General features: G+C 48.0%; 1 protein-coding gene and 1 long non-coding RNA gene across 2 annotated transcripts; both read left to right on the top strand.

Moving 5' to 3' along the window:
• Positions 1–17,180: 17,180 nt before the first annotated feature.
• Positions 17,181–19,353, top strand: LOC141091710 (uncharacterized). Its single transcript, XR_012232553.1, has 3 exons — positions 17,181–17,291; positions 18,916–18,990; positions 19,263–19,353. It is a non-coding gene; the product is annotated as an uncharacterized lncRNA (long non-coding RNA).
• Positions 19,354–19,355: 2 nt separating this feature from the next.
• On the top strand, positions 19,356–22,499 carry LOC141091686 (glutamine-dependent NAD(+) synthetase-like; the record flags this gene model as incomplete). The annotated part of the gene is made up of 5 exons (XM_073577383.1): positions 19,356–19,514; positions 21,551–21,653; positions 21,733–21,901; positions 22,230–22,365; positions 22,449–22,499. Coding segments are annotated over 5 exons (618 nt in total), but the record flags the coding sequence as incomplete, so codon positions are not given.
• Positions 22,500–68,827: the final 46,328 nt, after the last annotated feature.

Here is a 68,827-nt window from a genome sequence, read left to right as displayed (position 1 = left end):
TCCATAGGTGAGAGCAGTCCAAGCCTGGAATCTGCCTCTTCATACAGCAAGTAAGTCACTTGTCTGTGAACACGTCTGACTGTGGAAAGTCCGGTAAGTGTTATATCCATAGGTGAGAGCAGTCCAAGCCTGGAATCTGCCTCTTCATGTAGCAGGTAAGTCACTTATCTGTGAGCATGCCTGACTGTGGAAAGTCCGGTAAGTGTCATATCCATAGGTGAGAGCAGTCCAAGCCTGGAATCTGCCTCTTCATGTAGCAGGTAAGTCACTCATCTGTGAGCATGCCTGACTGTGGAAAGTCCGGTAAGTGTCATATCCATAGGTGAGAGCAGTCCAAGCCTGGAATCTGCCTCTTTATGCAGCAGGTAATTCACTTGTCTGTGAACACACCTGACTGCGGAAAGTCCAGTAAATGTCACATCCATGGGTGAGAGTAGAGACCGATCCCGGAATCTACCCCGTTGTGCAGCAGGTAAGTCTCTTGTCCGTGAACATGTCTGGCTGCAGAAATGCTGGTAAGTGTCATATCCATGGGTGAATGCAGAGACCAATCCTGGAATCTGTGTCTGTTTTGCTTCATCACTGGTTGCCTGATCCTCACATGGTAGCCACCATGTAAAGGAGTTGTAGTGGAGTTGTCCCCTCCTGCTGGATTCCTTTTCAAAATAAGAAAATTGAATTAAGTACTGTAGATAAAGCACTGAAGAAATTACAAACTCATTTCTTTACTGTATCAAGTGTAATCATCCAAATAATGGGACAGGGCAGCAATAGTTAAATCCTGTGGCCTGCTGGAATACAGCGATGAAGCATTGCACGTCAACCATTTAACAAGAGACAGTATTTGCAGAACACGTACACTGCACCTTAAATACCATGAAATCTCCCCTATTAGTGGCTGTAACAATTCCTCACCCAAGACCCCAGTCTTTTAATCAATGAACCTATTCCCATCACAATGGTGGGAACATGTTTCGTGGCTTAACAAATGCCGCCGATCATCATGAATTTGACGAGCTGAGGCTGCCACGCCACCCAACCTGCCCAAGCTCTGGCACTTTATCAGAACTGGGAGAAAATGGCGTGAGAATGCCAAAAGCCACAATATTTTAGCGCAGCCTGTAGTTTCACCAAAATGTTGTGACATTTCAAAGCTTTGTAATGTCAGAATACTGGGGTAAATGAGCTGATAAATCGGGACCCTAAATCCTTTTGACATAAATCTAAGATGATCTTCTGATAAACTTTGAGCTGAGATAGTAAAACACTTCTTTTTATAGAATCCTTCTTTGTTTCGGAAATATCTCATTTGACGTCCAGGTTGTGAGGACTCAGAATCATAGATATAAACATATCGATCATCCGATTCTTGAAAGGAAACATTTCTCCCTTTGCTTTTATTTTTCATGGGATTTCTTCCTTTTAGAATAGACGGAGGTGTCTGTCTGTAGCCATCTAAGTCCGGATTAATCTTGGACTCTTTCACCTCCACCTCCTTGTGCAGCATTGTAATGTCTCCAGATGCACAGAAAATGTCAGATTCTCCTGGAACGCAAAATATTGAAATTAGATTTAATAAAATACAAAATTCTATGTGACTAAGATTATTAACACCTACAGGTTATTATAACTTCTAAATAGTATATTAGACTGAGAAAAGAGGGATCCAATCCCCAGAGAAAAGCTCCAGCAATTCAGAGAAAGCAAAGCTTAAAGAGCCACCCGGGAACTAAAGTGAGACCTGACTGGCCCAACGCTGCTCCCAGTCGGCTTCCCCCTGCGCTGCTGCACTTGCTGGACAGGTCTACTCTAATGAAAGATATGGGAGAGACCTGCTAGTCAAGGAGATGCCAGCTTGGGACAGCACCAGATTTGTCAAGTCTCTCCATGCGGTCACTGGTCAGCTCTGCAAAATATGTTTTCTACAGATATCTGATATTATCACCCCTAGAATGATACATTGAATTATGACAACAGAAGGGCTGAGTCTCTATAGCTATCAATATATTAACGGCTCGTTCACTGACAAGTTCCCATAGAAGACCATTTTTTAAATTTATATATTAGATTGTTTTTCTATTAAATCTATTTCACGAATGCTCGGAGAACTTACTGTCAGAGGAGGTGACCTCATCCTCATCTGAGCTGTTATCGATTATTACATCAGGAGGTCCAGGCACTGAGATCTTGTTGCCTGTGAGGACGTGTCTCTTTTCATTCCCGGGTCCATGAAGCAAATCACTAATGGTAATCGGTATGTAGTCCTCATGTTTTCCTGTAACACAGAACATAGAAATCAACATTTCTAAAATGAAAGCTTCCATCATGTTTCTCGTGAATGCCCTGAGAACTTACTGTCAGAGGAGGTGACCTCATCCTCATATGGGCTCATATCGATTATTACATCAGGGGGTCCAGGCACTGAGATCTTGTTGCCTGTGAGGACGTGTCTCTGTTCATTCCCGGGTCCATGAAGCAAATCACTAATGGTAATCGGTATGTAGTCCTCATGTTTTCCTGTAACACAGAACATAGAAATCAACATTTCTAAAATGAAAGCTTCCATCATGTTTCTCGTGAATGCCCTGAGAACTTACTGTCAGAGGAGGTGACCTCATCCTCATATGGGCTCATATCGATTATTACATCAGGGGGTCCAGGCACTGAGATCTTGTTGCCTGTGAGGACGTCTCTCTTTTCATTCCCGGGTCCATGAAGCAAATCACTAATGGTAATCGGTATGTAGTCCTCACGTTTTCCTGTAACACAGAACATAGAAATCAACATTTCTAAAATGAAAGCTTCCATCATGTTTCTCGTGAAGGCCCTGAGAACTTACTGTCAGAGGAGATGACCTCATCCTCTTCTGGGCTCATATCGATTATTACATCGGGGGGTCCAGGAACTGAGATCTTGTTGCCTGTAAGGACGTCTCTCTGTTCATTCCCGGGTCCATGAGGCGAATCATCAATGGTATTTGTGATGTAGTCCTCACATTTTCCTGTAACACAGAACATAGAAATCAACATTTCTAAAATAAAAGCTTCCATCATGTTTCTCCTCTATGTCTAGGGCTATCACAATGTCTTTCTTATGTGTGGACTGGAAGCTGCTTTCTCATTATAAGTATATGGAACCTCACACTGAGTCTCATAGGAAACCACTACCACAACCACACATAAGACATTTTGTGAGCCGACAAAGCTGAATTGCGGTCATATGGTTCAGAAGACGACTAGAATGGCGCTGGAAAACAGAGTAGATTGCAAATAGTATTTCATCACCTGTACACTAAACTCCTGATATCTCTAGAAGGGATTAGACAATACATCTGCAGCTGGAGAGCTTCTGTAATGTCAGATTTGCTAAGCTACAACTTAAAATAAAAAAGAACCTCCTAGTATATACAAAACTTTTAACTAAAATTGTCATAAAAACCTGTCCTTCAGCACGGGGCCTGTCTATTGGACTATGAAGTGACACTGATTTCCAGTGGAATCCAGTGGAGGAAAGCTATGTTCTGATCGTTTTGGTCACTAATTTGAAACCTTTACCCCTGATAAAACCTTAGAAATAGAGGGGGAAACACGTTGGAAGCTACAGTATATCATGTTCTGAAATAACATCAGGTATAATGCTTCTTTATATGTAGACAGATGATATTATATTATGCTATATATGCACCACTGTTTTTTGGTTACTCATCTGCATAAAACCAGTGATCATTAATCTGAGGTTTAGGGAATATTATCCCTTTGTCTCTCTTTGTGTTTGCATCTGGTGTTAAATGGCCGCCGGACGGGTCCTTGAGGGGAGATATATCTCATTGCGGTTCGTAGTCGCAGTGATGTGATCTCGGAAGCATGCTCCAGCACATATAGTGCTGCCAGAGTTCTTAGGCTATTACAGGGCCAGGATTTAGGAGCAGTCATAAGAGATGGGTGGGAATGACCGCTCACATATCCTCATCCCCGGGGTGTGGTTTTGCAGAAAAAATGGAGGCCGAGTGTCTCATTCAGTGTCTGGAGCAGGAGATGTGTGGATCTCCTGTTTGTTGGGCTAAAGCCTCAATAACCGGACACTCTCCTGAGCGGGCGGACCCGCTACATGATGTGTGGACTTTTTACTTTATGCTGTCACTTTATGCCAGAAGAGGCCGTTCTTTTGCTTTGCTATCCTCAGCGGTTTATGCAGTTTAAATAAACCTGCCCGGACATTTCAGCCATACCGCTTCCTACGCCGACCTCCACCGCAGCCGAGTGAGTACAAACCTCCACACTGGAGACTTACTAATAATGGTTAGGTGTCTGAGGAGCGGATTTACTTCTATTACATCCTAAGTGATGGTGCATGTGACTCCCGGCTTAATATTTAGATTGGAGGTGGGAGTATACTACATCCACTAAATCCTGTGTTCTGCCTGTTTTGTGTCCTGGAATCTCCTTTGGTTACAGTGCATTTTGCTGGCTGAATATATAGGAGGTATCGGCACCATCTGACCTGATTGAGGTGGTCTATTTGATGTTTGTACCAGATTTACCACTGACATTTAAACTATCTAAAAAAGATGGAGAAAGCCAGTCTGGTGCCGGCGCTCCCGAAAGTTATATCATCTGCTAAAATGGGTTTTTGAAAGTTTTTGTATTCTACATATACCAAGTATAAAAACAATGCGTTTCGGCTTGAAAAGAGCAAAAGTCTTCATCAGGTAAATTATACTTGGTATAAGTAGAACAAAAACTTTTTTAATAAGCCATTTTAACCCGTGATATAATTTTCGGGAGCACCGGCACCAGACTGGTTTTCTGCATCTTTTTTACTTTCACCTGCGGACGATTGAGGATCACCTCATGGGCCAGAAGCCGAGCAGCAGACCGAGTCACCAGGACTTTGGTTGGGATTCCTCCAGGGCCAACACGCTGTTCCTTCATCCTAAATCTGGGGAGCGCATCAGCTTTGCCCTTTTCTTTGTGCTCTTTTGAATATTGCGCTTAGATCCTGCATTGCGCTGTCCCCTTTATAGTCCCAATCCTCAGGGTATTACATGAAAATGTAAACAATCCAGTAATATCAGCCGTATTCCTCTATATATCGCTATGACAGTAAGGATTCTAACACCATCTTTTGGGATTATGACCCTTTAGTATTTTTATCTATTGGAGATAACTTGCTCCTCTTTTGTAACCGTCACCAAATGCAAATTTTTTGTGCTGATTCTCAAAAACCATCTTATTAATGGCCTCTTTTTTTGTGACTGAAAATGACATTGTTACTGTTTTCATTATTACTGTCCCCTCATCACACTTTTCTGGTGCATAATAGGGTCTGGGAGGGAGAGCCGACAAGGAGCGGGGGCGCCATATCGCAATATTAGGGGGTGAACCTCCGCAGAAAGGTAGGGGCATTTTTTTAGGCTGCTTTAGGGCCAGGTCCACTTCCCTCCTGTGACTCTATTATATCTATAAGTCCCCCCTTTTATGATAATTTTGAATATAAATGTTATATATAGTAGGAGGGTCTTTTTTAGTGTAAGTTGCTGTAATTTTTTGGCCCTCTATCCCTCTGATTCAGTTTTGCAGATTCATCCGGCTGTAGTTACCATTTACATTGGTGTTGTTCTCTCTAAAGTCGTTGGCACAATTTTCACTTTCAACATCTTTCATTGGTTTCTTCTTTTTCAGACAACTATAAAAATGAAAAAATAAAAATCACAATGTAAATTACAAAGTAAAACATGTCTGTATTCTGCAGAATGTAAGAATGAGACCTGTTATCTAGTCCTATCTGTAGAGAGATCACCAGTCAGTCATTGTGGTGTCTAGGACAATCAACAAGTTATTTTAATAAAGTATATACAAGTTGTAGCAGAGCCAGGTAGGACAGGGTTAAGTCCGAGCTTTGCAGGATTTGATTTGATGCACCCACTTAGCTTTTTTTTTTACTACAGCCAGGACCTCTGTTCACTATTTGTGTCTGCTAGATGAAGCAGAGTCGAGTGTACTGGAGCTAGTGAGTGTTCAGCCAACATTTGAGCTATAGCTGAGAGGAAGATGTGCCGGGATCTCTCTGTGAATGGAGACAGCATGGGTCAGCTAGGAAAGCTGAGCAGTCTGTGTGCAGCAGCGGCAGAGAACAGTTCGTCAGCTGCAGCCTGTATAGTATGAACCGGGCCCAGGAGTTGAACACTTCTGTTTGGCACTGGAGGCTGCTGGAACTCGTACTGAAGGGGATACCAAGACTGGTGGGATCGTGCCTCTTCTATGTATGAAGTTTGCTTCTGGAGAAAGGACTGTAATCTGTTCAGGTGAGCTCACACTGACATATGGGCCCTGCTAAATGAATTATTTGCTGTGACACCTTAGTGCCTAGAAGAGGATGTTTTTGGTTTGGAATCCCTTGGAATTTTGTGAAAGCAATAAAACTGCACCGGTTTGACCCAAACAGCATTGACTATGTGAATGGTACCTAATGCCTATCTGAGAGCGTGAATCCCTACAAAGTCTAATATATGCCCATCAGTTACCCGCAGGGCACAGCTCCAGGGTGACGTGTGTGAGCCACAAGAGGCCTACACTAAAGTATTCCCATTCCTGGAGTAACCTGAAGATGTGACATTTCCTCTACAGACTCCTGTGTAGCCCATAAATCATGACTTACTATACTTACCCACAGATGATAGCAATGGGACGCATGAATACTGCGAGGGCGAAGAGAATGGCGGCAGGTATAACCATCCTATAGACGGCATCCTCAGATGGTTCTGGAGGCACGGTGACATTCTCTAAAAAGAGAAAGAACATAAGTGATCAGGTAACCAGAGCTGGAATGTGTTCAGAAGTGGAAACCAAATCCCTGGACCGGGCGGCCTGAGGAGCCAAGTATGACTATTAACAGAGGGGAATTTAGTGTGGAAAATGGTGGATTATTATTATGTCATATCAACATATAATGGAACATACAGAGATCTGTTCCTTTATATTTCTGGAATAGGGAACAGACACATGATGGGAGACGACACCTGTAATTACAAGTAACACATGAAGAATCCTCCATTCCATGTATGATGTGACGTCATCTAACTCTCCAGTCACAGAAGAGAAGTGACAGAACCCCTAATGACCCGGAGCCTGACGCTCATACACCGGGCCCTAATCATGGATCCTAATAGTGTCTGGGGCCGGAGGTGAAATGTTCCATGTGAGGGACAGATCTGATTTCTGAGCTGCTGATCGCCGGTCTCTTGTGGGCGCCTTCTGCTACATGTAGTAGTCGGTGCCTCCAGCCCGGAGAGGACAGGATTAATGCTCGGCGTCTCCTCTATGTGTTATTAGACTGGACCCTGGAAGCCAAACGGCCTCTTTCCCCAATTTCACATTACATGGTAAAATGAAGAATGTAATTCACAACTACAACTCGTCCCGCAAAAAGATGAACAAGTCCTCATACGGCCATATGGAGGGAAGAAAGTTATGGCTCTTGGAAGAAGGAGAGGAGAAAAAAAGCCCAAAAACGAAAATTGGCTGCAGAAGGGAAGGGGTTAACCCCGTAGTCAGAGTATATCTGGTAATGCACTTACCTTCGTTAATCCTGATCTGCTCTAGTGATCGAGGGTTGCGGATAAAGATGGGAGCACCTTCCGCGGGTGCTAATAGCACGCTGAGAACTAGAAGTAGTCTAAGCAGCATTGGAGCCTGGAGGAATATCGCTTACTGTGTGCGGCACAATCAGCTTCTCCAGACAAAGGGTCTGACTGCAACATCGCTGGTTAGAACCAAGCATTCCGTGACATCACAGCTGGAACCCAATAGTGACATCATGGTGGGCGGGGCTACACAGGAGTGACATCATGGGGCGGGGCTACACTTGAGTGATGTCACAATTGGGGCTCATCCACTAAACGTTCCCAATGTATATAATAAGAATATACAAAAGAAAGAAAAGGAAAGAAGAAAAATAAATAACTCAAAAAGCAAAGAACACTTTTTTTCACATGCTCACATTTATTATATTTTATGTACTTTTATACAACAGAAATGTGTTCCCATTTGGGAGAATAATCATTCTCACATTCAGTCTTTGACTTTTTTCAACATTCTTTACACACTTTTTCTTTTCATTATTTTGTTTTTTCCACTTTAATTGCATTTTTATTCATTTGCACATACGGTTCATATTCACATAGAAATTTTTCTCCTTTCTACCTTGTTACTAGGTTTTTTCACTATCATTATCACTTACAGTCACATTTTTCCTTTTTTCCACAATATCTTTCTCCCAATTCCCCTTCCCATTAAATATCACTATTCCCCTTTGTTCATAGTCATCAGCAGCCATATTATCACAAAGTATCTTCACCAACTCTTTTTCCAATGTTACAGATGGCGGCCATGATTGTTGTGCGCTGTCCTGACTGGCTAGCTGGTCCCACATCATGAACCGTGATATTGTTGCACTTCATTGATGCGCTTCTTGCTGCCGGCCGGCAGCAGATGTCATGCCCATGCGCACGCGGCAGCGCTCACTAAGGGGACGTTTTCCCTGATGACCCATTTGCAGCAGCTGTATTCGCACTTTATTAGCCAGCCGATACCCCTCCACCACACGTCCTGTCACAGCGGAAGCGAAACGCGTGTTGGATTTGTGGCATGCTCACTTGGTCTGTATTATGCATAAACTCGATCATGTCATTAACCCGTTTCTGACCTGTGACACAGCGTATGCGTCATGAAAGTCGGTGCCAATCCGACCTATGACGCATACCCTGTGTCATGAATTCAAAGCCCCCCTGTGGGTCGGGTGACCGGGGTCAATGAAAGGTCACATGACCTGCAAATACAGGGGGCTTTGTAATTCACCACAGGGGGCGTCACTTCACCCCCCACGTGGCTACGATCGCTCTGATTGGCTGTTAAAAGTGAAACAGACAATCAGAGCGATAGTAATATTTCATCAATGAAAATTTATGAAATATTACAATCCAGACATGGTTAATGCTGCAGTAGCATCGGACATGGCTGGAGACACCGATTTGCCCCCCCACCGGCAATCGCCCCCCCGCCACTGAATGACAGCGGCGATCTGCCGCCGCTGTCATCATCTCCCCCCCTCCCATTCCCTCCGCTCCCCGCCAGCTTCCGATAACCCCCTCACCCACTCTCACCGCCCCTGGCACCTTCTATGTCCCACTGTCGCTCCCGGTGTCCGGCGGGTCCGGTTCATGGGCGCCGCCATCTTGGAAAATGGCGGGCGCATGCGCAGTGCGCCCGCCCGAATCTGCTGGCTGCAGATTCCATTATTTCATTTTGATCACTCTCACAATGATCAAAATGAAATAAAAAGTAAAAGAGCCCCCCGATTATCACCCCCATAGGTAGGCATAACTAATAAAATAAAGAAAATATTTTCATTTTTATTTTTCCAATAGGGTTAGGGTTAGGGTTGGAAAGAGGGTGAGGGTTAAGGTTAGGGTTGGAAAGAGGGTTAGGGTTAGGGTTGGAAAGAGGGTTAGGGTTGGAAAGAGGGTTAGGGTTGGAATTAGGGTTAGGGTTGGAATTAGGGTTAGGGTTGGAATTAGGGTTAGAATTAGGGTTAGGGTTAGAATTAGGGTTAGGATTAGAATTAGGGATAGGCTTGTGGTTAGTGTTATGGTTAGTGTTGGGGTTAAGTGTGTGTTGGGGTTAGGGTTATGGTTAGGGTTGGGATTAGGGTTAGGGATGTGTTGGGGTTAGGGTTGTGGTTAGGGGTGTGTTGGGGTTAGGGTTGGAGTTAGAATTGAGGGGTTTCCACTGTTTAGGCACATCAGGGGGTCTCCAAACGCGATATGGTGCAACCATTGATTCCAGACAATTTTGCGTTCAAAAAGTCAAACGGTGCTCCCACCCTTCCAAGCCCCGACGTGTGCCCAAACAGTGCCCCCCCACATATGGGGTACCAGCGTACTCAGGACAATCTGGACAACAACTTTTGTGGTCCAATTTCTCCTGTTAACCTTGTGAAAATAAAAAATAGCGTGCTAAAAAATCATTTTTGAGGAAAAAAAATGATTTTTTATTTTCACTGCTCTATGTTATAAACTTTTGTGAAGCACTTGGGGGTTCAAAGTGCTCACTACTAGTGTTGAGCGATACCGTTCGATACCCAAAAATATCGTATCGGATGGTATCGCCCGATACGAAAAAAATATCGGGTATCGCCGATTCCGATACCGGAAGTCCCATTCAAGTCAGTGGGACTTCCGGTATCGGAATTTAAAAAAGCCCTTTATTTCCTTGTTGGCTAATTCTACATCATTGAAAACAAATAAGAATCATGTAGAATGTATTGTGGGAGGTGGAGGAGACATTAACGGCATAGTGGTTTATTCAAATCACATGGCATAGCATTAATTCCAATTTTTTTTTTCAAGACGTTCGGAGTTAAAAAGATATTGACTATGTTAAGGCTGGTTTCACATTAGCGCTTTTTAAGCGCACGCACGGCTGGGGGTAGCTCCGCCCCCGAGCCGGCTCTCTGCCCGGCGTGCCCGCCCCTTGCTTGTAGCGCCGCCTCCTAGCGCACAGTGGCGCCTGCGATCGGCGCACCCTATCTTTAGCATCGTGCGCAGGCCGTGCGCTAGTTGCGCTTTGACCTGCGCTGCGCACTTTTGACGGTGCGCCGTGCGCGCCAAAATCAAACTTTTCGGATTTTGGCGCGCACCGTCAAAAGTGCGCAGCGCAGGTCAAAGCGCAACTAGCGCACGGCCTGCGCACGATCTGCGCACCCTATGCTAAAGATAGGGTGCGCCGATCGCAGGCGCCGCTGTGTGCTAGAAGGCGGCGCTACAAGCAAGGGGCGGGCACGCCGGGCAGAGAGCCGGCTCGGGGGCGGAGCTACCCCCGGCCGTGCCTGCGCTTAAAAAGTGCTAATGTGAAACCAGCCTAACCTTTTTATATATTGTCAGATACAGTATGTATGTTTCACAACTTCCATGCCCTTCACCTTCTTTTGTACTTCTCCCACACTTTCTCCTTCATGATCCGCAGCAGTAGCATTTTTTTCATCAACTGTTTCTTCACCTTATTCATCTTCTTCTTCTTCATCTTCTCCCCATTAATTTTTTTTTTCCATTCTTCATATTCTTCTTATTCAGCTATTATTAATTTTCATATGCTATTTCTTCATCTTCTTCCTATTCTTCTTTTTCTTCATTTTCTTATGGTGACAGGCATTCCTGTAGTACTTATCTATAAAAGTTATAAGATTACACCTTACGTTCTGCCTGTCACAAAAGATTTTCAACAGGATTTGTCCGCGTTCAGTTTGGCCTGCAGCAGCAGGCATTTTCCAGGGGCACCACGAGGAGGAACGGACTCACCCCCATTTACTGCTTAGTCTTCTTCTGCTTATAATTTTGATTTCTTCTATGATGATTTTTAGTCAATAAGGATTACCAAAGACAATTTCAAAAAGCTTGATCTTGGAAATGTAGCAGAAGGTACAAGAAGGATGAGAAACTGGCGAGAACCAGCTGACAGTACTGGAACCCCTATTGGCAGCAGAAGGAACAATAGTCAATGGCACTACTGAGGAACAGCTGACGGTGCTGGACCCCGGTTACTATGCAGGAGGTACCTGTGCTAGAAACCACTACCAAGGACCAGCTGACCTTGCTGGACTTCGGATACCGAGATGGAGGCACCTAGGCCAAAGGCTCTGGCGAGAGTCGGCTAACCCGGCCGCAAGACGACAGGACAACGGATTGTTGGCATAGTGACCTTGACACTCCCCAGAAATAGCTGGCGTGCTGGAACCAGGCTGGGCAACAGGGAGTACCCGTGCCAAAGACACTGCCGAGAACCAGCTGACGGTGCTGGAACCCAGATGGGTAGCAAAAGCTACAAGAGCCAATGGCACTACCGAGGAACAGCTGACGGTGCTGGACCACAGTTACTAGGCAGGAGGTACCTGTGCTAAAAAGCACTACCAAGGACCAGCTGACGGTGCTGGACCTCGGATACCGAGATGGAGGAACCTAGGCCAAAGGCTCTGGCGAGAACCAGCTGACAGTGCTGGAACCCGGGTGGGTAGCAGAAATTACCCATCCAAAGCAAAGTAGCCAGGCCGCAAACCGGCCGAAGTTACCGAAACCCACAGTCCTACAGGGGTCCATGTCCCATTGGCACTACGGATCCAGCCTTCAGTGCCAGTTCCCGCAGCCCACATAGGAGTCACCTAAACTGCAGGCACCGTAGAGTCGGCTAACCCGGCTGCAAGACGATAGGACAGCGGATTGTTGGCATAGTAACCTTGACAGCTGGCGTGCTGGAACCAGGCTGGGCAACAGGGAGTACCCGTGACAAAGACACTGCCAAGAACCAGCTGACGGTGCTGGAACCCAGATGGGTAGCAAAAGCTACAAGAGCCAATGGCACTACCGAGGAACAGCTGACGGTGCTGGACCACGGTTACTAGGCAGGAGGTACCTGTGCTAAAAAGCACTACCAAGGACCAGCTGACGGTGCTGGACCTTGGATACCGAGATGGAGGCACCTAGGCCAAAGGCTCTGGCGAGAACCAGCTGACAGTGCTGGAACCCGGGTGGGTAGCAGAAGGTACCCATCCAAAGCAAAGTAGCCAGACCGGAAGCCGGCCGCAGTTACCGAAACCCACAGTCCTACAGGGGGCCATGTCCCATTGGCACTACGGATCCAGCCTTCAGTGCCAGTTCCCGCAGCCCACATAGGAGTCACCTAAACTGCAGGCACCGTAGAGTCGACTAACCCGGCCGCAAGACGACAGGACAACGGATTGTTGGCATAGTGACCTTTACACTCCCCGGAAACAGCTGGCGTGCTGGAACCAGGCTGGGCAACAGGGAGTACCCGTGTCCATCGGAACCTCAGCCAGCGGCACTGCAGTCGGGGGTCGCCGGCGGAGGTCAATGGGGCCATTCCTATTCATGGGTTCCGGTCCTAAAACTAGGGTCAGACATGGAGCGGTAATCATACCTGGCGGTCCCAGCTGCGGTTCCGGTACCCGGTAGTGGACGGCGGCAGCCGCAACTCCAGGAGTTGCCGATGGGTTGGATCGCAGCTGGATTCGGGCAGGGGCAAGGCTAGTTTCTGCCGGGGCCGTCGATGGAGGCCTGTGCAACCGCGCCCGGTCCAGACGGGGACGCGGTCCCGGCCCTCCATTCTGCTCCGGAACCCTCATATATCTCCTCTGGACGGGGCTCATCCAATGTCAATATCGGTTGTGAGTTGGTGGTGGGCGCTGCATGGGATGTATCAGCGGTCGTAGCCTCCGCAGGGGTGGCCTGGGGGCGAGTGGCTTCCCCTCTCCCTGTTCTTCTGACTCCTTTTCCCTTTCCATCATGGCGTTCTGGTGTTCTTCTTCCTGTCTCTGCTCTTTTCCCGCCACTGGCTTCTGCTCCTCCTTCTTGGGGCGGCGTCTTCTTCCAGCTCCTCCATACCAAGCCAGTATATGAACCCCTCGGGGGGTGGGCTATGTTGCCGTTGCATAGTAATTCAGGCAGGGGAGGCACAGGATAGTTTGCGGTCTTTTCTTAGGACCTCCCATGTTGTCACGCCCTTCTTCACCGCGCCAGCGGCCATTTTTAATGTTCATTTTACAGTCTATTAAATTGGGTCTTCGGCACATCTTCAAAAACTTTAAGTCTTAGGCACACAGAACCCGATAGCATCGGGTCTCGTCATCCTGTTCGTGATGCCAAGTTTGGGTCGCCCTCCCAGGGCCGTGGGGTACTCGGTACCGGGCCGGTGTCGGCGGGATGTGTCACAGCAGCGGTGGCCCTGGGCGCCCAATTAATAGGGGAAGTTTGAATGGTGGAATGTAATTAATGGAATAGTTCGTGACGCCACCTTTGGTGTTCAGCAAGTGAGATGTTGAGCCGACGCTGCGTGCAGATCCTCTGGGACTGGTGGTGTGTTGCAGCCAAGATGGTGAATCTCCCCACAGGTGGAGCTGGAGCCCCAGGGCAGTGTAGATGTAGGGGTAGAGGAGAGGCACGAGCGGTGTAGAAGCTGGTACCCAGATGTTGCGGAGCTGGGTGCGTTGGCGCAAGAATCAATGGAGGACACCAGGCTTGTAGTTCCAAATCTTTACTCACAGTCTGTAGTACACACAGGGGCCTGCCTCCGTGCTGTGTCCTCCGGGTCAGGGACTCAATCAACCTCCAGGCCAGATGGAATGCTCCCTTCCACACTCCGCCAACATGTGCCTTTCTGAACGTCTCCTCTTATAGCGCCTTTAGGTGTGAAGTACTCCCAGTACTGAGTTACACTGGAGTGCCTCCTGACAGATGTTTCCAAGAACTCTACTTGTACGGCAGACAGCTGTAGCCTGCTTCGGGGACTCCTTACTCCTGAGTCCCGGCTCACTATCAAGGTTGCTGTTGTGCCCCCAAGTCTTAGATGGGAGTAGTGCATTTACAGCCCACTACTCCACCGGTGTCTGCTGTAGGACCATTAGTATCCATACAATCTCGGGGACCAGGCCCCGGCCTTGCGCTTAGAACTTCTAGGCAGGGTTCTTCCTCTAACCCACGTCCTCTGTTCCCTTTAACTCCTACGTTCCATACTAGTCTCTCCTTCTTATGGAAGATGAGGTTTCAGTTCAATGTCTTTCTCCTTCTTTCCTTTCCCGTGCCAGCAGACCCAGGTCACTGAGATCTGCTGCAGTACCTCCTTCCTCCATCCCTCTCTCAGGGATCTTCTTTCCTCACTCCTCACCGAGTGACTCTCTCTGACTGACTGAACGACTGACCTCAAATCCTAAACCTTCCCGCTCTTTTATGTATTCTAACTCCACCCGCCTCCCAGCACGTTTCGTGTTCCAAGCAGGGAGCCACCAAAGGTGCTCTGCTACACTCCAAGCAGGAAGCCGCAATGTGGCTTTGCTGAACTACCGTGTTGTGTGGGATGCAGGTGTTGGAGCGTGGTCAGGAGCCTCCAACTTACCTGTATGGTGGGGCACCACACCTCAGGAGGAGGTGCAGTACCTCTGTAGCGACTGAGCCTCAGGGGCCCCACATAGGCATGTCCTAGAGATAAGATCTTGTTATAGGGTGTGGATGCCCCTGTAAAAAGCCTTTTCTAGTAATTTGACTGATACGAGCGCGACTGCATGTGACATACAACTTACTCACACCCGTTTCTTGCCTTTTAGAGAAATTGAGGATCACTTTCTTCCGAGAACTATCCAGAAGATCACAGGACAGGTCTGACTTCTATTTCCTTTTGGCTACCTTTATTACATAGCTTTTCTTGGCTACAGATGAGAAAATCGATTTGTAACTAAATGGGTTCCTTACACATTTTGCCAAAATTTTGAATTCTTTCATATCCAAAATTTGGGGTTTTCAGCTGCCGGAGCTGACTGGTTTTTCATAACGGTCTTCGGCTCTTTCGGCGATGTAGCCGGTGATTTGGCTTCATGGGCAATTTAGTATTCGTAAAAGGCCCTGTGCAAGAAAAGAAAACATTTTGACATCTGTTAGTAGTGATAGGTAGCAGATGATATGAAGGTAATCGGCTGTCATTATCTTGTAGGACACGGTACCATTTGGTGATGCAGTCTTGGCAACCAGGGACACTTGCCTGGGGTCTGAGATCTGTGAAGAGCTGTGGGCATCTAAGAAGTAACTGGCACACAAATAAGAAAGTGCCCCCATATCAGAGTTTAACCCTTTGCAAACGTCTGTGTACATCCTACGTCAGGCGCAGGAATATGGAGGCGGATTCAGTAGCTGAGCCCGATCCATACGTGGCAGATGCTGGCTGTGTTATACAGCCATCACCTGTTATTAGCATAGGCAGCCTGGGCTAGCTCTGGTCACTGCTGTTGAACCATTTAAATCCCGCCATCAATCTTTGACAGCGACGCTTAAGACGCATAGTACAGATGACGTCATTTTGGCACCATTTCGCCCATCAGCTCCCCCTCATAACACGACACGAGAGACCCAGGAAAATGTTATATTTGGTATTGCTGCATCTGCAAAATTTCATTTTTTTAGGACAAAAATAATTAATTAAGCTCCTACAATAAACGCCATGAAGAGAGAAATAAAAAATCCAAACGCCAGAATTGGCCTTTTTTATGGGGACATTATCTTTTAAAAAAATGTGAATAAACATTGTATGTACCCCAAAAGGGTACCGACAAAAAAATCAGCTCATAATAAAAAAAACAGGCCCGTAAATAGAAAAACTGCAAAATTTACTCCGAAAACCCCAATTATTTTTCTTTCTTTTTTTTTTTAATCAATTTCTGAATTATTTTGTAGTCACTAAAATAACAAAGGAAATATACACGTTACACTACAGAAATATTGCTGTAATTGTACAGACCTGGAGAATCCTGTCTCCAGGTAATTTTTACCATACAATACAACAGAATATGGCATTTTTTTTCGCCATTTTTCCACACTTGGAATTTTTTTTCCCGATACATTATATGGTGTCATTCAAAACCACAACTTGTCCTGCCAAAAAATAAGTCCAAGAAGAAAAAAATTATAGCTCTTGATAGAAGGGGAGTGAAAAAACACACCCAAAGGCAGAAAAAAAATCATCTAGTGAGGAACGGGTTACAGAGGGGCTTGTCATTATGGTGCAAGGTTCGGACATATTTTTCCCCCATTCACATCCTTGCCATGACCCTTGGTTCAGTTCTGCATCCACTGATAATGCCATTCTTCTGGAGAAGAAGCCTTGCCCAATTGGGGATAGGACACGTCATGGCTGGCCCCTCCCGTCAAGGGCCCCACGGCTGCCCTCAGCCATCATGGTGTATGGACCCTGGTCTTCGTAATCATATAGCAATGAGACTCGTCCATCTTTCTTTTTTCCGCAGTCCTCACATTGACATGGGTCTGGACAGTGTGGAGATATTCACTAATGGCTCAGGGAGTCACCATGAGTTGAGGAAAGCTTACCTTAGAGTAGATCTGGTCAAGTCCACAACTACAAAGGTGGGCACCACCCCGATCAGCTGCTCCGCACGTACCGATCTGTGGAGGTCGGAGCTCTCCCACATGAAGGCACAAGTCGCCCGGTGGCATTTCCTGAAGGAGAATTAGTTGCATTATTCCTCACGCCTGTGCAATGCTGGTAGCACTGACCTCCTATGGGGCATGATCTCATTACTTTGTGTTACAGAATGGCGGCTTTTACCTTCTCTCCAATCTACGGGGCTGCGACAGCGACCGACTCTACTATGATGGCTGCTCGATGATCTCGATCAATGGAGACATCGTAGCTCAAGGCTCACAGTTTTCTCTTGAAAATGTGGTAAGATAAAGAATATTAATATGGGGTATTCTTATAAGGAGATTTTTAGGGTGACTCTAATTTGAGAGACACAACCAGGAGGGCAGGCGGTAGAGCGGCTGAGTCGGTGTTGTGATACCGGAGGCCTTTATAGGAGCGCTGAACAGTTGACTCGGCATCGGGACCAGTTGGGGTCATTTTTTGGTAGGAGACACCTTTTAAAGAGACCATAAACCTATAACCTACTTTTTTAATGAATGGAAGGTGGGCTCTTTTTTGACACCCTCATCTATTAGCCAGAGCACCTACAAAGAGACTCTTGTTCTGGAGGACTCAACATGTCCGTGCATTATTGGAAGTATGTAATGCCTCATTTCCCCTCTGGGGGCGCTGCATTGGAAAGGATGATCAGACTACAGTTGATTGCAGGGGGACACCTCTAACGAAAAAGGTGTGTTCAAAGTGGACAAGTGTGACTTATATACGACATAGACCACAAACAAATCATTCATACGAACCTTGATGTCATTTTCACGCAAGTGAAAACTATTTTTTTTTTGCAGGAGTTTAAAGGGGTTTTCCAATTATTAAAAAAAAACATGCAGCAGACTCTTAAAATATATATATAAAAAAAAAAATCTCACACTCGCCTTAGGCTGGTTTCACATTAGCGTTTTTTAGCGCAGCGCATCGTGCGCTATCGGTCGCATGCGCTCCTACGTTTAACATGGGGGGCACATGGTCTTGAGTTTGCACGCATCCGTATGTGTTTTCTTGCGCATGCGTTTTTTCGTCGTGTGCGCCTAGGCGCGCCAGACGCAATCTGTTGCATTTTTGGGTCCGCCGAAAGGCATAAAAAATGCATGCGCACGCTTGGGCACGGAATGCGACAAAATAACGCATTACAGTCTATGGGAGCGCAGGCGTGCGCATGGACACGTTCGTCTGGCGTGCGCATGGACACGTTCGTCAGGCGTGCGCATGGACACGTTCGTCTACGTTTTAATGTGCATGCGTTTTTGGCATAAAAATGTGTAGACACTGGTTTTAACCCCTAGAGAACGAATGCGCATAAAAACCGCAAACGCATGCAAAAACGCATGATGTGTTTTTTTGCATGTGTTTTTATTGCGCACGATGCACTGCGCAAAAAAATGCTAATGTGAAACTGATCACTTCCAACCTCCTTCCAATGCTGCACAGGTCCCCTGCGGTCTCTGTGGCTCGTCTCCTGTCCAGGATGGGCATGCGACTTCTGCAGCCAATCACTAACTGCACGTCACTGCTGAGGCTCCTGATTGGCTGCAGCGGTCACATACGGATTCTGAACCTGGAAGAACTTCATAAATTGCTGGGTGATCTGGGCATTAGGAGAGGAGCATCGGGGATCGTTAAGGTGAATATGAGCCAGATGTTAAAATAAGAGCGGAAAACCCCTTGAACATTTAATTTAGGATAAGGTATTAAAATTGACCTAGTGGGGGTCTGACTCCCAGGAATGGGTTGGTGGGCCGACTCCCTGCCCCTGAGCTTCAGTGCGGTATAGCTCAGGAAATCTGCAGCGGTTCCTCCACCTGTGATTTTACTTTTGGCTTTGGATGCAAAATGTGAACCGTTTTGATCGCTTTTGTCCTTGATCCCACAGGAAGTTCTCACGGCCACGTTAGACTTGGAAGACGTCCGCAGTTACAGGGCTCACACGTCATCTCGCTGCATTTCTGTAAGAGACTTCTCAGTTTGCCTCATATCTAATATTAATCAAAACGTCACCTATTGTCTTGAAGACTAGGAGTTAAATGTTAATATCTCAATATAATAATATATATTTTTACTGTGATACGGGCAGATTTCACATGCTCTATAATTTACTCCGTATTTTAGTTGATCCCCCATTCACTTGAATAAGCATGAGCTGCAGTACCAGACACAACCTACAGACAAAAGTGGCGCTGTTTCTGAACCAAATAAGTCATTCTTTGTCATTTTGTGCAGGCGAGCAGAGTGCCCCCTTTTCACATAATGCATGTGGACTTCTCGCTGTCCTCCTTTGATGATGTATGTACCCTCACTTCTGAGCCAATCCAGTGGAAGTACCACACCCCTGCGGACAAAATAAGGTATCAGGAATTCAACCATTGGAGGAGAGGTGACATTTTGCAATTTTTATTCATTCACAATTGTGGTTGTGATTTCAGCCTTGGACCTGCGTGCTGGCTCTGGGATTATTTACGACGCAGTAAACAGGTAGAGTATATTTGGAGGTGCAGTCCGGAGCCCCCCATTAGCAGCAGTCTGGGGTCTCCCTATAACGGCAGTCCGGAGCCCCCCTATAACGGCAGTCCGGAGCCCCACTATATCGGCAATCCGGAGCCCCCCTATAACGGCAGTCCGGAGCCCCCCTATAACGGCAGTCCGGAGCCCCCCTTTAGCAGCTGTCTGGGGTCTCCCTACAATGGCAGTCCGGAGCCCCCTTATAACAGCAGTCCGGAGCCCCCTTATAACGGCAGTCTGGAGCCCCCCTATAACGGCAGTCCGGAGCCCCCCTATAACGGCAGTCCGGAGCCCCCCTATAACGGCAGTCCGGAGCCCCCCTTTAGCAGCTGTCTGGGGTCTCCCTACAATGGCAGTCCGGAGCCCCCCTATAACGGCAGTCCGGAGCCCCCTTATAACGGCAGTCCGGAGCCCCCTTATAACGGCAGTCCGGAGCCCCCCTATAACGGCAGTCCGGAGCCCCCCTTTAGCAGCTGTCTGGGGTCTCCCTACAATGGCAGTCCGGAGCCCCCTTATAACGGCAGTCTGGAGCCCCCTTATAACGGCAGTCTGGAGCCCCCCTATAACGGCAGTCCGGAGCCCCCCTATAACGGCAGTCCGGAGCCCCCCTATAACGGCAGTCCGGAGCCCCCCTATAACGGCAGTCCGGAGCCCCCCTTATAACGGCAGTCCGGAGCCCCCCTTATAACGGCAGTCTGGAGCCCCCCTATAACGGCAGTCCGGAGCCCCCCTATAACTGCAGTCCGGAGCCCCCCTATAACGGCAGTCCGGAGCCCCACTATATCGGCAATCCGGAGCCCCCCTATAACGGCAGTCCGGAGCCCCCCCCTATAACGGCAGTCCGGAGCCCCCCTATAACGGCAGTCTGGAGCCCCCCTATAACGGCAGTCCGGAGCCCCCCTTTAGCAGCTGTCTGGGGTCTCCCTACAATGGCAGTCCGGAGCCCCCTTATAACAGCAGTCCGGAGCCCCCTTATAACGGCAGTCTGGAGCCCCCCTATAACGGTAGTCCGGAGCCCCCCTATAACGGCAGTCCGGAGCCCCCCTATAACGGCAGTCCGGAGCCCCCCTTTAGCAGCTGTCTGGGGTCTCCCTACAATGGCAGTCCGGAGCCCCCCTATAACAGCAGTCCAGAGCCCCCTTATAACGGCAGTCCGGAGCCCCCTTATAACGGCAGTCCGGAGCCCCCCTATAACGGCAGTCCGGAGCCCCCCTTTAGCAGCTGTCTGGGGTCTCCCTACAATGGCAGTCCGGAGCCCCCTTATAACAGCAGCCCGGAGCCCCCTTATAACGGCAGTCTGGAGCCCCCCTATAACGGCAGTCTGGAGCCCCCCTATAATGGCAGTCCGGAGCCCCCCTTTAGCAGCTGTCTGGGGTCTCCCTACAATGGCAGTCCGGAGCCCCCCTATAACGGCAGTCCGGAGCCCCCCTATAACGGCAGTCCGGAGCCCCCCTTATAACGGCAGTCTGGAGCCCCCCTATAACGGCAGTCTGGAGCCCCCCTATAACGGCAGTCCAGAGCCCCCCTATAACGGCAGTCCGGAGCCCCCCTTTAGCAGCTGTCTGGGGTCTCCTTATAACGGCAGTCCGGAGCCCCCCTATAACGGCAGTCCGGAGCCCCCCTATAACGGCAGTCCGGAGCCCCCCTATAACGGCAGTCCGGAGCCCCCCTTTAGCAGCTGTCTGGGGTCTCCCTACAATGGCAGTCCGGAGCCCCCCTATAACGGCAGTCCGGGGCCACCTTGTAACAGCAGTCCGGAGCCCCCTTGTAACAGCAGTCCGGAGCCCCCCTATAACGGCAGTCCGGAGCCCCCCTATAACGGCAGTCCGGAGCCCCCCTTTAGCAGCTGACTGGGGTCTCCCTACAATGGCAGTCCGGAGCCCCCTTGTAACAGCAGTCCGGAGCCCCCCTATAGCAACAGTCTGGATGAGTGTGTGGCTGAGATGTGACCTCCCTTTATTCCATGTAATGCATTTGTAGCCCACCCTGTGACTTCTCTTGCCTTTCAGGGGGGCTTCCTGCTTCCTCTCAGCGGTGGGGTGGACAGCTCGGCAGTGGCCTGCATTATGTTCTCCATGTGCCGTCTCGTCTGTCAGGCCGTGGCTGCCGGCAGTAAGTCACACGTGGGATATTTTATTACATCCAATGGTTTTTCTTTAATCTTTTACCCATTTCTGATATTTTTCGAAAGATGACGACGTTCTGTCCGATGTCCGTCAGGTGGTCGGTGACGCCGCGTACAATCCCCGGACACCCCAGGATTTGTGCAGTCGCCTCCTCACCACCTGCTACATGGCCACCGAGAACTCTTCACGTGAGACACGGGAGCGGGCCGGGATGTTGTCCCAACAAATAGGCAGGTACTTTTGGGCTTTCCGAAACCACATTAAAGGGGGATTGTATTCTAGGATATCCCTTTATGACCCCACTTGATGCTGAAAATAAATGGGACCTGTCCTTCAGTTTTCCCTGCGCACTGGGTGTTTCCGCTAAATGGGGCCACGCTGCAGGGGGCGCAGTGCTCTATCAGTGTCGTGGCCCCTCTATTCTCATTTTCTATGAGGTTAACACTAATCACAAGTCATGTAATGCTGCCAGGTATGTTGGCAGATTTGGGGCGCAGTTTTCGCCATCAGCCCTATAACTTGCCAGCCTTTCTGATTATGTTCGATGCTTTTGTATCTTCAGTTACCACCTGACCCCGAACATTGATGCTGCTGTTAAAGCCGTGATCGGGGTATTCACGATGGTGACCGGCAAAGCTCCTCAGTTCCGCGTCCACGGCGGGAGCAGCCCGGAGAATCTGGCACTGCAGAACGTTCAGGTAAAGGGTAGAACAATTAATAATCATCTTATTATCACGTTCCTTCTTTTGGTTACACCCCGTCCTGTCCAGTCTCTCTCCAGGCTCGGATACGGATGGTGGACGCCTACTTATTCGCTCAGCTCAGTCTTTAGACGCAAGGTTTGCCTGGTGGTCTGCTGGTTCTGGGCTCGGCCAATGTCGATGAAAGGTATAACACACGACTTACGTCTAACGAATCACATAATTGTGGGGGCCCCAACAATCCTGAAAAATTGACCCCAATTTTGGCAATTTTTTTTTTTACGCCAATTTTTCGGGCTAGCGCATTTTAATAGCAGCAGCTTTTTTGCATTAGCCATGTGACATTAAAGCTCTGCTCGCTTCTGCATCTCTAGGTGACGTGCCGGATTACCCCTTCAACTTCATCCAGCATGTCAGTCCTACTGCGTACAAAATAAGTACACTTTTTTTAAAATACCTATGGAGTTTTTGTGCGTTTTATCATAATTTTGTTTTTTAATTTAAATAGTATTTTGTTATTTTTATAACATTATATAACTTTTTTAGACTTTTATTGTAAACCCCTTGAAAAGAACTTTATGGATCCCTGGTATAAGACACAGTATTGCTTCTTTTATTACACCTATTATTGACTCACTGACCGGCATCCTAGTAGAATCCGGTCTAATCGCTTAGATGTCATTGTCGCTATTGACCGCAGAATTGGAGGGGGTTAAGTGGCCGGGACTGGAGTTATGCCTGATTCTTGCCTATTGCAGTAGAGTGTCAGCTGTGACTTCTGCTGCTGCCGATATGATAGAAATAATGACTGTTTTCATCCAGAAACAGCGCCTCTCTTTTCCATAGGGCTGTGTCCTGTACTGCAGCTGCACACCCTTCACTCAACAGTTCCAGTTGAGGCCCATTGAAGTGTGTCATATGGCAAGTCATTAACCTTTTATTTCTCCTTCGCCTCATTGGGGGACACAGGACTGTGGGTGTATGCTACTGCCGCCTGGAGGCTGACACTAAGTGAATGAAAAAAAGGTTAGCTCTTCCTCCGCAGTATACACCCTCGCCTCGGTTGCAAGCAAAAACAGTTCTTGCTTAGTGTCCGTTGGAGGCACACATCTGGTCTTTTTTTTTTCCAGACTCTTCATTTTTTCCATGAAGATTAGACAGGGGCGACGGACCCTATTGAAAGGGTCTAATCTCCGCAAACCATCAACGGGCGAGCACGTGCGAGTTTCGCCTCCAGATATCCTCTCCCGCAACGTGGGACATGATGCCGGACTAAGCCCTGACCACCCTAAGGTATTGAAAAACTAGGCTGTACAGAGGCTTACGAATAGTCTGTGCAGCCCTCACTGCATCACCAATGCCAGACAGCAGTGATGGAAGGTGACGGACGGTCCCTCTCCTCATCCCCTATAGGGAAGATGGAGTTGGGGTGCTTGCACCGTCCTTAACTTTTTTGCATCCCCCTCCCCCCCGCCTAACCTGAGGATCAACCAGAGCTCCAGGGGTGAGGCGCGGAAGGAGGTGGGCTGGGAGGGCTCCTGTAATCCCCCGGGGTCGGCATTGCTGGTGGCCTCGGTTTATTTCTGCCACATCCCCGGGCTCCAGCGTGGTACGGGGTGAGCCACACAGCTGTGGCAACGGCAGCGCAACTTCCTGCTCAGGTCCCTGTTTCTGGCGGTCCCGGGTCCGGGTGCACGCCGAAAATTTAGTCCCCGGCTTCTGTCGGAGCTAGGCCGCGGGCGGAAGTCCCGCTCTCGGTGACGCGTATACTTCCGGTGGACCTGCCCCCGGGGCCTTGGGCGGACGCTGTAAATTTAGTCCCCGGCTTCAGCCGGCACTAGACCGCGGATTGAAACTCCACCCCATGACATCACCGGCGGTCTCCTCTTCCGAGGGCCCACCCACACGCCGAGGCGCACTTTTTTGAAAAAGGAGCAGCTGTTCGGCAGGCTGGATGCCTAAGGGGATCCAGGATTGGGGACACAGGACTGGGGTAAGTGCTACCCCTGAAGGAGGAAGGCCACCCTCTGTGTTTACCAGAGGTTAAGTGGCTTTTGCCCCCCCCCAGGCATATCACCTAGCAGGGCCACCATGTCCAGAAAAGCTAAGACGCACACGTTCCTGTATGTTGCGTGCACCTCCTGTCAGTCCGACTTCCCACATGTGCATAGTAACCAGATTTGTGAAGCTTGCGATTCCGAACGTGCCCAGGAGCCCTCCCCTGCGACCGAGCCCAGTGTATCTAGCCCCACCGGAATGGGCCCTGTCTCTGTCACAGTCCATGGCATCGCTTACGAGAGCAATCGAGTCCTTTCGATCCCCAGATAGGGGCAGGGATAGCGGCTTGACTGTCTTAGAGGGGTCCTCCACCTCACAGGAGCCTCCGGTTTGCAGGGGCCGCTCTCACTCTAGGCAGACACGGGAGAAACGAACCCACACAGCTCGCCTTCACCAGTAGTCAATATCGAGCAAAGGTCAGATTTACGACTCGGACGAGCCGCTTGATTTGGTTACTCCAGGTTACCAGGAAACAGTTGACAGCCTCATTGAGGCCGTCAACCAGACTCTTGGGATTGAAAAGGATTCCACCTTGTCCTCAGGTCACAAGGTGTCATTTAAGCGAGTAAAGCGGCCTCATAGAGTATTTAGCTCTCACCCTGAGTTTGAGAACATAGTGCAACAACACAGGGAACGGCCAGACAAGCGTTTCTCAGGCCAGAAGGCGCTCGAGGCGAGGTACCTGTTCGCCCCTGATCTCCATAAAAAATGGGCAGAGTCCCCAACGGTAGATCCACCCGTGTTGTGCTTGGCCTCTAAGACCCTATTATCCATACCTAGTGGTTCCTTTATCAAGGATCCCACTGACCGCCTCATAGAGAGCCTGGCTCGCTCAGTGTTTGAGGCATCAGGTTCAGCACTCTCCCCCCTCATTCGCGGCAACTTGGGTAGCAAAGGCCATGATTGCTTAGTCAGAATCATTGAACAGAGCCTTGCAAGGTAGGACCTACCAGCAGAGGTATCAGAGGTCGCAAATCAAATCACTTTTGCCGGATACTATTTGATCAACGCATCTTTGGATGTGGCCAACTCTCGCTGCTGCAAATGCGATCTCCATTAGGAAGGCTTTATGGTTGAGGACATGGCGGGCAGACTCGACCTCCAAAAAATCCCTGACTTCCTTGCCTTATCAGAGCGGGCGCCTATTCGGAGAGAAGTTAGATCAGCTCATCTCTGACTCCACGGGGGGAAAGAGCAGTTTTCTCCCTCAGCAAAGGGTCAAACAACTCTTTCGTCACCAACCTCAGACACGGTTTTAGTCCTTTCGCAACACCGGGTGGGCTGCAGCGACTAATCCCACCGCTTCAGGTCGTCCCAGCCAGGACAGGGATCGGCAAGTTTTATATAGAGCCAACCTGTTGGGGAGAATGCGTACCCACCAACCCAGATCGAGGGAACCCAGGTCCCAGAGATCTTCAGCCAAATGACTCGAGGCAATTTCAGGGCGACACCAGCAAGGTCGGCGGTCGCCTGCTATGGTTTCGCCACACCTTGCTCTCTGTCACACACGACACATGGGTAAGAGAGCTGGTGTCCTCGGGGTACAAGGTAGAATTTGTCAAGTACCCTCCAAGACGGTTTTTTCTTTCCCGTCCTCCCAAGGTAGTTGCCTGGGCAAGGGCTTTACTCAAGGCCATCGAATTGCCCCAGCACAACAGAGTCATTGTTTCCGTACCACAGAACGAGAAATTTCAGGGATTCTACTCCAACCTGTTCACGGTTCCCAAAAAAGTGTGCTGTTGGCTGTTTTTCCTATTTGCCCCTGACACATAGTGCCGGGTGTCAGCTGTGATAACCAGCTGACACCGGGCAGCAATCAGCGGTGCCCCTCCGGGAGCGCTGCTGATTGCTTAGACGTACTATCCCGTCCCCGATCATACGGGCCTGGGAAACGTGGACGGGATAGTACATCTGATGTCAGAAAGGGGTTAATTCGCTGATATAGTGCTATTAATTTCTACATTGCTTTATGTTGCATGCTCATTTCACTTACAATGCATTCTATATCTCATCGAACATACGTATGTCTTTAGTATATTCTTTTTACAATATGCTGATATTTTTTATAAAATATATATTTTTTTATTGCAACAATGCATGTTTCACCCCTTCGCTTACATTAGGTAGTGTTCCCTTTACTTATATGGCTCTTCATCAGTCCATATTGGTGGGTCCTATATTGCTTGCTGTTATCAGGCACAGTTTTTTCTTCTTCACTTTATGCACAAAGGCCTGAATTCATCATTTGCATTTTTTAAATTTGCGTTTCTTTTTTTTTTGTCTTGCAGTATTTGTTGACATTCACAATGGTGCATGTAGTTCATGAAAGTAAAAAATGGTCTTTATTTTTGTCTGGAACTTTTTTGCAACTTTTTATAAAAAAAAGAACACTTTTCACTTTGGGGCGAGGGAGAGGGTTGAGTTTGTGTGATTCGAGTACATATGAATCAAATTTTAGATATGATTAATCAGGCGAAAACATCTAGAAACCCAAAGTTCTGACCACAGTGGCAAACTTAAAAAAAAGAAGGCAGCACATAAATATAAAATATACTTTAAGAGGTACTCCCATCAAAGTTTTTATTCTCTTAATATATTGCAATCATCATATAGCACTGTATACTTACTGTCACATCGGCGGGCATGCCCGCCGATGCCCCTGCTGCTGCGGCGCGCGCCGCAGCGTTACCTCTCCAGCGCGCTCCCGTCCGGTCACGCGCCCGCCGTCCACTCGGCCTCACGGCGGCTCCTGGCTCCCGCCTCCTGGTTCGCGCACGCCACCTCCCACGCCCTCTCTCCAGCGGTGGGCGGTGCTGAGGGGCGGGTCCAGGGGACGCACTTCCGGGGGTGTGCTGTATTTCAGGCGTCCTCGCTGTCAGGAGGACGCCTGATGATTGTGTAGATTCTCTGCACCCTCTGGCCTCTACAGTTTTGCTGTAGTTAAACTCTCTCTGCCTGGTTCGCCCTGTCGTCCTCAGGCTCGTGTCTCCCTTCCACCCAGTCTGCCTGGGCGCTGTCTTCCTTCCATCCCCTGTGCCGTCCTCTGTCTCCAGTCCGCCTTGGTCTTCCACGTGCCTTTCTCCCGTAGTATTCCTCCCCTGTGCCACTGGTCCTTTCTCGTTATTCGCACCGTCACCTTCCCAGTCCTTTTGTCCGTGGAGCCGTCCCTCTTGGTTCCGGCTGTCGCGCCTCCGTCCTCTGTGGCCCTGCCCCTAACGATCCCTGTATAGGGGTCGGTCTTCACCTGGCGTGCTCGGCCCAGGGGCTCCGGATCCGTGACCCAGAGGGTCCACTCTCTAACGTAGAGTTCCCCTAAGTATTACAGTATCATCAGGCCACGGACCCCGCCGGTGCCGCGGCTGCCACTCAAAAGGAACTGCTTTTCCTTAGAGAGAACCAGACCCGTATCATGTCGTTCATGAAGTCCATGGACTCCCCGCTCTTCAAACCGCAGACCCAGCGCACGCACCCCTCTTAGTCAGTCTCCAGCAGGAGCTCGCACAACAGCGCGATGCTCAGTCCCACATTTTGGGGTATATGGCGTCCGTGGATGATCGGCTGCTTTCTTTGCAGTCCTCTACGGCCGCTTCCTCCCAAGCCCGGGACGCCGTCCCTTGTCCTCCTCCCCGTCTCGGTAAACCGCCCAGGTACTGTGGGGACCCAAAATTGTGTAGGGGATTTTTAAATCAGTGCAGATTGCACTTCGATCTGTTACCCCAACAGTACCCCACAGATCGTGCTAAGGTGGCCTTTATCATCTCCCATCTAGAGGGGGAGGCGTTGGCTTGGGTGAACCCCTTATGGGAGAGGGATGACCCGGTGGTGACCAACATTCAGTGTTTTTTGGAGACATTCCGTAAGGTTTTTGATGAACCTGGACGTCATGCTTCCTCTACAGAGGCCCTTTTTAACCTCAGCCAGGGGTCCCTTACGGTAGGGCAATACGCCATCCGTTTCCGGACCTTGTCCTCAGAGCTGGGGTGGAATAATGAAGCACTGGTTGGTGCGTTTTGGAGAGGCCTTCCTAGTAAAATCAAAGACGAGTTGGCCGGGCGTGATCTTCCCACCACCCTGGAAGATCTCATCTCCCTGGCTACCCGTATTGACCTGCGTTTTCAGGAACGCGCCAGAGAGTCAGCCAGGGAGAAGAGGTCCTTTAGATTATACCAAACTCCCATTCCGCGCTCCGTTGCTCCCCCTAGCAACCCCACCCCTGAGCCTATGCAAGTAGATCGCATCAAGCTGTCTGAACTACGGCGGAAGGAGAGGATGACCAAGGGACTCTGTCTCTATTGTGGAGGGGCCAATCACTTCATACGCACTTGCCCTGAGAGACCGGGAAACGCATCCGCCTAGGCCAGGTAGGAGAGGGCCCCCTAGGTGATTCTACCCCCTCTCTTCCACTTACTGTTTCAGCTCTGCTTATTTCAGGTCGGGGGCGTAGCTCCGTGGAGGCGTATGTGGACTCGGGCGCGGCAGGCAACTTCATCCACCAGGAGGAGGTTGACAGACTCCAGATTCCCGTGGTCGTCCTAAGTAACCCTCGAGCAATCACCTCCGTTGATGGCAAACCTCTTCCTGGGCTCATCACCACGGTAACCACTGAAGTAAACCTGCAAATTGGCGCACTTCATTCTGAGAAGATTGCCTTTTATGTCCTGCCTCAATTATCCCACGCTATTCTCTTGGGACTACCTTGGCTTAGGCGGCATGAGCCAGTTGTCGACTGGCGCTCCGGAGAGATCCTGCGCTGGGGGCACGCCTGCCATGTAAACTGTTTACGTACCCTGGTTCGTTCCCATCCTCAGTTTAAGTCTGCAGGCCTCCCTGGTCTTCCTGTGCCATACCACGCTTATGCTGATGTTTTCTGCAAGAAAGAGGCAGATTCCCTGCCTCCTCACCGGCCTTATGACTGCCCCATCGACCTGATTCCTGGAGCGGTCCCTCCCAGAGGTAGAACATACCCTCTCTCTCCAGCCGAGACCTCTGCCATGACGGAATATATCCACGAAAATCTGTCCAAGGGGTTTATCCGAAAGTCCTCCTCTCCCGCGGGCGCGGGTTTTTTCTTCGTCCGGAAGAAAGATGGATCACTGCGGCCTTGCATTGATTACCGGGGTCTGAACAAAATCACCATCAAAAATCGTTACCCCCTTCCGTTGATTCCGGAGCTTTTTGACCGACTGAGAGGAGCCCGGATCTTCACGAAGTTAGACCTGCGGGGAGCTTACAATTTGGTCCGGATCCGTGCTGGGGACGAGTGGAAGACGGCCTTCAATACCCGTGACGGGCATTATGAATACCTAGTCATGCCATTTGGCCTTTGCAATGCCCCCGCTGTGTTCCAAGAATTTATCAATGAGGTATTCCGGGATCTACTTTATTCCTGTGTAGTCATCTACCTGGACGACATTCTCGTTTTCTCCCCCGATCTGCCCTCTCATCGCAAGAGTGTACGCTTGGTCTTGCACCGCCTTCGAGAGAACCAACTCTACGCCAAGATCGAGAAATGCCTTTTTGAACAGTCGTCTCTACCCTTCTTGGGATATGTCGTCACCGACTCCGGTCTAAGGATGGATCCCGAAAAACTCAGTGCGGTACTCAAGTGGCCCCGTCCAGTGGGGATTAAGGCCATCCAGCGGTTTCTTGGGTTCGCAAATTATTATCGTCAGTTTGTGCCTCACTTTTCTACGGTTACCAAACCCATCACGGACCTGACCCGCAAGGGAACGAAGCCCAATACCTGGTCCCCTGAAGCGGAAAACGCCTTCCAAACTCTGAAACGTTCCTTTTCGTCAGCACCCATTTTGCATCGGCCTGTGACCAGCAGACCCTTTGTCCTGGAAGTGGATGCCTCCTCCACTGGAGCGGGGGCGGTCCTGTCCCAGCAGGCTTCGTCCGGACGGCTGGTCCCTTGCGGTTTTTTTTCTAAAGTCTTTTCACCGGCGGAGTGCAACTACTCCATTGGAGATCGAGAATTACTGGCCATTAAGATGGCCTTGGCTGAATGGCGGTATTTACTCGAGGGGGCTGTACATCCCTTTACCATCCTCACGGACCACAAGAACCTGGCTTATCTGCAGTCTGCCCAAAGGCTCAATGCCCGGCAAGCCCGGTGGGCCCTGTATTTCTCCCGCTTTGACTTCCAACTTCGCTTCCGACCGGGTAATAGGAACATCAAGGCCGATGCCCTTTCCAGGTCGTTGCAGTCTTCAGAGAGGGATGAAGTCCCATCCTATATTATCGAGCCGACTAAGATGATCACCGTGGCTCCTGTGAATTTTGCTATTCCTCCGCCCGGTAAGACCTTCGTCCCTTCAAGCAGACGTACAGAGGTGTTGGGTTGGGGACATTCCTCCAAAATTGCTGGACACGTTGGGACAAAGAAGACTCTCTTACTGCTGTCCCGGTATTACTGGTGGCCCACGCTTCGCCAGGATGTGATGGACTACGTGGCCTCTTGCACAATCTGTGCCCAGAATAAGGTGGCTAGGACTTTGCCCGCCGGTCTTCTTCACCCGTTGCCAGTTCCTGAGGCTCCCTGGCAGCAGATTGCCATGGATTTCGTGACTGACTTACCCCGCTCAGCCGGATGTACCACCATCTTAGTCGTGGCAGATCGTTTTTCTAAAATGGCCCATTTTATTCCCTTACCGGGACTACCGTCCGCCCCGAAGTTGGCTGAGATCTTCATCCACCAGGTCTTCAGGCTGCATGGTCTTCCTCAGCGGATTCTGTCGGATCGGGGGGTCCAGTTCACCTCCCGCTTCTGGAGGGCACTCTGCCGGCTTATGGGTACATCTCTTGACTTCTCCTCCGCATATCATCCTCAGACCAACGGGCAAGTGGAGCGAATTAATCAGGGGTTAACCACCTTTCTACGTCACTTCACCAACGCTCATCAGGACGACTGGGTTGCGCTCTTACCTTGGGCTGAATTCTCGCACAATAATCATCCTAGTGAATCTACCACTAAGTCACCTTTTTTTGTGGTAACCGGTCAGAACCCAGGTATTCCGTTGCCTTTTTTCACCTCTACAGGAGTACCCGCAGCCGATTCTCTTGCTAAAGAATTCTCGCAGATTTGGAGAGAGACCAGGGACGCGCTCAAAAGTGCCAACGTCCGAATCAAGAAACATGCGGACAAGAGACGGAAGGACGTGCCCCCATACCATCCGGGTGACAAGGTCTGGCTTTCAACTCGACATATCCGTCTGAGAGTTCCCTCTTACAAGCTGAGTCCTCGGTACATTGGGCCTTTTGAAGTGATTGGACGTATTAATGCAGTGGTTTACAAACTGAGGTTGCCTGCTTCGCTCCGGGTGCCCAACGCCTTCCATGTCTCGCTCTTGAAACCCGTAGTCCTGAATCGGTTCCAACCTGTTTCCATCGTCCCTCCCTCACCTGCGATCTCGGACAACGTCTTCGAGGTCAAGGACATCTTGGCTATGAAAAGAGTCCGGGGTAAGACCTTTTTTCTTATCGATTGGGTGGGTTTTGGCCCCGAGGAGAGGTCCTGGGAGCCTCGGGAGAATATCAACGCCCCTCTCATTCTGAAAAAGTTTTTGGCCAATCTCAGTAAGGGAGGACGTAAGGGGAGGGGTACTGTCACATCGGCGGGCATGCCCGCCGATGCCCCTGCTGCTGCGGTGCGCGCCGCAGCGTTACCTCTCCAGCGCGCTCCCGTCCGGTCACGCGCCCGCCGTCTACTCGGCCTCACGGCGGCTCCTGGCTCCCGCCTCCTGGTTCGCGCACGCCACCTCCCACGCCCTCTCTCCAGCGGTGGGCGGCGCTGAGGGGCGGGTCCAGGGGACGCACTTCCGGGGGTGTGCTGTATTTCAGGCGTCCTCGCTGTCAGGAGGACGCCTGATGATTGTGTAGATTCTCTGCACCCTCTGGCCTCTACAGTTTTGCTGTAGTTAAACTCTCTCTGCCTGGTTCGCCCTGTCGTCCTCAGGCTCGTGTCTCCCTTCCACCCAGTCTGCCTGGGCGCTGTCTTCCTTCCATCCCCTGTGCCGTCCTCTGTCTCCAGTCCGCCTTGGTCTTCCACGTGCCTTTCTCCCGTAGTATTCCTCCCCTGTGCCACTGGTCCTTTCTCGTTATTCGCACCGTCACCTTCCCAGTCCTTTTGTCCGTGGAGCCGTCCCTCTTGGTTCCGGCTGTCGCGCCTCCGTCCTCTGTGGCCCTGCCCCTAACGATCCCTGTATAGGGGTCGGTCTTCACCTGGCGTGCTCGGCCCAGGGGCTCCGGATCCGTGACCCAGAGGGTCCACTCTCTAACGTAGAGTTCCCCTAAGTATTACACTTACAATTGCTCATTTTGCCTTTCTGCCCAGCTAATTCTTCTCTTTTCTCTGCTCTATGTGGAAACAGGAAGCATCTTTTCCCTGTAGAAATCATTCATCTCTTCAACTCCTGACCCTGGTGCTGCCTCCTCCTACCTGCCAGGGACTTTTACAAGTGACTCATGAGTTATGCAGGAAAATCTGACTTCTTATTTCCACAAAGAGCTTAGACGGATTCAGCTAGTCAGTTTTTAATCATGTGATGCCTTAGACCTAATGGAAAAAGAGGAGAGCTATGTCAGCGCTGCCCCTGGCCCCACTGCTGGTCCCGCCCCCGGTCCGATACTCACCGTCACTGGTCCGGGTTCTTCTGGGGGGGGCTCTCCTCGCACCCCCGTTCGCCCTGGGTCCGTCCCGCTGTCTGCTCCGGCGTGCGCCTCCTGTCCGCCTGCTTTCCGGCAGGCAGCTTCCCGGTGTGCTCCTCCTCCTCTGCCGTCGGCCGCGCGCACTGTGCCTCTGCGCATGCGCCGGAGGCCGCTCATCCCTGCAGCTCCTGTACCCTCTGACGTGCCCTGACCCGGAAGCCCCCTCTGACCTATCAGAGGCAGCCACCAGGTATTTCAGGCCGCCCTCCCTCAGTGGAGGCGCCTGACTATTGAGTTTAACGCTCTTTGTGTCCAGGCCCTGCTCGCTACCGCTAGCCTTGCTTGCTCCCGCTTGCTACCCCTGGTTCCCGTTTTCCCGTCTCTGGCTCCTGCTAACCCTCTTTGTCTTTGCCTTTCAGCTCCTGCTCAGCCCCGTCTACTTCAGGCCTCCCGTCTCCCTCCACCATCCTGCACCCTACTAACTCCTCTCTCCGGCCTCTGGTTATCCCGGACTCCTCTCCAGGATCCCCGTTGCTCTACATCGACTGGCCATCTTCTTGAGCCGACCCCTGGTCCTGGCTGCCATGGCACTTGAACTCCCTGTGCCTGCTCCCTAACAGTCCCTGTATAGGGGTTGGTCCCACCTGGCGCGCTCGCACGGGGAGGGTTCGGCGTCACGGTCCAGTGGGTCCACTCTTGCCCTCGTCACCCTCGGCGTAACAGAATAGCCAGGCCATGGACCCCGCCGGGGCCGCCGCCCAGAAAGAGTTAGTGTTCCTACGGGAGAACCAGACCCGTATAATGTCTTTTATGAAGACTATGGACTCCCGTTTGTCGGCCTTGCAGGCCGCCGACTCGGGTTATGCCTCCCAGTTGGCCAGCCTCCAGCAAGAGCTGGTTCCACAACGTGACACCCAGGCCCATATTCTCTCTTATATGGCTTCGGTCGACGATCGCCTGCTTTCCCTACAGTCGGCCTCCTCACGAGACCCGCCCCGAAATCCTGATTCTGTCTCTGCTTCGTCCCCTAGGCTTGGGAAACTGCCTCGGTATGGCGGAGACCCAAAGTTATGCAGGGGTTTTTTGAATCAGTGCGGCTGCATTTCGAACTCCTGCCCCATCAGTACCCTACTGATTGGGCTAAGGTAGCCTTTATCATGTCCCACTTGGAGGGAGAGGATCTTTCCTGGGTGAACCCCCTGTGGGAGCGGGACGATCCCATAGTCTCCAGTGTCCAGGCGTTCACGGACACTTTCCGAAAAGTTTTTGATGAGCCCGGACAGCTGGCTTCCGCAACAGAGTCCCTTTTCTGCCTCACTCAGGGTACTCTTACGGTCAGACAATACACCATCTGTTTCCGTACCTTGGCCTCTGAGTTGGGGTGGAACAATGAGGCTTTTGTTGGGTCCTTCTGGCATGGCCTCTCTAGTAAAATTAAGGACGAACTAGCTGGGCGAGATACCCAACCACCTTAGAGGATCTTATTTCATTGGCCACCCGTATCGACCTCCGGTTTCAAGAACGCGCCCGTGAAGCTGCGAGGGAGAGGAAACCGCTTAGATCATCATCTTCTCTTCACAGGCCATCCAGTCCACGTCCTCTCGGTTCCTCTTCGGGTTCGGCGCCAGAAGCTATGCAGGTGGATTGGGTCAGGTTGGCGGAACAACGCCGAAAGGAGAGGTTGACGGAGGGCCTATGCCTGTATTGTGGCAGTGTGGCCCCCCCAGGGGTATGATCGCCACAGTGGCATTGCCTTCCTCCAGGGAGGGTGATGTCAGGCTTGGAAGCAAGGAAGGGTCTCTCCAGCAGGTTATCTATACATGCAACACAGTTCCCACTCCAGGCCAGCAGAGGGAGCTCTAAACCAGGATTGGGGGAGGAGCGTGCTCTGAGGGCCAGGAAGGAGCATAGTTAGTGTGAGGAAGGTGAAGTGTGCAGACGTGGAGAAGGAGCTGGGAGATCGAGCGGAGAGGAAAGGCTCATCTCCAGCGACAGCGCATGATCTGGAGCCTGGTCTCCATGGTTGTATGGACACTAATGGTCCTGCAACAGACACCAGAGGAGTAGGAAGTTGTAAATACTCGACTCCCATCTAAGACTCAGAGGCACAATTGCACGGTGTGAGCCAAGAGAGAAATAGCGGCTACAGCTGTCTGCCATACGAGGAGTTCTGAGAGACGATAATAAGGAGGAACTTCAGTGTAACTCAGTACTGGATGTACCTCAAGTGAGCGCTAGGAAGGAGACTACACAACCCATCTGCTGAGAGGGAGATCCCTGAATTGCTTCCAGGCTAGCCTGCCCTTGTACCATCTGTAATCAGGACCCTGGACTGCATTTGCCAAAGTAAAGGTAAAGAAACTGCACCCTGTTGTGTCCTTACCTCCTTCCTGCTACCATTCCGGCACCGCTACATCCCTTTGCCTACCACTGCACCCTTCCCGCAATGTTTATCTACACTGCCCTGGGACTACAGCTTCACCTGTGGGGAGCTATAACATCCTTGCTGCATCATACCATCAGTCCCAGAAGATCTGCATGCAGCGTCGGCTTAACATCTCCCTTGCCGAACACCACAGGTGGCGTCACGAACCATTCAACTATATTCCATCATTCAATCTCCCTTTTACCCATGGACTGGGTCACCGCTGCTGTGACACCTTCCCCCTGAGTTACCGGCCCGGTACCGAGTACCCCACTGCCCTGGGAGGGCGACCCAACTTGGCGTCTTGAACAGGATTACGGAGCCCAGCATCCCCGAGTCCTCTGTGCCAGAGACTGTGTTGTGCTATAGACTGTTTGTGAAATTGCCGCCATTACCCCGCTGCTTGGCGCGCGCGGGAAACAAAAGAGGCGGGCCTTCATGGGTGGACCCTGCCGGAGAGCGCGAAGCAGTGAAGTCCCGCACGGGAAGAGAAAAAGCGCGAGAGAAGTGGGAGGAGCTGAGGCCTGCGGCCCGATCATCCAGCCTGCGAAGCGGCCGCCGGTAAGCCTGCTCAAACCCCGGCCCTGGCTAACGTTAACTAGGGGGGAAGAGGATGTCTGAGCCACGCATCAATGCAGCGGCGGATGCCGCCGATAACCGCTCAGCGCCGCAAGCTGCTGGGGCCAACCTAGCTGTTGTCCCAATAGCGCCCACAGCAGTGACCCCATAATACCGCTGTCTATGCCCTACATTCCGGGAGCAGCTTGGCTACCGCAGTATTCAGGGGAGTCACATACCCTGAGTGAATTCAAAGAGAGACTGAGCAGTTTGTTTGAAGTATACCCTCTATCTGAAAGCAAGAAGGTGAACATCCTTATTGGGCAGCTAACAGGTGCAGCACAGAGAGAAGTGACAGCCTGGCAGGACACTGATAAAGAGACTGTTACAAAGATTCTGGCCAAGCTGAGAAGTACCTTTGACACCAGCACCGCAGCAGAAATCAAGATGAGATTCTTTGGGTGTAAGCAGAGAATGCAGGACAGTATACGGGACTATGCACTTAACCTGCAGGAGGCGCTGCGAGCTGTCAAGCAAATTGATCCAGACAGTGTGAAAGAGGAAGACAAACTATTAAAGGAGCAGTTCATTGAAGGACTCCTATTCAGTACCCACAGAGCACAGCTGCACATCATAACTCTACAAAACCCTGACCTGGACTTTGCTGATTTCAAGGACAGGGCTATTCAGGTACTGCAGGATCCAACTATCAGCCGTCCAGCGCCCCCTTGGCGCCCAGCGATCACCTACCACCAGCAAGCAACATCTTTCCCTTCCATCCCTGTGGAGGCTGATGCCCAGACTCTGGATAAAGACCCATCTGCAGATCTACATCTTCAGGTCCAGGAGTTGACCAAAGGAATGGCTGCACTTACTAAAACTGTGCAGTCCCTGCAGGTGTCCTCCAAGGAGAAGATCCAGCTCGCCTCCAGTCCAGAGGATGTCCCGTGGCTCCGGAAGAAGAGGATTCCGCCACTCTGAGGAAGGAACAACGATCGCTATGACCAGGACGGACGTCCCATCTGTCGTAACTGCCACCGACAGGCCACATCGCCAGGTTCTGTCATTTAAATGAGCAACCCCTGGGGCAGAGGGCCAACCCCCAGGAATAGGATCCCTGTTGTGAGTTCATTTTCCCCTTCACCGTTGATGTCTGATGAACTCCCTCTGCTGGTGAAGAGAGGTAGTGAAATTGATTGGGATGGGAAGAACCTGTCATCTGAACAGGCGGAGTGTGATTGGACACCCGGAATCTCTGAGTGGATATAAGGCAGCTGACGCCCTGCAGGGTTGCTGGTGATCCTTTCTGCTCTGAGCTCTTGCATCCAGTTTAGTTCCTGTCTGCTAAAAGCTAAGTTTTTGCTCTGCTATTTTTCCATGAGATTTTGTCTATTTACTTAGTGTTTGTGGTCAGCCTGCCCTGGTTGGGACGGGCTGAACTCCATTTTTGTCTCTGATCAGTTGATCTCTTTGCTCTGTCTTCAGAATATACCTGGGTGCTGATATAGTGATTTTGAAGTCTAGTGACTTCAGGGCCTTTTCTATCAGACGTGTTGGACATTAGTTTTGGCAGGGTTTTTGTGGATTGCAGCCAGCATCTTTTCTGTCCTTTCCTATTTAGTTAGTTGGGCCCCATCGTTTGCTCAGCCTGTCTTTCTGTCTGTGATTGTGTTTTCATCTGTTTTTTACCGACAATACATGTTGGGGGCTGTCTATTGCTTTGGGGGGTCTGCTCTGGGGCAGTTTAGATTTCCCCTTTCTTTCTTTAGGCTTATTTAGTTCTCCGGCTGTGAACGAGGGGTCTAGGGCACCGTAGGAACCCCCCACGGCTACTGTTAGTTGTGGTGAATAGGATCAGGGGTCTGCAATCCGATAGCTACCAAGCTCTCCGGTTTTCTGGACTTAGCTTGTATTTTTGTTTTTTCCTCCTCCGGTGACTCATTCATAATGGAATCACCAGCCATACCGCAGATTCTAGGGTACTCAATAGCAGGAAAGAATTGTAAAAAAAAAAAAAAAAGTGTCAGAATTTTTTTTGTGTATATTTTTTCCTCTATTTCACTGAGGTCGTAGGGGGAATTTTTTCTCAATGGAGATGGAGCAATTGTCGATCGTGTGGAGCAGCTCACTGCTGAAGTGCGGGGAATTTCCGCCTATCTTGCTCATTCACATGCTGCTGAACCAAAGATCCCTACTCCTGATGTGTTTTTTGGGGATCGGTCTAAATTTTTGAATTTTAAGAATAATTGTAAATTATTTTTTGCCTTGAAGCCTAACTCATCGGGGAGCTCCGCGCAGCAGGTTAAAATTGTCATCTCTTTGCTGCGCAGCGATCCCCAGGATTGGGCATTTTCTTTGAAACCTGATGATCCTATTCTAACTAATGTGAACGCATTTTTTCAAGCCTTGGGGTTGTTGTATGATGAACCTAATGCTATTGATCAGGCTGAAAAGGCCCTGTTGGCATTGAGCCAGGGTCAGGATTCTGCAGAGTTGTGCTGTCAAAAATTCCGAAAGTGGGCGGTCCTTACTACCTGGAATGATGGTGCCTTGGCAGCTCTCTTTCGGAAGGGTTTGTCAGAAACCGTAAAAGATACTATGGTGGGATTTCCTGTTCCCTCTTGTCTTGACGATTCTATGTCATTAGCCATTCAGGTTGTTCGGCGTTTGCGTGAACGCAAAACTGCACAAGAGGTATTGCCACCTGTTGAACAAATGTCTGAACCTATGCAATGTGATAGAGTTTTGTCTAGGGCGCAACGTCAGGAGTTCAGAAGGCGTAATAAGCTGTGTTTTTTCTGTGGAGATGCCTCGCATATTATTTCTGTCTGCCCTAAACGAGAGAAACATTTTGCACACACATTTGCTGTGGGTGGTGTTCAACCTAAGTTTCTTCTGGCAATTACTCTGATCTGCTCCCTGTCCACATTTTCCGCCAAGGCTTTTGTGGATTCGGGTGCAGCCCTGAACCTAATGGACTTGGATTTTGCTAAATGTTGTGGATTTCCTATGACACCTCTGCGGACGCCTATCCCTTGAGGGGTATTGATGCTACTCCTTTGGCGAAGAATAAACCTCAGTTTTGGACCCAGGTGGTAATGCGGGTCGCCCCAGACCATCAAGAAAATTGCAGATTTTTGGTGTTGCATAATTTGCATGATACCATTGTTCTGGGGTTTCCCTGGTTGCAAATCCATAATCCAGTTTTGGATTGGAAATCTGTGTCTGGTGAGTTGGGGTTGTCGGTGTGCCCTTAGTGACGCTCCTGTTTTCTCCACCTCTCCCCAGTCGCATGATGTTCCTGACTATTTGGCTGATTTTTATTATGTATTTAGTGAGAATGAGTCTGCATCTTTGCCTCCTCATAGGAGTTATGACTGTGCAATTGAGCTGAGCCCTGGGTGTAAATTTCCCAAGGGTCGACTTTTCAATTTATCTGTACCCGAGCACGAGGCTGTGCGATCCTATATTAAGGAGTCGTTGGAGAAGGGTCATATGAGACCATTCTCTTCACCCTCAGGTGCTGGGTTTTTTTCGTGGCCAAGAAAGATGGTTCATTAAGGCCTTGTATAGACTATCGCTCCCTCAACAAAATTACTGTTAAATATCAGTATCCGTTACCCCTGATTTCTGATCTATTCTCCAGAGTTAAAGGTGCTTGCTGGTTTACCAAGCTTGACCTCAGGGGGGCGTATAATCATGGGGATGAATGGAAGACGGCGTTTAATACTCCGGAGGGACATTTTGAGTACCTGGTGATGCCTTTTGGGCTCACTAATGCCCCTTCTGTCTTCCAGTGCTTCATGAATGATATTTTCCGAGACTTTGTGGATACATTTTTGATCATCTATCTGGATGATATTTTGATCTTTTCCAAGGATTGGGACTCTCATGTGGAACATGTTTGGACTGTGTTCCGTTTTTTGAGGGTAAATTCCTTGTACGTCAAGGGATCAAAATGCCTTTTTGGTGTACAGAGGATTTCATTTTTGGGATTTATTTTGTCTCCGTCAGCTATTGAAATGGACCCGGCCAAGGTACAGACCATTTATGATTGGGTTCAGCCCACTTCTTTGAAGGCCCTCCAGAAGTTTTTGGGTTTTGCTAATTTTTATAGTAAATTTTTAGCTAATTTTTCTGGTATTGCCAAACCATTGACTGATTTGACTAAGAAGGGTGCTGATGTGCTGAATTGGTCTCCGGAGGCTGTTTCTTCCTTTCAGGAGCTGAAGCGAAGGTTCACTTCTGCTCCGGTTTTGCGGCAACCTGATGTCTCACTCCCATTTCAGGTAGAGGTGGACGCTTCTGAGATTGGTGCAGGAGCTGTTTTGTCCCAAAGAGATCCTGTAACATCTAAAATGAATCCCTGTGCTTTCTTTTCCCGAAAGTTCTCCCCTTCCGAACGTAACTATGATGTGGGGAATCGGGAACTGTTAGCTGTGAAATGGGCATTTGAGGAGTGGAGAAATTGGTTGGAGGGAGCTAAACATCAAGTCATGGTCCTTACTGACCACAAGAATTTGATTTACCTGGAGTCGGCCAAACGCTTGAATCCTAGACAGGCTAGGTGGGCCTTGTTTTTCACACGTTTTGATTTTGTGGTCTCTTTTCTTCCGGGTACTAAGAATGTCAAGGCAGACGCCCTCTCTAGGAGTTTCTTTGCTGATTCTCCTGGTGTGACCAAGCCTGCTACCATCTTAGGTGAGGGGGTAGTTCTTTCTGCCATCTCGCCCGATTTGAGACTTGCTCTGGAAGAGTTTCAGGACAAACCTGAGCGTTGTCCCATTGGAAAATTGTATGTTCCTGACCAGTGGAGGAAGAGAGTGATGTCTGAAGTTCATTGCTCTGCAGTGGCTGGTCATCCAGGTATTTTTGGTACTAGAGATTTGGTGAGTCTGTCTTTTTGGTGGCCCGCCTTGTCTCGTTATGTGAGGAATTTTGTGCAGTCCTGTGGGATTTGCTCCCGGACTAAACCTTGTTCTCGCTCTAGTGGGTTGTTAATGCCTTTGCCGGTGCCCAGGAGGCCATGGACCCATATTTCAATGGATTTTATCTCTGATATGCCTGTCTCTCAGAGAATGACTGTTATTTGGGTGATTTGTGATAGATTCTCTAAGATGGTCCATCTTGTACCACTCCCTAAGTTGCCATCTTCCTCAGAGTTGGTGCCCTTGTTTTTGCAACAGGTGGTTCGCTTGCACGGGATTCCTGAGAACATTGTATCTGACAGAGGAGTTCAGTTTGTTTCTAGATTTTGGAGGACTTTCTGTTCCAAGCTGGAAATTCAGTTGTCCTTCTCCTCTGCGTTTCACCCTCAGACCAATGCGCAGACGGAGAGAACAAACCAGACTTTGGAGTCGTATTTGAGATGTTTTATTTCTGCTGATCAGGATGATGGATGATTGGGTTTCATTTTTGCCCTTGGCCGAATTTGCTTTAAATAATAGAGCTAGTTCTGCCACTTTGATGTCACCTTTTTTTTGTAACTTTGGGTTTCATCCTCGATTCTCTTCAGGGCAGGTGGAGTCTTCTGCCTGCCCAGGTGTTGACACTGTGGTGGAGAGGATGCACCAGATCTGGGACCAAGTGGTGGATAAGTTGACTCTCTCCCAGGAAAAGGCCCAGCGGTTTTCCAACCGGCATAGGACCATTGGTCCCCGGTTTAAGGTGGGTGATATGGTTTGGTTGTCATCAAAGAATATCTCTATGAAGGTGGCTTCTCCAAAGTTTAAACCTAGATTTATTGGACCTTACAAGATTTTGGAGATTCTTAATCCGGTCTCTTTTCGATTGGCTCTTCCTGTTACATTCAAGATCCATAACGTGTTTCATAAGTCTCTGTTAAAGAGGTTTGTTGAGCCAGTAGTTCCTGTGGTGGCACCTCCTGACCCTGTACTGGTTGAAGGTAATGTGGAACATGAGGTTGAGAAGATACTGGATTCTCGCCTGGCTAGATGGAGACTCCAGTATTTGGTTAAATGGAAGGGTTATGGCCAGGAGGATAATTCTTGGGTCTCTGCATCCTAAATTCATGCCGAAAGATTGGTTCGTGCTTTTCATCGGGCCCATCCTCATCGCCCTGGTGGCGTGGATGAGGGTTCGGTGACCCCTCCTCAAGGGGGAGGTACTGTTGTGAGTTCATTTTCCCCTTCACCGTTGATGTCTGATGAACTCCCTCTGCTGGTGAAGAGAGGTAGTGAAATTGATTGGGATGGGAAGAACATGTCATCGGAACAGGCGGAGTGTGATTGGACACCCGGAATCTCTGAGTGGATATAAGGCAGCCGACGCCCTGCAGGGTTGCTCGTGATCCTTTCTGCTCTGAGCTCTTGCATCCAGTTTAGTTCCTGTCTGCTAAAAGCTAACTTTTTGCTCTGCTATTTTTCCATGAGATTTTGTCTGTTTACTTAGTGTTTGTGATCAGCCTGCCCTGGTTGGGACGGGCTGAACTCCATTTTTGTCTCTAATCAGTTGATCTCTTTGCTCTGTCTTCAGAATATACCTGAGTGCTGATTTAGTGATTTTGAAGTCTAGTGACTTCAGGGCCTTTTCTATCAGACGTGTTGGACAAAAATTTTGGCAGGGTTTTTGCGGATTGCAGCCAGCATCTTTTCTGTCCTTTCCTATTTAGTTAGTTGGGCCCCATCGTTTGCTCAGCCTGTCTTTCTGTCTGTGTTTGTGTTTTCATCTGTTTTTACCGACAATACATGTTGGGGGCTGTCTATTGCTTTGGGGGGTCTGCTCTGGGGCAGTTTAGATTTCCCCTTTCTTTCTTTAGGCTTATTTAGTTATCCGGCTGTGAACGAGGGGTCTAGGGCACCGTAGGAACCCCCCACAGCTACTGTTAGTTGTGGTGAATAGAATCAAGGGTCTGCAATCCGATAGCTACCAACCTCTCCGGTTTTCTGGACTTAGCTTGTATTTTTGTTTTTTTCTCCTCCGGTGACTCATTCATAACAGATCCCCAGGCCCAAAGAACTGGAGAGCCAAGTATGTTGGAGGTCGACCAGTCCTCCCAGTGGTGATTGATGGCATTCCCATGAACACTTTGCTGGACACTGGCTCCCAGGTGACCACCATGCCGTATATCATTTACAAGCGGTATTGGGATGACTCTGAACTTACCCATGGCCCCACTGAAGAACTGACAGTAGATGCCAGTAATGGTCAGTCTTTACCGCAAGTAGGGTGTAAAGAAATTACTGTTAAAGTGGGTAGAGTAGAATTAAGATCTCAAAGTCTGATAGTTGTGGATATTGATCGACGTGAATGTAACCCAATGATGACTCTTGCTGCAAATGTAATTGAAAACTGTCTTTCCGAGGTTATTGTCTTGTTGCAACAGATGGCTGAGACTGCTGGTTCCAGTGAACAACGCGTCCTGCAGAAGGAGATCGAGGCCCTGATGCAAAGACAGCAGGTAGAACTCTATGGCGGAGAAATTGGCAGCGTCAGAGTGAGTGATGCTTTCCCCATTGCCATACCCCCCAAATGTGAAATGTTGATTTGGTGTTTGGGCAGCCATAGGCCTCAGAGGAAAAGATTACCGGGTATTGGTAGAACCAGTGTACTCTGACAGCTGGCCCACTGTCCTGACAGCCAGAGGGGTAGTTGATGTCCGAAAAGGGAGAGTACCTGTATGCCTCTTGAATTGTGGGGAGGAGGAGGCCATAATACCTCGGTATGCCACAGTTGCTAAGCTGCTTACTGTTAGTAACAACGCATTGCAGGCAGCAGAGCCCTTGGTCTCAACCGACCAGGTGGAGGACAATGGCTCTGTCAAGCAGCTGGAGGAGTGGTGCCAGCAACTGCAGGTGGGGTCTGACTCTACACCTTCATACCAGAAACATGGGGTTTACAGGGTGACCCAGGAATATGAGCGGGTATTCAGTAAACAACCCCTAGATTTTGGGAAGGCAAAAGGGGTTCAACACCATATCCCCACTGGAGATCATCCACCCATTAAAGAAAAGTACCGGCCTATACCCCCAACACAATACCAATGTGCTAAAGGTATGTTGAGAGAGATGAAGGAAGCTGGGGTTATCAGAGACAGTTGTAGCCCCTGGGCAGTTCCCATAGTTTTTGTAAAGAAAAAGGATGGTACCATGAGAATGTGTGTTGATTACAGGAAAATTAACAGCATTACACATAAAGATGCCTACCTGTTACCTAGAATTGAGGAATCATTAGCCGCACTTAAAACTGCTATCTACTTTTCCACCTTAGATCTCACTAGTGGGTATTGGCAGATGCCCGTGGCAGAGGCAGAGAAGGAGAAAACAGCATTTACCACCCCAATGGGTCTCTGTGAGTTCAACTATATGCCATTCAGGCTCTGCACCACCCCAGGAATATTTCAAAGGCTGATGGAGTGCTGCCTTGGACACAAGAACATTGAGACAATCCTGTTGTACCTGGATGATGTCATTGTTTTCTCCAAGACTTATGAAGACCATCTGGAACACCTGTCTGAGGTGTTTGAAGCCTTGTCCAACTTTGGCCTGAAGGTGAAGCCTTCTGAATGCCACCTCCTGAAGCCCAAGGTACAGTACCTCGGTCATGTAGTGAGTGCAGAAGGTGTGGCCCCAGACCCTGACAAAGTCACAGTCATCCAGGACTGGCCGAAGCCCAGCAACCTCCATGAAATACGCCAATTCCTCAGACTGGTAGGCTGCCGAAGATTCATCAAAGGCTTTACTGAAATAGCCACCCCTATGCAAAATCTTCTGGTGGGGTAGTCCATGAAAGCCAAACAGAAAAGTTCCACCTTTGAATGAACTGAGGAGTTGGAGAGGTCCTTCACTCGACTGAAGATGGCTCTCACAGGGGATGAAGTTCTGGCCTACCCAGATTATGACAAACCATTTGTGTTGTATACTGATGCCAGCAACGTGGGACTAGGAGCAGTACTGTCACAGGTACAGAATGGCAAAGAAAGAGTGATCTTCTATGCCAGCAGGAAGCTTCGTCCCACCGAAAGGAAGCCGGACAACTACAGTTCCTTCAAACTGGAGTTCCTGGCCATAGTCTTGGCTGTCACTAAAAGATTCAAGCATTACCTAGCTTCAGCCAAGTTTACCATCTTCACGGACAACAACCCGTTGACTCACTTGGATACTGCAAAACTAGGTGCACTGGAGCAGCGATGAATGGCTCGGCTGTCTAACTATGAGTTTACCATCAAGTACCAAGCAGGGCACAAGAATGCCAATGCTGATGCGCTGTCCAGAATGCCTAGTCTGCCAGATGCAGGAGAAGACCCTGAGGCTCTTGAAGAAATAGAGCTACATCCCTTCCACCGGCCAATTGCGGCCTAACGTGCTCAAGGAGTGAGAAACCGACGGTCTGGCTTGAAAGAGGTCAGCCTGAATCCATTGCCCCATCATGACTGGGCAGAAACGCAGGATAGCGACCCCGCAGTCCACCTGGTGAAGGAGCTACTGTCACAAGCTGATTCACGCCCAGAGTCGGAGGCTCCTGAAGAAACCCAGCAGTTGTTGAAGGAATGAGGCCGGCTGTTTATCTATGAAGGAAAGCTGTGTCGGAGTAGTATCAATGCCCGCATTCATGAGCTGGTCTGGCAGGTGGTAGTCCCAAAGAGAGAGGCATCAATGGTCCTGGAAGCATACCACAATGGAGCTGGACACTTCGGATGGAAGAAGTTGGAAGCCTTGCTCTGGGAGAGATTTTACTGGGCGGGTATGAGGAAAGCCATTGAAAAGTGGTGCCGGGAGTGTGGACAATGTAACCTGCGCAGAAAGGATCGAAACAGCCAGAGAGCTCCTCTGCAGCCAATAATAACCAAACAGCAACTTGAGTTGGTAGCCCTAGACCATGTGAAGCTGGTCCCAAGCCGTTCAGGCTACATCTATGCTCTTACCATCGTGGACCACTACTCAAGATTCCTGGTAGTTGTGCCTGTCAAGGATCAAACAGCCAGGACAGCAGCCAGAGCATTCCAACAGCACTTTTGCAGGCCACATGGATATATCCTGAGCAAGTGCTTACTGATCAAGGTCCCGCTTTTGAAGCAGAAGTGTTCCAGGAATTCTGTAACTTGTACGGTTGTAAGAAGATCCAGACAACACTATGCCATCCACAGACCAATGGCATGTGTGAGAAGATGAACCAGGTGGTGATTGACCTACTGAAGACATTGCCTTTGGAAGAGAGGAATCTGTGGCCAGAAAAGTTGCAAGATCTGGTAGACCTCTACAATCACATTCCTGTGAATTCCACCACCTGTACCCCAGCCTACCTAATGAGATCAAGACCTGGTAAGCTGCCTATTGATGTGGACATGCGAGTCCTGACACCTGACGTAACATCACCAGATGCTGACTGGGATACAGAAAGACAACAACAGTACCGTGGAGTTCAAGAGTGTGTGGAGATGAGTCTAGCACAGGCAAGACAAAAACAGGAGATGAACTACAATCAAAAATGCACCTGCAGTTCCCTTGTCACCAGGAGAACAAGTCCTCAAGAGGAAAAGAAGATTGCATAAATTGGATGACCAATGGGAAGCTGAACCCTACACCATTTTGCCCTCAAACTTTGACAACATCAAAGTATGCCTTATTAGTAAAGATGGAGGAGAGACCTCAGCAGCCATATCAAGAGATCATCTGAAATTGTGCCCTGATCTGTTGAAGGAAAGAATGGAAGAACAGAACAACATCCAACCCTTAGAGGAAGAAGAGAAGGTCAGCACTATACTTGGACAATTCCCTGCAAATTGGACTAAAGTAAATGATGCCATAGTGTTGCCAGTGTTGACATTTCCCCAACTGGTAGTACAAGAAGAAGTGATTCCAGAGAACTCTGAAAATCAGGAAGCTCAGGTAGCAGATGCCATACCCGCAGTGGAGCCAGAGAACCCTCGTCCTGCCTGTGGTGAATCTGTCATGCCCACAGTGACTCTAAGAGCTAGCAGACGCTTGCTACCCAGTTTACACGCAACATCAGTAGTTAGACCCGGACAACCAGTTCGGTCCATAACAACACCAGTGTTATGCAGATCTACCCATACCACACAAGGTATACCACCCAGTAGATTCCGTATCTAAAATAAGTTAAAGTAATGTAACTGTTAACATGTACATACATAACTGTTCAAGTTTTGTGCCTACAGATATTCTGTAAGAACTTTCCTTTTTGAATTTTTCCCGTTTGTTTTATGGACATTTTGGCCACAGGACAGTGTGTGGTTACTAACCTTGTAAATAGTTCACCATTTGCCCAGGAATGGACTTATCATCATAGGACTTTTTTGGAGCTTTTGGTTTTTGTAAATTTTTTCCCTTTTTCAAATCTTGTAACATTTATAATTGTTCATACTGTTTATATGTTTCACATGTTTTTCATCAGCCCAGGAATGCTGACTTGTACTAGGAGGGAATGTGGCACCCCCAGGGGTATGGTCGCCACTGTGGCATTGCCTTCCTCCAGGGAGGGTGATGTCAGGCTTGGAAGCAAGGAAGGGTCTCTCCAGCAGGTTATCTATATATGCAACACAGTTCCCACTCAAGGCCAGCAGAGGGAGCTCTAAACCAGGATTGGGGGAGGAGCACGCTCTGAGGGCCAGGAAGGAGCATAGTTAGTTAGTGTGAGGAGGGTGAAGTGTGCAGACGTGGAGAAGGAGCTGGGAGATCGAGCGGAGAGGAAAGGCTCCTCTCCAGAGACAGCGCATGATCTGGAGTCTGGTCTCCATGGTTGTATGAACACTAATGGTCCTGCAACAGACACCAGAGGAGTAGGAAGTTGTAAATACTCGACTCCCATCTAAGACTCGGAGGCACAACTGCACGGTGTGAGCCAAGAGAGAAATAGCAGCTACAGCTGTCTGCCATACGAGGAGTTCTGAGAGACGATAATAAGGAGGAAGTTCAATGTAACTCAGTACTGGATGTACCTCAAGTGAGCGCTAGGAAGGAGACTACACAACCCATCTGCTGAGAGAGAGATCCCTGAATTGCTTCCAGGCTAGCCTGCCCTTGTACCATCTGTAATCAGGACCCTGGACTGCATTTGCCAAAGTAAAGGTAAAGAAACTGCACCCTGTTGTGTCCTTGCCTCCTTCCTGCTACCATTCCGGCACTTCTACATCCCTGTGCCTACCACTGCACCCTTCCCGCAATGTTTATCTACACTGCCCTGGGACTACAGCTTCACCTGTGGGGAGCTATAACATCCTTGCTGCATCATACCATCAGTCCCAGAGGATCTGCATGCAGCGTCGGCTTAACATCTCCCTTGCCGAACACCACAGGTGGCGTCACGAACCATTCAACTTTATTCCATCATTCAATCTCCCTTTTACTTGGGCGCCCAGGGCCACGGACCGGGTCACCGCTGCTGTGACACCTTCACCCTGAGTTATCGGCCCGGTACCGAGTACCCCACTGCCCTGGGAGGGCGACCCAGCAGCGCATCCCACTTCTTGCGTTCCTGCCCAGAGAGGCCGGGAAACTCCTCCACCTAGGCCAGGTAAGAGAGGCCTTCCTAGGTGTGTCCCCATCCTCTTACCCTTTCTGTTCAGCTGGTTCTTGGTCAGAGACGTGGCTCGGAGGTGGCTTATGTGGACTCGGGCGCGACGGGGAACTTCATTAGGCTGAAAGAGGCAATCAGTTGAACCAGCTGATATTATTTTTCACTAGCAGGATTGCTTTTTAATTACCGATAGATTTTAGCTGGTGTCGTGGCTTTCCATGGCTTTTAGCGCCTCTCTTTCTTCCTGTGTTCAATATTTTTTCTGTGTCATTTTTACATTATTACACATAATTTATGGACATCTGTGGTTTGATTTCTTTGCCTTTGTGGTTTCAATGGGTTGTTAACGACAAATATATGTTTAGAAATATGTTTACTTAGAAAATGGTGATGTATTCAACACTTATTTCATGCGCTGTATGTATACACATGTGGGGAGGAGGACTCCCAGACAGTGAATGGACAGGTACCCGGGGGACCGCCATCAGGGTTCCTGAGGGAACAATACTGGGAGGACAGTAAAAGGAGAGATTTGACTGACGTTGTCAGGGAAACAGTGGGCGGTGCCAACATAAAAGGAGCAAGGGGCGCGCTGAAGTGGCAGTTGGCAGGGAGCCTGAGAGGAGACAGGAAGCCGTGTGAGAGAAAAAGGACTGAGGCAACTGATGGGGTGTTGAGGAGAGACAGGCAGGGGACTGTGAAGGTAAAACTACGCACTCACCGACAAGTGACACGGGAGAGACTTTCATCGGCGGACCCTCCCCAGATACGTTCAGATAAGGCCACGCCCACTGATTCCCTCCGTGGTGTGACAGGTCTGGGACCTCAAGCGACCGCTGCGACGAGACATGAATCCAGTATAGCGGCCAGGACACTGCCCCCTGCCCTCTGCCACAGCTGCGGCCCTGTCATCACCGGCCTCAGGGGGCGCCCCCTCGCTATAGACGGCAGTAGAGGCCCCCACCCCGGTTACTGAGTGGCACTGAGCGGAGTCTGGTAACAGTTATGTTTTTGGACTTTGTCATGACTCTGCTGAGGGACGAGAGCCTCTGAAAGGACGCTTGTGAGATCCACCGTCACAGTTTCTTCAGGGCCTGTTGCGCCACACCGTCACAGCTTCTTCAGGGCCTGTCGTGCCCCTCCGGCACAGTTTCTTCAGGGCCTGTCGCGCCCCACCGGCACAGTTTCTTCAGGGCCTGTCGCGCCCCACCGGCACAGTTTCTTCAGGGCCTGTCGCGCCCCACCGGCACAGTTTCTTCAGGTCCTGTTACGCCCCACCGGCACAATTTCTTCAGGGCCTGTCGTGTCCCACCTGCACCAATTCTTCCGAGCGACGCCTGGAAGGTTAAGTGCGCTATAGAAAATAAGGATCCTTAGTTTGGTCATACGTGGCCTTTGTCACCCGGACTAACCGGGTTGCTCCCAGTTAATATAAAAGCATTGTTTTATTGTTATATTGATTTGAGTCCCTGCGAGGACACATTGTTGTTATCCTTTTTCTGGTTCAGCATAGCCCAGCGGCTACAAACTATAAAAGTTGATTATACAATTCAAACCCTGTCTCGTGTCTCGTCACTGCATCCTGAGAACCTGCTCGAACCCTACACTTGGCGTAGTCGGCAGTATGCAGTCTCCGAGCACGGACAGTGGCACCCCCGATCAGGGTGGGGCCATCAATTCTACAAATAGTGATGGCTCCCATTCCAGCCTGTCATTGGGGGCCATGCTGAACAACCTGCCTAGATTTTCCGGCTCCAATACTATGTTATGGAGCTGGACGGAGCAGATGCGGGGGCTCTTTCGGATGCACCCAATGACCCCTGACCTGGAAGCCGAAGTGGCACTCATGGCCCTAGACGGGGAGGTGCGGAGGTCAGTGATGTTGAAACCTCCAGGGCACCGCAACTCTTTTGAAAAAGTGTTACAGATGGTGGAACAGACTCACGGAGACCCCACTAATGTGGGAGAGTTAAGGACCCGTCTGTTTAGTCGGATGCAGGCAGAAGGGAAGACGATTACTCAGTACATGAATGTCCTTCAAGAATTGCATATGGCGATTGAAAGAAAAGACGGGGTAGGGGTAGGACCTGTTGACATTACCCTACGTGACCTACTGGTGACTGGACTGCGAGATCCACTAATAAAGCAGGCATTATGGGAGCAAATCAGAATGAATCCCCAAATAGACTTTTCAGAAGTGGGAAGTCAGGCACGGGTTCGAGAGCAAGAGCAGGGGATGGCGGTCCCTGTGAGGAAGGTCAGAGGTGTGGAGGCCTCCTCGGATACAGTTGAGGAGCCTCATTGGGTGGAGGAGATGAAGCGAGAATTTAAAAATATTAAGGGCGAGTTGGCCGAAGTAAAGAGAAGAACCGAGACTGGGGCTGGGCGACCTAGCTTTAATCCCGGCCCCTGGGGATCACACTCCCCGCGGGGTGGTCAGTCTGTACCGGCCCGGTGTTTTGAGTGTGGAGAACCAGGCCACTTCGCCTGAGAGTTTCCGCAGCGTGGGAGATACCCACCCCAGCGACCATTAAACTAAAGGGCTCCGGGCTGGGGGGACTCCGCTCGGAGCCGAAAACCACAACTAGGGGTGGTGGAAGTCCCGAAGATTTGGTAGCAAGATGTCCGGTGGTTTGGGCAGAAGTGGAGGGCCGGGCCGTCCGGTGTTTGGTGGACACGGGGTCACAAGTAACCATTATGCCCGCAACGTACTTTCAGCAAATCTTTCCGGAGGCAGCAAGACCTCAGTGGGGGCCCGTGATCAGACTAATAGTTGCCAACCAACTGCCGGTCCTGGTTAACGGTGTAGTGTGGGTGCAGGTGACGTTGTGTGGTAAACCCCTTGGTCGAAGAGGGGTGGTGCTGACTCAAGGGGAAGCTGATCAACGACACCCCGTCACCCTAGGCATGAATATTTTACGAGAGTTTAGCAACCTGTTGCTCAATGATCCCACACAAAGGATTCTGAAGCAGTGGGGTTTCCGCACAGCTCAAGGACGGGTATTCCAACAGCTGGTGCGAGGTGCACGGGTGCATCAGGACTGCCGGGAGGGCAAGGCTGTGGGCAAAGTCATCGCATCAGCGGCTCCCCTGCTTGTGCTACCTCCTGGGCAGACTGTGGTGGCCCTGCCAATTCGAGCTTCGATATTTTTGGAGGGCGTGTAGGTGCAGGTGTAGGTGCAGGACGATTCCTGGTATGCTGCGTTAACCTTGAAGATCGAGACATTGTTCTAAAGGCACGGACTGAACTGGCCAAACTAGTAAGGCCCTTAGAGGAAGTGCTGCCAGCTCCTACAGGACAATTGCGAGTCCACCCCGAGGATCCGTGGGAAGTCACGGTTCGAACTCTACAGGCCACCGAAGTCTCGGCTCAGGAGAAGGGCCAAAATATTCTGGAGCAGATGCAGGCCGAGCTTTCCGGGCTAACTGCAACCCAACTCTCCCAGGTAAAGACATTGCTTGGGCAGTACCACGAAGTATTTGCTAGTCATGAAGATGATTTTGGGTGTACCACTGCCATCACTCATGAAATTCCCACAGCAGGAGCGGCCCCTATCCGGGAACGATATCGACAAATTCCTCCACAACTTTATCAAGAGGTGAAAACTTTGCTGGCCCAGATGCTGCGAAAAGGGGTGATACGGGAAAGTCAAAGAACCTGGGCGGCCCCAATCGTGTTGGTCCGAAAGAAAGATGGTACACTACGATTCTGTGTGGACTATCGGAAACTGAACGCTTGCACTTCTATTGCCCCGCATAGAAGAATCCTTGTCCGCCTTGGGGAAGGCAACATATTTTTCGACCCTGGACTTAGCCAGTGGGTACTGGCAGGTGCCCATGACAGAAGAAGATAGAGCCAAGACGGCGTTCATATTACCCATGGGACTATTTGAGTTTAATCGGATGCCGTTTGGACTGGCCAATGCCCCCGGGACCTTTCAGCGGTTGATGGAGCGGTGTCTGGGAGATATCAATTTTGAGGCCACGTTGATCTACCTAGACGATATCATCTATGCCGCTACATTCGAGGACCACCTAAAGCGGTTGGGGCAGGTACTCAGCCGGCTGCAAAAGTACGGGCTGAAGGTGAAGCCTCAGAAATGCCACCTATTTCGCTCCCAGATTCAGTATCTGGGTCGTGTCGTTTCGGCAGAGAGTGTGAGGCCATCCCGGGAGAAAGTTGCTGCTATCCAGGAATGGCCTACCCCCGAGACGGTAAAAGATGTGCAGGCTTTTCTGGGGATAGACGGATATTACCGTCATTTCGTAAAGAATTTTGCACGTCGAGCTCGAGCCCTGCACGACCTGCTAAAGGGGGGTCCCGCTGGGGCCAATGGGCAAATAATCCAGTGGCAATGCCCTCAGGAAGAGGCCTTCTGAGACCTCAAGACTCCGCTCTCGGATGCTCCAGTGTTGGCTTATGTGGATTTCTCACAACCGTTTATCCTACACACTGTCACAGCTTCTTCAGGGCCTGTCGCGCCCCACCGGCACAGTTTCTTCAGGGCCTGTCGCGCCCCACCGTCACAGTTTCTTCAGGGCCTGTTGCGCCCCACCGGCACAGTTTCTTCAGGGCCTGTTGCGACCCACCGTCACAGTTTCTTCAGGGCCTGTTGCGCCCCACCGTCACAGTTTCTTCAGGGCCTGTTGCGCCCACCGTCACAGTTTCTTCAGGGCCTGTTGCGCCCCACTGTCACAGTTTCCTCAGGGCCTGTTGCGCCCCACCGGCACAGTTCCTTCACGGCCTGTCGTGCCCCACCTGCACCAATTCTTCAGGGTCGGTCGAGCCCAAATCCTCCCGGGATATCGAGGATTATGAGGCAGCCACATCAGCGATACCTGAGTGGTCGCATCTGCAAACCCGATCGACGCCTGGAAGGTTAAGTGTGCTATAGAAAATAAGGACCCTTAGTTTGGTCATACGTGGCCTTTGTTACCCGGACTAGCCTGGTTGCTCCCAGTTAATACTTGTGAGAGACTCGTACGATTCTCCTGCGAGTATCTCGCATGAAAACCTGGCACTGCCACTGGCACTCGGACTGGAGCGTGCGGCTACATGTATTTCTGTGCCGCCGCACGCTCCAGTGCCAGTGCTGGCGGCAGTGCCAGGTTTTCATGGGAGAGACTCTCACGAGAATGGTGCGAGTCTCTCACAAGTGAGTATGAGCCTTATACTGTATTTTCTGCAGCTAGTAACTTTCTCCCCATCTAATTGTATATTTCCCGATGGACTTACAAGGTGACAAGTTCTAGGAATCCACTTCTATTCACATACTGGGGTCTCTACATTACATTATGGCCGAAACAGCCTCAATTTGCATGTAAAAATGGAGGGAAATTGCTGTAAAAGGTGGGAATAATTTCTCAGGTAACATCAAACTATTAGACTGGTATATTGCATTGGTCATTGCAATACAGTGATTCCAAACTGAGAGTAAATTGCTCCAGCAGTTGTTATAGGGAGCAAGATGTGGAGCTGATCCAATTACTGAGGATGGCGGGGGGAAACCAAATAGCATTGCACTCATTTCATTGGAAGAAGTATGTTCATAAGACATACTGATAGGGAACCTAGATTGTGATTCCCATCGAGGACAGCGATGATAATGTGTGCAAACTGTAAAGCGCTGCGGTATATGTTACCGCTATAGAAAAATAAAGATTATTTATTATAAAATGAAATGGTCTTTAAATTTGTCAAAAGTTAAAGATGACATTTCCTTTGTATTTTAGGCAAAAAAGTTGTCATTTTTTTACATTTTAAAATGACAAAAAGGAAAATGGTTAAATGCAAAAGTTTGGGCACCCTTGGAGCTTTGTGTGCTCAGATAACTTTGACCAAGGTTTCGGACATTAATTAGCCTGTAAGAGTGCTGCTTGCTCACTATCATCATTAGGAAACCCCAGGTGATGCAAATTTCACAGCTTTATAAAAACCCAACCTCCTCTAACGTTGTCCCAAAAAAACAGCAGCCATGGGTTTTTCTAAGCAGCTGCCTAACACTCTGAAAATGAAAATAGTGGAGGCCCACAAAGCAGGAGGCTACAAGAAGATAACAAAGCGTTTTCAAGTCGCCCTTTCCTCAGTTTGAAATGTAATTAAGAAATGAAAGTTAATATGAGCAGTGGAGGTAAAGATAAGGCCAGGAAGACCAAGCGATATTTGAGTGAGAACTGCTCATAGGATTGCTGAAGACACTTGCACAAATATGGCCTTCAGGGAGACGGCTTCCTCAGTGGCTGCTGAAATCAGGCAGTGAGGAAGCCTGTGCAGCGGCTGTCAAATCGCTGATCTGACACAGCGCTGTTCTAAATGTCAGATCAGCGATCTGACACTTCACAGTAATGTCCCCCCTGGGGCAAAGCAATAAAGTAAAAAAAAAGTGTGAAAATAATTTATAAAAAAAATCCCTAAATAAATTTAAAAAAAAATATTCCCTAATAAATTCATTTTTTGGAAATAAAAAAAACCAAACACAAGTACACATAATTAGTATCATCACGTCTGAAACAACCCGTCCTATAAAACTGTCCCACTAGTTAACCCCTTTAGTGAACCCCTTAAAAAATAAAAATAAATAACAAAGCAAGAAACAATGCGTTACTATCATATCGCCGAACAAAAAGTGCAATAACGTGCGATCAAAAAGACGCATATAAATAATCATGGAACCGCTGAAAACGTCATCTTGTCCCGCAAAAAATTAGCCGCCATACAGCATCATCAGCGAAAAAATAAAAATGTTATAGCTCACAGAATAAAGTGATGTAAAAATAATTATTTTTAATATAAAATAGTTTTCATTGCATAAAAGCACCAAAACATAAAAAAATGACATAAATGAGGTATCGCTGTAATCGTACTGACCCGAAGAATAAAACTGCTTTATCAATTTTACCGCACGCGGAACAGTGTAAACGCACCCCCCAAAAGAAATTCTTCAAAATGCTGGTTTCTGTTCATTTTGCATCCCAAAAATCGGAATAAAAAGCGATCAAAAAAAGTAATGTGCCCAAAAATGGCACCAATAAAAACGTCAACTTGTCCCGCAAAAAATAAGACCTCACATAACTCTGTGGGTCAAAATATGGAAAAATTATAGCCCTCAAAATGTGGTGATGCAAAAACTATTTTTACAATAAAAAGTGTCTTTTAGCGTATGACAGCTGCCAAACATAAAAACCGCCATAAATAGTAATTCAAACCCCCCGTTATCACCCCCTTAGTTTGGGAAAAATAATAAAACTAAAAAAAAAGTATTTATTTCCATTTTCCCATTAGGGTTAGGGTCTGGGCTAGTTTTGGAGTTAGGGATAGGGTTAGGGCTGAGATTAGGGTTAGAGGTGTGTTGGGGTTAGGGTTGGAGTTAGAATTGGGGGGTTTTCACTATTTGGGCACATCAGGTGGTCTCAAAACACAACATGGCGTCTAATCTCAATTGCAGCCAATTCTGCGCTGAAAAAGACAAATGGTGCTGCTTCCCTTCCAAGCTCTGCCATGCGCCCAAACAGTGTTTTACCCCCACATATGGGGTATCAGCCTACTCAGGACAAATTGCACAACAACTTTTTTGGTCCAATTTCTCCTGTTACCCTTGGGAAAATAAAAATATTGGGGACTAAAATATCATTTTTTGTGGAAAAAAATATTTTTTTATTTTCACGCCCGGGCGTTATAAACTTCTGTGAAGCACTTGTTGGTTCAAAGTGCTCACAACACATCAAGATAAGTTCCTTTGGGGGTCTAGTTTCCAAAATGGGGTCACTTGTGGGGGGTTTCAACAGTTTAGGCTTATCAGGGGCTCTCCACATGCGACATGACAGCCGCAGACCATTCAATCAAAGCCTGCATTCCAAACATCACTACTTCCCTTCCAAGCCTCTATGTGTGCCCATACAGTAGATTTCTCCCACATATTGGGTATCAGCGGGCTCAGGACAAATTGAACAACAATGTATGGGGTCCAATTTCTCCTATTACCCTTGGGAAAATAAAAAATGGGGACTAAAAGATCATGTTTGTGGAAAATATATGATTTTTGTTATTTTCACGCCAAGGCGTCATAAACGTCTGTGAAGCCCTTGGGAGTTCAATCTGCTCACCACACATCTAGATAAGTTCCTTGGGGGGTCTAGTTTCCAAAATGGTGTCATTTCTGTGGTGTTTCCACTGGTTAGGCACATCAGGGGCTTTCCAAACGCGACATGGCGTCCAATCTCAATTCCAGCCAAAAAAGTCAAATGGCGCTGCTTACCCTTGGTAAAATTAAAATTGGGAGTGAAAAGATCATTTTTGTGGAAAAAAATATGATTTTTTAATTTTACGGCTGTATCATATTAACTTCTGTGAAGCCCTTGGGGGTTTAAAGTTCTCACCACACATCTAGATAAGTTCCTTGGGGGGTCTAGTTTCCAAAATGGGTCACTTGTGGGGGTTTCCACTGTTTATGCACACCAGGGGCTCGCCAATCGTGACATGACGTCCGATCTGAATTCCAGCCAATTTTGCATTGAAAAAGTCCTTCCCTTCTCTGAGCGCTGTCATGCACCGAAACAGTGGTTTCCCCCACATATCCGGTATTATCGTACTCAGAACAAATTGCACAATAATGTTTGCAGTTCAGTTTCTCCTGTTACCCTTGGTAAAATAAAATAAATTGGACCTGAAGTAATTTTTTTGTGAAAAAAAAGTTAAATGTTCAATTTTTTTTTATCAGTTTTTGGAATAAATTCTCGGACTTTTGTGCGCTGCCAGATAAATTCACCAATCCAATATTTAGGAAAAAGATTAATTCATTTATTTCCCAACGCGTTTCGAAATGTATACCATTTCTTCATCAGGGGATGACAATATATTGTCATCCCCTGATGAAGAAATGGTATACATTTCGAAACGCGTTGGGAAATAAATGAATTAATCTTTTTCCTAAATATTGGATTGGTGAATTTATCTGGCAGCGCACAAAAGTCCGAGAATTTATTCCAAAAACTGATGTGTAAGCGGTCACAGAGCTGACCTTTGGACGTGCAGCAAGCAGATTACTGATCCTACATGCTTGAACCTCTCTTAAAAAGGGTGAGTACAATCTAAATTACTTTTCCAGCATTTAACCCGGATAAGACCCTATTGCGCTTTTTGTGTTCCTTTAGTTTTGACACTTTACAATTTTTTTTTTAAACATTCAAAAAATTCCTGTTAAGCACTTGAAGGGTTAATACATTTCTTTAATGTGGTTTTGAGCACCTTGAGGGGTGCAGTTTTTAGAATGTGTCACTTTTGGGTTTTTCTTATCATATAGATCCCTCAAAGTGACTTCAAATGTGATGTGGTCCCTAAAAATAAAATGGTGTAAAAATGAGAAATCGCTGGTCAAATTTTAACCCTTATAACTTCCTAACAAGAAATATTTTGGTTCCCAAATTGTGCTGATGTAAAGTAAACATGTGGCAAATTTTATTTATTAGGTTTCTTGTGTGCCGTATCTCTGTGATTTAAGAACATAAAAATTCAAATTTGGAAAATTGCAACATTTTCAAAATTTTTGCCAAATTTCTGTTTTTTTCACAAATAAACACAAGTTATATGAATGAAATTTTACCACTAACATGAAGGACAATATGTCACGAGAAAACAGTGTCAGAGTCACCGGGATCCATGGAAGCGTTCCAGAGTTATTACCTCTTAAAGGGACAGTGGTCAGAATTGTAAAAATTGGCCCGGTCATTAACGTGCAAACCACCCTTGGGGGTAAAGGGGTTAAGCATGTGAGTGGATCAATCAAGCTGTGGGGTTGTGTTGCAGCCAATGGCATGGGAAAGATTTTACAAGTAAAGGGATGAATGGATTCAATGAAATTTCAACAAATTCTTAATGGAAACATTACACCATCTGTAAAAAGGATGAAGTTAAAAGGGGATGGCTTCTACAAAAGGATAATGATCCTAAACACATGTCAAAATCCAAAATAGACTATCCCAAAAGGCAGAAGCTGAAAGTTTTACAATGACCCTCACAGCACTCTGATCTGAACATTATTGAAAATCTGTGGCAAGACCTCAAAATAGCAGTGCATGCAAGATGATCCAGAAATCTCACAAAGCTGGAAGAATTTTCCGAGGAAGAATTTTGTAATTTTTAAAATGTAAATGATGAAAATATACATTTTTTTTGCCTAACATGCAAAGAAAATATGTCATGTGTAACTTTAGGCCTTTTAGAGATCATTTCCTCTTCAACTTACTTAACTGTTCCCTATAACAGTAATTTTGACCAGGGGTGCCCAAGCTTTTATATTTCAAAGTATATGAATTGGGCTATGCTCCAGAACTCTCTCCATAGAAGTGCATTAGACATGTGACATACATGTAGATTGCATGTCAAAAAAGGGATATATTGTTTTTAAGCACAACACTACTTTGCCCTAGTTTACATGTGTGCAATAAAAAGCGATGATCAGCAGCCATGTGTAATGGTAATGACTATACAAAGTAGTCCAGTGCTATGTATATTCTGCTGTATTGTAATGATCCATAAAAGAAAGCTCAAATATACATGATATACGCTGACTTCATTAATTACTTTATTCAAGTTGGATCATGTGGAAGTTTCCATTAGAATTCAGGACAGTAGTCTTAAATTTGGCCCTGATGATGATGGGTCCTTGACTCCTGAAGAATCGTCCTTTAACAAGAGAGGAAAAACCCCCAGTGGAGGAAACCTCTAGGGAACAAAGGTTAAAGGAGTGCCCTTCCCTTGGGCTGTGTTTAAGTGAGAACAGAGACCGAGCCCGGAATCTGCCTCTTCTTACAGCCGATACCTCACCTGTGACGTGGGTACACTTGGCTGCTGAAATCTGGTAAATGTCATGTGACTGGATGAGAGCAGTCCAAGCCTGGAATCTGCCTCTTCATGCAGCAAGTAAGTCACTTGTCCGTGAACACGTCTGACTGTGAAAAGTCCGGTAAGTGTCATATCCATAGGTGAGAGCAGTCGAAGCCTGGAATCTGCCTCTTCATACAGCAAGAAAGTCACTCTTCTGTGAGCATGCCTGACTGTGGAAAGTCAGGTAAGTGTCATATCAATAGGTGAGAGCAGTCCAAGCCTAGGATCTGCCTCTTCATGCAGCAAGTAAGTCACTTGTCTATGAACATGTCTGACTGTGGGAAGTCCGGTAAGTGTTATATCCATAGGTGAAAGCAGTCCAAGCCTGGAATCTGCCTCTTCATGCAGCAAGTAAGTCACTTGTCTGTGAACACGTCTGACTGTGGAAAGTCCGGTAAGTGTTATATCAATAGGTGAGAGCAGTCCAAGCCTGGAATCTGCCTCTTCATGTAGAAAGTAAGTCACTTGTCTGTGAACACGTCTGACTGTGGAAAGTCCGGTAAGTGTTATATCCATAGGTGAGAGCAGTCCAAGCCTGGAATCTGCCTCTTCATACAGCAAGTAAGTCACTTGTCTGTGAACACGTCTGACTGTGGAAAGTCCGGTAAGTGTTATATCCATAGGTGAGAGCAGTCCAAGCCTGGAATCTGCCTCTTCATGTAGCAGGTAAGTCACTCATCTGTGAGCATTCCTGTCTGTGGAAAGTCCGGTAAGTGTCATATCCATAGGTGAGAGCAGTCCAAGCCTGGAATCTGCCTCTTTATGCAGCAGGTAATTCACTTGTCTGTGAACACACCTGACTGCGGAAAGTCCAGTAAATGTCACATCCATGGGTGAGAGTAGAGACCGATCCCGGAATCTACCCCATTGTGCAGCAGGTAAGTCTCTTGTCCGTGAACATGTCTGGCTGCAGAAATGCTGGTAAGTGTCATATCCATGGGTGAATACAGAGACCAATCCTGGAATCTGTGTCTGTTTTGCTTCATCACTGGTTGCCTGATCCTCACATGGTAGCCACCATGTAAAGGAGTTGTAGTAGAGTTGTCCCCTCCTGCTGGATTCCTTTTCAAAATAAGAAAATAGAATTAAGTACTGTAGATAAAGCACTGAAGAAATTACAAACTCATTTCTTTACTGTATCAAGTGTAATCATCCAAATAATGGGACAGGGCAGCAATAGTTAAATCCTGTGGCCTGCTGGAATACAGCGATGAAGCATTGCACGTCAACCATTTAACAAGAGACAGTATTTGCAGAACACGTACACTGCACCTTAAATACCATGAAATCTCCCCTATTAGTGGCTGTAATAATTCCTCACCCAAGACCCCAGTCTTTTAATCAATGAACCTATTCCCATCACAATGGTGGGAACATGTTTCGTGGCTTAACAAATGCCGCCGATCATCATGAATGTGACGAGCTGAGGCTGCCACGCCACCCAACCTGCCCAAGCTCTGGCACTTTATCAGAACTGGGTGAAAATGGCGTGAGAATGCCAAAAGCCACAATATTTTAGCGCAGCCTGTAGTTTCACCAAAATGTTGTGACATTTCAAAGCTTTTTAATGTCAGAATACTGGGGTAAATGAGCTGATAAATCGGGACCCTAAATCCTTTTGACATAAATCTAAGATGATCTTCTGATAAACTTTGAGCTGAGATAGTAAAACACTTACTTCTTTTTATAGAATCCTTCTTTGTTTCGGAAATATCTCATTTGTCGTCCAGGTTGTGAGGACTCGGAATCATAGATATAAACATATCGATCCTCCGATTCTTGAAAGGAAACATTTCTCCCTTTGCTTTTATGTTTCATGGGATTTCTTCCTTTTAGAATAGACGGAGGTGTCTGTCTGTAGTCATCTAAGTCCGGATTAATCTTGGACTCTTTCACCTCCACCTCCTTGTGCAGCATTGTAATGTCTCCAGATGCACAGAAAATGTCAGATTCTCCTGTAACGCAAAATATTGAAATTAGATTTAATAAAATACAAAATTCTATGTGACTAAGATTATTAACACTTACAGGTTATTATAACTTCTAAATAGTATATTAGACTGAGAAAAGAGGGACCCAATCCCCAGAGAAAAGCTCCAGCAATTCAGAGAAAGCAAAGCTTAAAGAGCCACCCGGGGACTAAAGTGAGACCTGACTGGCCCAACGCTGCTCCCAGTCGGCTTCCCCCTGCGCTGCTGCACTTGCTGGACAGGTCTACTCTAATGAAAGATATGGGAGAGACCTGCCAGTCAAGGAGATGCCAGCTTGGGACAGCACCAGATTTGTCAAGTCTCTCCATGCGGTCACTGGTCAGCTCTGCAAAATATGCTTTCTACAGATATCTGATATTATCACCCCTAGAATGATACATTGAATTATGACAACAGAAGGGCTGAGTCTCTATAGCTATCAATATATTAACGGCTCGTTCACTGACAAGTTCCCATAGAAGACCATTTTTTTAATTTATATATTAGATTGTTTTTCTATTAAATCTATTTCACGAATGCTCGGAGAACTTACTGTCAGAGGAGGTGACCTCATCCTCATCTGGGCTGTTATCGATTATTACATCAGGAGGTCCAGGCACTGAGATCTTGTTGCCTGTGAGGACGTCTCTCTGTTCATTCCCGGGTCCATGAAGCAAATCACTAATGGTAATCGGTATGTAGTCCTCACGTTTTCCTGTAACACAGAACATAGAAATCAACATTTCTAAAATGAAAGCTTCCATCATGTTTCTCGTGAATGCCCTGAGAACTTACTGTCAGAGGAGGTGACCTCATCCTCATATGGGCTCATATCGATTATTACATCAGGGGGTCCAGGCACTGAGATCTTGTTGCCTGTGAGGACGTGTCTCTTTTCATTCCCGGGTCCATAAAGCAAATCACTAATGGTAATCGGTATGTAGTCCTCACGTTTTCCTGTAACACAGAACATAGAAATCAACATTTCTAAAATGAAAGCTTCCATCATGTTTCTCGTGAATGCCCTGAGAACTTACTGTCAGAGGAGGTGACCTCATCCTCATATGGGCTCATATCGATTATTACATCGGGGGGTCCAGGAACTGAGATCTTGTTGCCTGTGAGGACGTCTCTCTGTTCATTCCCGGGTCCATGAGGCGAATCATCAATGGTAATCGGTATGTAGTCCTCACGTTTTCCTGTAACACAGAACATAGAAATCAACATTTCTAAAATAAAAGCTTCCATCATGTTTCTCCTCTATGCCTAGGGCTATCACAATGTCTTTCTTATGTGTGGACTGGAAACTGCTTTCTCATTATAAGTATCTGGAACCTCACACTGAGTCTCATAGGAAACCACTACCACAACCACACATAAGACATTTTGTGAGCCGACAAAACTGAATTGCGGTCATATGGTTCAGAAGACGACTAGAATAGCGCTGGAAAACAGAGTAGATTGCAAATAGTATTTTATCACCTGTACAGTAAACTACTGATATCTCTAGAAGGGATTAGACAATACATCTGCAGCTGGAGAGCTTCTGGAATGTCAGATTTGCTAAGCTACAACTTAAACTAAAAAAGAACCTCCTAGTATATACAAAACTTTTACCTAAAATTGTGATAAAAACCTGTCCTTCAGCACGGGGCCTGTCTATTGGACTATGAAGTGACACTGATCTCCAGTGGAATCCCGTGGAGGGAAAGCTATGTTCTGATCGTTTTGGTCACTAATTTGAAACCTTTACCCCTGATGAAACCTTAGAAATAGAGGGGGAAACACGTTGGAAGCTACAGTATATCATGTTCTGAAATAACATCAGGTATAATGCTTCTTTATATGTAGACAGATGATATTATATTATGCTATATATGCACCACTGTTTTTTGATTACTCATCTGCATAAAACCAGTGATCATTAATCTGAGGTTTAGGGAATATTATCCCTTTGTCTCTCTTTGTGTTTGCATCTGGTGTTAAATGGCCGCCGGACGGGTCCTTGAGGGGAGATATATCTCATTGCGGTTCGTAGTCGCAGTGATGTGATCTCGGAAGCATGCTCCAGCACATATAGTGCTGCCAGAGTTCTTAGGCTATTACAGGGCCGGGATTTAGGAGCAGTCATAAGAGATGGGTGGGAATGACCGCTCACATATCCTCATCCCCGGGGTGTGGTTTTGCAGAAAAAATGGAGGCCGAGTGTCTCATTCAGTGTCTGGAGCCGGAGATGTGTGGATCTCCTGTTTGTTGGGCTATAGCCTCAATAACCGGACACTCTCCTGAGCGGGCGGACCCGCTACATGATGTGTGGACTTTTTACTTTATGCTGTCACTTTATGCCAGAAGAGGCAGTTCTTTTGCTTTGCTATCCTCAGCGGTTTATGCAGTTTAAATAAACCTGCCCGGACATTTCAGCCATACCGCTTCCTACGCCGACCTCCACCGCAGCCGAGTGAGTACAAACCTCCACACTGGAGACTTACTAATAATGGTTCGGTGTCTGAGGAGCGGATTTACTCCTATTACATCCTAAGTGATGGTGCATGTGCCTCCCGGCTTAATATTTAGATTGGAGGTGGGAGTATACTACAGCCACTAAATCCTGTGTTCTGCCTGTTTTGTGTCCTGGAATCTCCTTTGGTTACAGTGTATTTTGCTGGCTGAATATATAGGAGGTATCGGCACCATCTGACCTGATTGAGGTGGTCTATTTGATGTTTGTACCAGATTTACCACTGACATTTAAACTATCTAAAAAAGATGGAGAAAGCCAGTCTGGTGCCGGCGCTCCCGAAAGTTATATCATCTGCTAAAATGGGTTTTTGAAAGTTTTTGTATTCTACATATACCAAGTATAAAAACAATGCGTTTCGGCTTGAAAAGAGCAAAAGCTTTCATCAGGTAAATTATACTTGGTATAAGTAGAGCAAAAACTTTTTTAATAAGCCATTTTACCACGTGATATAATTTTCGGGAGCACCGGCACCAGACTGGTTTTCTGCATCTTTGTTACTTTCACCTGCGGACGATTGAGGATCACCTCATGGGCCAGAAGCCGAGCAGCAGACCGAGTCACCAGGACTTTGGTTGGGATTCCTCCAGGGCCAACACGCTGTTCCTTCATCCTAAATCTGGGGAGCGCAGCAGCTTTGCCCTTTTCTTTGTGCTCTTTTGAATATTGCGCTTAGATCCTGCATTGCGCTGTCCCCTTTATAGTCCCAATCCTCAGGGTATTACATGAAAATGTAAACTATCTAGTAATAGCCGTATTCCTCTATATATCGCTATGACAGGAAGGATTCTAACACCATCTTTTGGGATTATGACCCTTTAGGATTTTTATCTATTGGAGATAACTTGCTCCTCTTTTGTAACCGTCACCAAATGCTAATTTTTTGTGCTGATTCTCAAAAACCATCTTATTAATGGCCTCTTTTTTTGAGACTGAAAATGACATTGTTACTGTTTTCATTATTACTGTCACCTCATCACACTTTTCTGGTGCATAATAGGGTCTGGGAGGGAGAGCCGACAAGGAGCGGGGGCGCCATATCGCAATATTAGGGTGTGAACCTCCGCAGAAAGGTAGGGGCATCTTTTTAGGCTGCTTTAGGGCCAGGTCCACTTCCCTCCTGTGACTCTATTATATCTATAAGTCCCCCCTTTTATGATAATTTTGAATATAAATGTTATATATAGTAGGAGGGACTTTTTTAGTGTAAGTTGTTGTAATTTTTTGGCCCTCTATCCCTCTGATTCAGTTTTGCAGATTCATCCGGCTGTAGTTACCATTTAGATTGGTGTTGTTCTCTCTAAAGTCGTTGGCACAATTTTCACTTTCAACATCTTTCATTGGTTTCTTCTTTTTCAGACAACTATAAAAATGAAAAAATAAAAACCACAATGTAAATTACAAAGTAAAACATGTCTGTATTCTGCAGAATGTAAGAATGAAACCTGTTATCTAGTCCTATCTGTAGAGAGATCACCAGTCAGTCATTTTGGTGTCTAGGACAATCAACAAGTTATTTTAATAAAGTATATACAAGTTGTAGCAGAGCCAGGTAGGACAGGGTTAAGTCCGAGCTTTGCAGGATTTGATTAGATGCACCCACTTAGCTTTTTTTTTTACTACAGCCAGGACCTCTGTTCACTATTTGTGTCTGCTAGATGAAGCAGAGTCGAGTGTACTGGAGCTAGTGAGTGTTCAGCCAACATTTGAGCTATAGCTGAGAGGAAGATGTGCCGGGATCTCTCTGTGAATGGAGACAGCATGGGTCAGCTAGGAAAGCTGAGCAGTCTGTGTGCAGGAGCGGCAGAGAACAGTTCGTCAGCTGCAGCCTGTATAGTATGAACCGGGCCTAGGAGTTGAACACTTCTGTTTGGCACTGGAGGCTGCTGGAACTCGTACTGAAGGGGATACCAAGACTGGTGGGATCGTGCCTCTTCTATGTATGAAGTTTGCTTCTGGAGAAAGGACTGTAATCTGTTCAGGTGAGCTCGCACTGACATATGGGCCCTGCTAAATGAATTATTTGCTGTGACACCTTTGTGCCTAGAAGAGGATGTTTTTGGTTTGGAATCCCTTGGAATTTTGTGAAAGCAATAAAACTGCACCGGTTTGACCCAAACAGCATTGACTATGTGAATGGCACCTAATGCCTGAGAGCGTGAATCACTATAAAGTCTAATATATGCCCATCAGTTACCCGCAGGGCACAGCTCCAGGGTGACGTGTGTGAGCCACAAGAGGCCTACACTAAAGTATTCCCATTACTGGAGTAACCTGAAGATGTGACATTTCCTCTACAGACTCCTGTGTAGCCCATAAATCATGACTTACTATACTTACCCACAGATGATAGCAATGGGACGCATGAATACTGCGAGGGCGAAGAGAATGGCGGCAGGTATAACCATCCTATAGACTGCATCCTCAGATGGTTCTGGAGGCACGGTGACATTCTCTAAAAAGAGAAAGAACATAAGTGATCAGGTAACCAGAGCTGGAATGTGTTCAGAAGTGGAAACCAAATCCCTGGACCGGGCGGCCTGAGGAGCCAAGTATGACTATTAACAGAGGGGAATTTAGTGTGGAAAAATGGTGGATTATTATTATGTCATATCAATATATAATGGAACATACAGAGATCTGCTCCTTTATATTTCTGGAATAGGGAACAGACACATGATGGGAGACGACACCTGTAATTACAAGTAACACATGAAGAATCCTCCATTCCATGTATGATGTGACGTCATCTAACTCTCCAGTCACAGAAGAGAAGTGACAGAACCCCTAATGACCCGGAGCCTGACGCTCATACACCGGGCCCTAATCATGGAGCCTAATAGTGTCTGGGGCCGGAGGTGAAATGTTCCATGTGAGGGACAGATCTGATTTCTGAGCTGCTGATCGCCGGTCTCTTGTGGGCGCCTTCTGCTACATGTAGTAGTCGGTGCCTCCAGCCCGGAGAGAACAGGATTAATGCTCGGCGTCTCCTCTATGTGTTATTAGACTGGACCCTGGAAGCCAAACGGCATCTTTCCCCAATTTCACATTACATGGTAAAATGAAGAATGTAATTCACAACTACAACTCGTCCCGCAAAAAGATGAACAAGTCCTCATACGGCCATATGAAAGGAAGAAAGTTATGTCTCTTGGAAGAAGGAGAGGAGAAAAAAAAGACCAAAAACAAGAAATTGGCTGCAGAAGGGAAGGGGTTAACCCCGTAGTCAGAGTATATCTGGTAATGCACTTACCTTCGTTAATCCTGATCTGCTCTAGTGATCGAGGGTTGCGGATAAAGATGGGAGCACCTTCCGCGGGTGCTAATAGCACGCTGAGAACTAGAAGTAGTCTAAGCAGCATTGGAGCCTGGAGGAATATCGCTTACTGTGTGCGGCACAATCAGCTTCTCCAGACAAAGGGTCTGACTGCAACATCGCTGGTTAGAACCAAGCATTCCGTGACATCACAGCTGGAACCCAATAGTGACATCATGGTGGGCGGGGCTACACATGAGTGACATCATGGGGCGGGGCTACACATGAGTGATGTCACAATTGGGGCTCATCCACTAAACGTTCCCAATGTATATAATAAGAATATACAAAAGAAAGAAAAGGAAAGAAGGAAAATAAATAACTCAAACAGGAAAGAACACTTTTTCTTCACATACTCACATTTATTATATTTTATGTCCTTTTATACAACAGAAATGTGTTCCCGTTTGGGAGAATAATCATTCTCACATTGTCATTGACTTTTTTCAACATTCTTTACACACTTTTTCTTTTGATTATTTTGTTTTCCACTTTAATTGCATTTTTTTTCATTTGCACATACGGTTCATATTCACATAGAAACTTTTCTCCTTTCTACCTTGTTACTAGGTTTTTTCACTATCATTATCACTTACAGTCACATTTTTCCTTTTTTCCACAATATCTTTCTCCCAATTCCCCTTCCCATTAAATATCACTATTCCCCTTTGTTCATAGTCATCAGCAGCCATATTATCACAAAGTATCTTCACTAACTCTTTTTCCAATGTTACAGATGGCGGCCATGATTGTTGTGCACTGTCCTGACTGGCTAGCTGGTCCCACATCATGAACCGTGATATTGTTGCACTTCATTGATGCGCTTCTTGCTGCCGGCCGGCAGCAGATGTCATGCCCATGCGCACGCGGCAGCGCTCAATAAGGTGACGTTTTCCCTGATGACCCATTTGCAGCAGCTGTATTCGCACTTTATTAGCCAGCCGATACCCCTCCACCACACGTCCTGTCACAGCGGAAGCGAAACGCGTGTTGGATTTGTGGCATGCTCACTTGGTCTGTATTATGCATATACTCTATCATGTCATTAATTATCAATACAGGAGAAGTGAGGGCCCTGCTCGCAAGCTTACAGTCTACAAGGAATTGGGAGGGGCACATAGGTGAGAAGCACTTGTTATTTCAGGTCCAGCCATTATAATAAATAGGGGTTTTCATATAAAGCTGCATGATCCGGTCATCAACCAGTATGTTTAAATGCCGATATCAAGTGCGGTTTTCGTGTGCATGGTGTCATGATCCATGCTGGATCATGACTGATATAAAGCACAGGTAACCTTTTTTTCCCTAGGCTGTGCTTAAGGTGTTTTTGCCCCCCTGTGGCCATTAGGATTATTGCACTGTGTGTCGTTTGTTCTAAGTTTCCCCCCCCCGGTGGTGGTGAGCGTCATTGCACTCTAGTTTCTTTTGTTTAGTGCACATGACTATAATGCAGGTGTGATTGCAGGCTCTGCTATAAAAGAGTCACAGGTGTTGTAATCAGTGTTGGTGACAGTGTTCATTTCAACCATCCTTGGTGGAGGAAGGTGATCTGTTCTTATTATTTAGGGTCCCACCTTATTTGTAATAA

The sequence above is a fragment of the Dendrobates tinctorius genome, unplaced genomic scaffold (genome assembly GCF_039654945.1).
Source record: "Dendrobates tinctorius isolate UK_male_01 unplaced genomic scaffold, ASM3965494v1 ptg000055l, whole genome shotgun sequence".
NCBI classification, from domain to species: Eukaryota; Metazoa; Chordata; class Amphibia; order Anura; family Dendrobatidae; genus Dendrobates; species Dendrobates tinctorius.
This window is presented reverse-complemented; position numbering and strand designations above follow the sequence as displayed.